The 60948-nt window shown below is 34.1% G+C and overlaps 2 protein-coding genes across 3 annotated transcripts; one reads left to right on the top strand and one right to left on the bottom strand.

The window, feature by feature from the left end:
- Positions 1-685: 685 nt before the first annotated feature.
- gopc (golgi-associated PDZ and coiled-coil motif containing) lies at positions 686-33320 on the bottom strand. Of its 2 annotated transcripts, XM_056481642.1 has the most exons (9): positions 32860-33320; positions 19685-19849; positions 15113-15136; positions 10212-10387; positions 9732-9897; positions 7296-7391; positions 6974-7138; positions 4541-4715; positions 686-2441 (listed from the first exon to the last, which is right to left on the bottom strand). In XM_056481642.1, exons 1-9 carry the CDS (start codon positions 33133-33135, stop codon positions 2323-2325), a joined length of 1362 nt encoding a protein of 453 aa, XP_056337617.1. In that variant the 5' UTR covers positions 33136-33320; the 3' UTR covers positions 686-2322. The 2 variants fall into 2 exon arrangements, with proteins under 2 accessions (XP_056337617.1, XP_056337618.1); XM_056481643.1 differs by lacking the exon at positions 15113-15136.
- Positions 33321-40554: 7234 nt separating this feature from the next.
- Positions 40555-60376, top strand: nus1 (NUS1 dehydrodolichyl diphosphate synthase subunit). The gene is made up of 5 exons (XM_056481372.1): positions 40555-41092; positions 44536-44667; positions 46409-46561; positions 49720-49819; positions 59672-60376. The coding sequence occupies exons 1-5, from the start codon at positions 40744-40746 to the stop codon at positions 59760-59762; spliced, it is 825 nt and encodes a 274-aa protein (XP_056337347.1). The 5' UTR covers positions 40555-40743; the 3' UTR covers positions 59763-60376.
- Positions 60377-60948: the final 572 nt, after the last annotated feature.

Raw genomic sequence — 60948 nt, 5'->3', positions numbered from 1 at the left:
ATGCAGATATGCAAGGGAAGACCTTATGAAAATGTCTGGGTCATATTTCAATTTAAAAAAAAATTGGCAGGTTTTTGAAGGATTAGTTGTTTTTATTTATAAACAGTGACATTATTTCAATGAGAAGCACGCACACTTTATTTTCTCCTATTTTTTGTAGCACAATATTATGTTTGGAATATGCTATTACTTTTATGCAAAAATATTTGTAATGAAATCTGAAAACAAAATTAGCGAATTTGTGGTGAAACATGCTTAAAATACCTAAAAAAAAAAATGTTATTATATATATATATATATATATATATATATATATATATATATATATATATATATATATATATTTTTTTTTTTTTAAATATATATATGCTTAATACTAAGTTTTAGGTATTTTAAGTGTGTTAAAATTATAGGAAATGTTATTTAATATTTAATATAATTAATAATATAAATATATAAATATCCTGAAAAAAAAAATTGTGCTACCATTTTAGTATTTTTATTTAAGTGTTTGTGCTTCCATTGTATTTTTAATAACATCACAGCAAGTTTTACATAAATTTAGAGGTAACATTTTACAATAACGGTACATTAATAATGATGTTTTAAACATTGCTTTATAATAAATTAATAAGTTAATGCATGCGCAAATCATAAATTAACTTCAACAACAACAAGAGTTCATGTGTAAATAATAACTAGCTTAATTAATTGTTAGTACATGTTGTTAATTAATGTATTAATTAACTTTTGTGTTTAAGTTAAATGTAACCAACATGAACTCTCGAGCTGTTAATGTAAAGTTATGTCATGACTTGTAGGGGCACAGCATTATTCACTCATCCTTAACTACTCATTTACCCCTGTGTTTAAACTGTTCAGTTGATGTTGTCTGAACACTTTTCAGTAATACTTTAGGTCACAATTATTAACAAACAATTAACTAACACTATTAGCTTATTAAACTACTAATTACCTGTTTATTAATAGTTATTAAAGTGGAAGTTGGGTTTAGTTTTCGGGTCAAATTAAGAATGCAAAATAATATCATACTTTATCACTACTAATGAACAGTATCTTATTAATAGACAAGTAACAAGCCAGTACTTAATAGCATGAATTGTGACCTAAACTAAAGTGTTACTCGCTTTTTTTAATGGTTATTCAGTGTAAACTCACTAGACGGACATGCATAAGGAGTTAATGAGTAGTTAAGAATGGGTTAATGATGATGTGCCCCTCCAAGTAAAGTCATGATATAATTATACATTAACATATCATGAGTTCATGATAGTTAAACTAAGCACTAAACTAATGTGGTAATAATACATTAATTAACAAACAATCATGTATTTACAAGTAATTAAAGTAGCTGTTATTTACACCTGAGACTCATGTTGTAGTTAAAGTTAGTTCATGATTAGCACACGCATTATAAATAATGAAGTAGTAATGTTTAGTTTACATATTAATACATCACTATTCATGTACTGTTATTGTTAAGTGTTACCAATTTAGTAATGTCAAGACCCCTGAAATGAATAAATACCTAAAACACATATAATTGTAGGTATATATATAATATAAATTCATTTTAGTAAATATAATAACTTTCTTCAGTTTAAAACACGACCAAGACATCACTTCAATGAGATCCACCCTAAAACTCATCCTCAATCAGCTAAATGGCACCGGAAAGTGTGTTGTTGAATGAAGAAAGCAAGCAAATGAAAGCACATATGGATGTGCACGTTTAATACAACACACTCATTTCTGTCCCCTTCACCTGCTGACCACCCTGTGTGCAAAACAGGAAGTAACATCATCATGTTTGCCTTCCCTTTAGATTAGAAGGCAAACAAGCAGGATCGACTCACAATCAAGAGGTTAGAAACAATGTTCACACATAAACACACACACACACTCTGAGCAAACAGTAACTCGATTCTATATCCATCTACTTCAGTACGAGAGAAGAAGTGTGAAAGTTTGAGCTCATCTACGGAGGATACACAGAATGATCAATATTGTTATACCATAAACTCGCTTTACTCACTCTTCAATGCAGATGGTAATTTTGTGTCCCTTTATAACATTAACCCAAGATGATGACAAATATTAGCAAATAATAATCCACTGAGTGGCCATCATGTCCTCTTCTCTCAGTGTTTCTCAGTGGTTCCTCAATCTCCAGTGGAAGTCAAAGCAGTCTGTTCTCCATACGCAATAAAACCAAGAATCTCCTATATGTTACATATTATACATGTTCAGTCTTCATCTCTTTCTGATGTCTGTTGTTTTCTTCTGGGTTTTTTTTAGTGTCTAGGATGAGCTCTCTGCAGACTCTGCTGTTTTGGAGGTTTTGTCATCTGAAGGGCATTCGCTGGACAAGCCCACGTCTCCGTTCTCGGTTCTGTTGTTCACTAAGTGCTTCCCTACAGCTGGAAGGATACGGAAAAAAGTGGACGGTAAGGTTTGACAAACATGGATGCTTTTTGTTTTTTTTTAAGTAATTACTTTAACAGACAATGGCTGTTTCTCAATATGCGCTCTTATATTCTCAGTAACGTCATCATCAATCGACAAAGCTCAAGACCGCAAGAACGGAGGACGCGTGAAAGAACCCAGATGTGTTCTTGATGTCGAGGCATCAATGCAGATTTAAGCGCAGAACTCGCTTGAGAAGTCCCAGAAGTCATCGCGGCTGAATAAAGGAGGTGGGAAGCGCAGCATTTTACATCTGTTAATTATTAAAGGTCAGAGATAGAAATTATTTATCTCAGGAGTTTCCCTAAATGAAAGGGTGAAAGTAAACATTACCATGAAAATCTTAATAAAGGGTGTTTATTTGCTAAAATTCATATTAAAATCTGATTTATTTGAATTGTGTTTATTCGTAAAGGTTTTGTGCATGTTATATACACTACCTGACAAAATCTTTTCGCTTATCCAAATTTTCGGAACAATAAATAATAACTTGACTTCTAGTTCATCATTTGGTTTAAGAAGTGGCTTATATGAAAGGCAAAGGCCTCTAGATTACACTTATTTTACCAAAATAAAATATGATCATGCCTTTATTTTAATTATTTAATTAGGACAGTAAGATCTGACTTTGCCTAGATGAAAGTCTTGTCACTTAACAGAAATAATGTACAGTATAGAATATAAAGTCATACTGTAGTGGAAAAAGAATTAATATTGTGTTTGACTTCCATGAGCTTGGAGGACTGCATCCATACATCTCTGCAATGACTCAAATAAGTTATTCATGAAGTCATCTGGAATGGCAAAGAAAGTGTTCTTGCAGGACTCCCAGAGTTCATCAAGATTCTTTGGATTCATCTTCAATGCCTCCTCCATTTTACGCTAGACATGCTCAATGTTCATATCTGGTGACTGGGCTGGCCAATCCTGGAGCACCTTTACCTTCTTTGCTTTTCAGGAACTTTGATGTGGTGGATGAAGAATGAGCAGCGCTATCCTCCTGAAGAATTTGCTCTCTTCTGTGGTTTATAATGTAATGGGCAGCACAAATGTCTTGATACCTCAGGCTGTTGATGTTGTCATCCACTCTGCAGATTTCTCGCATGCCCCCATACTGAATGTAACCCCAAACCATGATTTTTCCTTCACCAAACTTGACTGACCTCTGTGAGATTCTTGGGTCCATGCTGGTTCCAGTAGGTCTTCTACAGTATTTGTGATGATTGGGATGCAACTCAACGTATTCATCAGAAAAATCTACCTTCTGCCACTTTCCCAAATTATTAACTATAAGCCAAGTTATTATGTTTTGATCTTACAACTGAGATCGACGACAAGACGGTAGTGTATATATTGAAAAGGAAAAAAAAAAACAATCATTGTATGGTTGCTGTAATGTTCAAATAATTTTCTGTTAAAAATGCGTGAAGGTCATGTGACCATCTGGAAGAACGCAGCACTTCGTATAACTTGAAGTATATCTTGTAACTTGGCAAGACCCCTCTCCACGAGAATGCAAGTCCATTCTCTGCGTTCTTGGAATTGAGAAACGGCCATTGATTGGTTGAGCTTTTTCTTTGTGAATAAATCATCTTTAAAACTAAAATAAAAACTAAAATGTTGTTCAGTGTGGTGTCAGGAACACAATTTAAGCAAAGAAATTAGTCAAATAAAATAAAAATATATTTCTTAGACTGATGGTAAAAGGGCGGTTTACTACGTTGTTAATTTTTATGGTTAACTGCTTGCGTGGATTTACTCAATACTCACTATTTACTCTCCCTCAAGTGATTCCAAACCACTTTTTCTTTATTCTATTGAACACAAAGGAAGACATTTTGAAGAAAGCTGAAAACCTGTACCTACTAACTTCCATAGTAGGAAAAACAAATACTATAGAGGTCAATAGTTACATGTTTATCTTAAAATATCTTCTTTTGTGTTCACTAGAAGAAATAAAGACAGACGTGTTTGAAATAAGTAAAGAGTGAGTAAATGAAGATATAAATGTCATTTTTTTGGACGAACTATCCCTTTAATTCAGTGTACTTGCCTTGTAGGGAGGCGGGGTCAGCAGTGCCATTGTTGTGATTGGCTGCTGATGCCTCTTCCAGCTCGTCCAGGTACAGACGGTAGCGATGCCCGCTGTCATCTTCATACTCCACATTCTCATCATCCGAGTCCACCTCTGGAGCCACATAAACCACCTCAAACTCTATTTCCCCCCTCTGATATGAGAAAAACACAACTGTGTTAGCCTCTCAAAGTGTCAGTGTATGTACACAAGTTCTGTTTGTTATTTCAGGTAAATATAACCGTTGGTTGTTCACACCAGTGTTTCCCAACCCTGTTCCTGAAGGCACACCAACAGTACACATTTTCAATGTCCCCCTAATCAAACACACCGGAATCACCTAATTAGAACATAAGAAGAGACTCCAAAACCTTAAGTTAATTAATCAGGTAAGGGAGACATCCAAAATATGTACTGATGGTGTGCCTCCAGGAAAAGGGTTGGGAAACACTGGTTCACACAGTGAAAATTTATTTTAATAAATTTATATATATTAATTTAAGATGATGAGTACGCAACATAATATAACAAACTAAGTTCCTTGTTGAACGTGCTGCATTCTGCTTTCTGTGGAAGGCGGGGCTTATGCGGGCCTTTTAATGTCTAAATATTCAGTCATTCATTCATTTTGTTTTCAGCTTAGTCCCTTTATTTATCAGGGGTCACCACAGCGGAATGAACCGCCAACTAATCCAGCATATGTTTTACGCAGCAGATGCCCATCACTAGGAAACACCCACACTCTCATTCACACACATACACTGCGGACAATTTAGCTAACCCAATTTACCTATAGCGCATGTTTTTGGACTTATGGGGCAAACCGGAGCACCCGGAGGAAACCCACGCCAACATGGGGAGAACATGCAAACTCCACACTGAAATGCCAACTGACCCAGCCGAGGGTCGAACCAGCGACCTTTTTGCTGTGAGGCAACAGCGCTACCCACTACGCCACCCATGTCTAAATATTCTTAAAACTAAAAAGTTATTTGAAACAGTGTACCTGAATTATTACACCATTATATTGTAAAAAAGTTATATTTTTTATTAGTGATATAAGTTATAAAGTGACAGTAATATCGTGTCTCGCAATTAATTTGGGTGCAATATATCGCCCAGCAAAAAATAGATAACGTGACAGCCCTAGCGAGATGTATCCGGATATCCTACTACTTCCGGCAAGATTCTGTAGTGCGCATCCAATGGACATTACGCTATCCCATAATGCCAGGCGAGTGAATTAATAGATGAGAGTTATGATGACAAATGGTGGATGTAGTATGTCCGAATTCCATTCATACTATATAGAATTTACTTTTCTAAAGGTTGTGTAGTAAATTCAAATGTAGTACCTACTAGAGTAGTTTCAGATACAGCCTTTCACCCCATTGCTCTATTAATTCCTACAGCACTCCTGACATTATGGAGATTTGTATGGAGATTTGTTATTACTGAGTCAGTCCCACTTGTCGCCAAGGCAGGTGATACACAGACATGCACACAAGAATGAACGTTATGAAAACTAAAGTTTGTTGTACAGTTGGCGGTTCACTTCTGTTATTTGGTACGATTGCATTCATATCAGAAGCACCAGAGTTCATACGAACTGTACCCCAGACCACCTTATTCAGGCAGACTTGGGTACAGTTTGCGAGTGCGCACTCGAGTTCGTAAGACATCGGTCTTACTAGCTAAACGTACCATACTATTACATCAAACGAACCCAGGTGTGGACCAAAAGTGCTAGTGTGAAAGCAGCCTTAAAATATCATAGAACAGTAAACGTGTCAGGTTAAATTTACATTTACATTTAGTTATTTAGCAGACGCTTTTATCCAAAGAATAAAAAATAAATAATTTAAATAAATCATGTCTTCATTAGTTTCAAAAACACAGATTTCTCTACACCTTGAAAAGGGATCTTTCGATATATATATATATTTTTTTGGATATAAATAAGCCACTACACTGTTCACATCTATAGCAGGCTTGGATGTTGGTGCATAAGTCATTCGGTTTTCAAATGTTTCCTGAATCGTGCGCCGACCAGTAGCTTTTGATGTGGAGGGTCTTTTTCTGCTGGAGATACTGTTGCCCTAAAAAACTAGTTAAAAAAAACTTACATATATCGTAGGAACGATATAACAGAAAATGTTAGCGGTTTTAAAACCTTGAATCTTCCAAACCGCGGTAAAACTGGTTATCGTCTCATGCCTAAATTAAAATAATCCATAATTACACCTCACAAGCCCAATTAGAGAGCATCTTAACCATCGGGGGCTTCTCTGCAGGAGTGATTATTTGAAATGCACTTCCAATAATAAGTTATAGGTCACCTGCTGAGAAGTGATCTGACAGCCCCCATGGTGAGCGAGGGCTGAGCTGAGAGCGAGTGTGTGCACGTCTCACCTGCTGTGAGAGGATGGTGACGGCCTCTTTGTGCTTTGCATCTCTCAGGTTGATGTTGTTGACGGCTAATATGGCATCTCCCACATGCAGTCCTCCGCAGCGCTCTGCAGGCTGGGTAGGGTGGATTTCGGAGATGAGGATGGGAACACCGTGCTCTTTACCGCCCTGTATTCATTACAGGTAGGCAAATATTAAATCAGTACCCTAATCTTCAGACACAGTCATTTATTCATTGATGGGTGACCAAAATGATGTGTGCCTTACAATTACTCAAAGAAACAGGAGAGATTATACTGCATATAAAGTCAGAAGCTGAACTCACAGTAATGGAGATGCCTAGTCCTTCATGATCTTCTTTGGTCAGAACCACTTTGCGTATAGGGCCGACTCCTTGAGTCTTTTTCAGAGAATCGGTGTCCTGTAAATATACAGAGGGCATACTTGAGGGGAAAATCACATGCATTAATAATCTAAGCTTTTTGAGGTGATATCAGCCCAGTGCGTGCCCTCTTTTGTGTTTAATTAATGGTCATAAATCCCATTAAAACCAAACTAGGAACTGTTTCAAAACTGATTTTCTACTTAAATTACCACTCACTGTTATTTTTTTATTATGACCAGTGCTTTGAGCTGGAACTTGCCTGATCCTGTTCAGGAAAATGTCAGACATTTATGTTCTGCGTTATTTCTTTTATTGGATTCGGCATTAACTTGTGCATGGTGAATACCTGTGTGTGTGTGTGTGTGTGTGTGTGTGTGTGTGTGTGTGTGTGTGTGTGTGTGTGTGTGTGTGTGTGTGTGAGAGAGAGAGAGTGAGAGAAAGAAAGAGAGAGAGAGAGAGAGAGGGTTTTTTTTGGTCATTTATGTCTTATTTACTGTATTATTATATTTTTTTATTATTTAATGATTTTAGTATACTACATACTTGAAGTGCTTTGGCAATACTGTATTGAATGTCATGCCAATAAAGCAACTTTAAAGAGAGAGAGAGAGAGAGAGAGAGAGAGAGAGAGAGAGAGAGAATGAGAATGAGAATGTGAATGAGTGCAAGCAAAGGCTGCATGGATTGTGTGTGCGCACACAATGACTGTAGTCACCATGCATAAGTTCAGCCAATCAGCTTTCTCACGTTTACAATCACTTTCATTGGTTGGTGATTGTTTCACGAGCAGTGAGCCGCGAAAATAAATAATGGCAAAGTGGCCAACCTAAATAATGTTTATATTTTCAAAATGGCAAAGAGGCAGTCAAGCATATTTTTATTTTTTAAAACCACGAGTAAATCTGATAACGAGTCTGATCAAACAAGATCTTAAGATAAAACTGCGTCCCTGGATCAGGATAGCGGGAGGTGGATCAGTCAGAAAACATGACAGTAGGGTAACTGTGGGCTCTTCTTGAAGATTAGACTGAGTGAGTCATTGAGTTTTTTTTTTTTTTTCACTTGGCACATAGTAATGAAGTGAACTGTATAGTGATTATTCATATGATTTATGTTTGTAGCTACATTCTTATTATCCATGACAGAGCTATAACGTTATATGGCACAAAATAATTGAAGACCGTTCAGAAATGTGATGCTCTTTTTTTTGCGATATCACCGTTTAATGACGTCACGTTCCGGGAAAACTGAAATTGTGTGCTGGACGTCGGTCACGGTAACCTTTATTTCCTGGTTTTGTTCTGGGAATTACTCATTTACAAATTAAGCACAGATTTTTGGGGTGGATCTCATTGCTGTAAATATTTCTAAATCTAAAATGTTCAATAAACAATTCATATATAAAAAAAATAACAAAAAACTTCAGATATGTAGATTAATTAATTCCATAGACTGTTTATTGATTAATTCTTTTTGCATTGTGACTTCCTTTTCATATTCTTAGTATGATTATGAACCAAAAAAAAATCATTCACATTACTGGAAAAAATATGTAGTACACATTACATATTCTAATTATTATATATTGTTTATATATAAATATAATAATATACAAAAATAGTCATGTAAAAAGATTTTTTTATTGAACATCAATACTAAAATATATATTTACTACATTCTTACTTAGAATGTTATTTTAGAATGGAAATGTAATGTAATGGAAACATTTCACACTTACTTTAAAAGGTACATTAATGTCTTGACTATTTAAGGTTTACTCTAATGTTTTACTCAACCTTTTCACAAGACGGATATTAAATTCAATTTAATTCATCTTTATTTCTATAGCGCTTTTACAAGCTTAGATTGTGTCAAAGCAGCTTAACATAGAAGTTCTAGTAAACTGAAACAGCTTCAGTCCAGTTTTTAGAGTTCAGTTTAGTTATGATGCGTTTAACGTTCATCAGCATCTTAAATCCCTGGAAGTTTTTAAATTATGTACATTTATAAAACTATACTTTGTATTATATCATCTTTGCTTCAAATGACAAAAAAATCTAATCACTGCTTCTGCGAGGTGTTTAATGCAGCATCTATGGGTGGGACGACAGTAAATTTGACGGTCTCTCTTTTGGCTGCTATCAATCTCAGACTTTTTCCTAAAGTATACACTATCGTTGACTTTTTATTTCATTATTTGAGCAAACAAATGTACTCGTTAAAAAATATTTGTTGAACTCTCCAATTCACTACCCTCTACTTCCGCTGCTAAGAAACATGGAAATGTAAAAAGGGTTCATATAACCCAAGTAACCTACTTCACATTATGTTTTTAATGTCACTAACCTAAAGTGCATTAACTAAATGTGCTCTTACATGGCCTACAGGTGATGGCAAGGGTTTCTTGGGATCATTGCGGCCCCTGCAGGCTCGGATCACTGTTTTGTGGCGGTGCAGGTGAATCTCTGCTTCAAGCTGGTTCCACAGTTTATCATGAGCTGGTCCTTTCATGTCTCGCCCAAGCAACTGTATCTGCTGTACCCTAAATAAAACACAAAGAGTGTTCGGGTTAGGTCTGGGCAATATGACAAAAACCTCATATCACAATAAAACTAATCTAATATCCAGATAATGGTATATAATATATTCATAATATAGTACCATTTCTGAAAGTTCCATCAATTAATTGTGTATATATTGACTCAGGTGCTGTCCTTTTCTTCTGATCATCCTTGACATATCATATTGCACAGCCCTAATTTAGGTTTAAAAGGCCAACAACCTTGATTCTTCATATGGATGACAGTCACACAAAACCCACATAATGCTCCGAACAGAAGAACTATTGTCTATTACCGTCCAGCCAGCTCCTTGTCCAGGTACTTGGCTGCCAGCCTGGCTCCATAAACCTCAGCCTGCAGTACTGCAATGTGCCTTCGGAGGGCCTCGTTCTCCTTCTTCAGCATCTTCACCTCTGCCTCCAGCTTGACCTCCTTCACTTTTTCCTTCTTACTGGCCTCCAGCTCCTTCTCCTGTAATAAAACAATCGAACAAAGACAAGACGTGAGTATAGAGTGTCAAACGAATGCTGTGTGTGTTGGGGGTCTGAACATATTTGTCAATTATTGCTATGTGTGTGCAGGGCAAGAGGACAAGAGAAACGGAAGACCTTCTTCACCACAGAAACTACAACTTCACAACAGTGCAAACGACACAATGGTGAGGTGAGATGACCAGACAAACAAACACTCTAGCTGAAATGAACCACTAAAAATGTCTGCATATAGGGCTGCACGATATCGTAAAAGTAATAAAGGACATAACGATGGTTGGTTTTTCTATGATATACCGATAAAGTCAGAATTATTAGCCCTCCTGTATATTTTTCCCCAATTCCTGTTTAACAGAAAGATTTCTTTCAATACATTTCTAAACATTAAAACTATTATAACTCATTTTTAATAACTGATTTCTATAAATGAAAGACATTTAGCAAATTATAATTTTGAGACCAGGCATGATCAGACGGTCTATACCAGATGTCGAATTGGACATTCTAGGCTGACACATTTATTTTTATTGAATAACTAAGAATCACCTAAATGTAACTACTGCCAGACTGCTCTTACCATCAAACATATTTTGTTGAAATGTAGAAGTTTAAATTCCACTAGACAAAATTTTTATAAAGAGAGTACTTTGATGGACACTTTTAAAAGGGTACCAATAGGAAGAGTTTTAAATTATTTATCAAAAATAGAACTGAAAAATCATATTGAATATTGAATAAATTTGAATAAATCCAGTTCCTGGAGGGCCGCAGCTCTGTGCAATGTAGATCCATCCCTAATTAAACACACCTGATCAAACTAAGTCCTTCAGTTATGTTTGGAACCTATATAGCTAAGTGTGTTGAAGCAGGGTTGGAACTAAACTGTGCAGAGCTGCGGCCCTCCAGGAACTAGATTTGACACCTATGATCTAGTGTAATAACCCCAGGGGTCGCAATCCAATGGGAAAAAATGTGAAAAGAAAAAATCCAATGGAAAATGCTGATGGCTTTTTATTTGCATGTTGTTTTTTATGGAACTACTAAATACTATTTTTAACTTCTGGAGGTTATAGATAAAATATGGTGATTCTACTGTTTAATAACATATATGATATTTTTGGAAATCACCATGTGAACCATTTGACATCATAGTTTGCCAAAAATGTGATAATTTGGCCAATCAGGAAAGTTTAAAATCCGCATTTTTTGCAAATCTTTGAGCAAAAAAACATCAAGCAGTTTAGAGCTGATAATGCTCAGCCTGTACCAATAATAAAAGGTGCAGTCACATGATGGGTGAAATTTTGCAGGAATAAAAATCCATTATCCAGAGTAACGTGTCCAACACCGTTCCTTAAAGTCCAGTGTCTTGCAGAGTTTAACTCCAATTATAACCCAACACACCCAAACCAGGTAAACAAGGTTTTCAGAGTCACTGGAAAGCTTAAGTCTGCAGGATGCTGGTCTTTTAGAAGAAGAAAACTCGTCAAAAGTGTAGCAGACGTCACTTTCAAAAAACATGCAGCTTTCCTTTTCAATCCTAACATGAAGTAAACATTTTCAAACGTCGCAAAAAACCCTCCCAAATGCAAATTAGATGCGCTTGTTAGAGTTGATGATTGTAGAATTGGTAACCTAGTAACTAACAGTAAACAAGGCAAGAATAATGGAGAGAGCTGATGTCACATGAATGCATTTGGCAAATGCGTTTACATTTCCCATTATTCACATTCATCCTTTTTCGCAAAACCACCTCAAGTGAGTATAAAAACAGGTTTGGGAATTGATTTTTATTCAAAATTTGCCATTTATATTATTCGTTTCTTATGCGATACTTAAAAATGAGCATTCACACTGGGCGTTTTTGTGTGAACTTAAGCAAACCCACTCATGTGGATTCTTATTTAAATGACTGGATATTTGGCTGCAGAATTTCACCCAACAGCAGCAATTAACCACACCTTAACAGCTTGCTGTGCTCGAAAATTTACTTTTTCATTTTAACCCCATCTAGACAGTATGATTAGCATACAGAGCTGCATACTTTAACAAAAGAAAAACCTAAAATGGCTTAGAGTATTAATCAAATCAGATAATCTGCGAATTAATTAATAGTAATGAATATCTTTAATTAATAATAAATCTTAGCAGTACAATATTTCTTTTTTTGATATTTTTGATATCATTGCGATAAACACGATTTTTGATTGAATTTTAAACTCTCGTATGTTTGACTTTTTTTTAAAAGTAATTCTCATCTTTAATTTTGTAAACTCCCAATTTGATGATTATATCTAGCAATTGTGAGGAAAAGTCTTAATTCTGAGATATGTACTCAGAATTGCAAGACAATCTCTCAATTGTGAGTGCTCAGCATATAAGAGTACACCCCCTCACAAATCTCTCGATTAGTCAGCTCTTAAGTCAAATCTGGAGCTAATCTAATAAAACTAATGGTCCAAAAATTAGTAGCCCAAATTTATGTTAGAGAAAAATATTAAATAAATTTTTTTAAAATGGCAAAAATCAAGAGAAATAAAAAAATATATAAAATTGTATAAATTTTGTAGTTTGTATTTTTTTTTATATTTCGCAAGAATTTAAATGTATAATCTTTCCATTTCTAAAGAGGTTCGGTGACTAAAATATTATTTTTTAAATAAATCTGTTAAATCAGTTTTGTTCAGTTACATTCACTGAGAAATTGATACAAATATTAGTTTTCAAAATGAATGTACACATTTACACTGAGCACTGTATAAAGTCTAATGACTTTTTATATTCTATTTGAAAATAAGATTAGATATTACATCTACATTTTAAAAAATATCTGAAGTACCTATAAAGGCTGATTTATACTTCTGCGTCAAGCGCACGTGTATGGTCTAGCGCAGCATTTGTAAAGTCGCATAGTCCTCGCCGTGGCTGACGCACACCTCTCAAAAAAATTTAACTACACATAGCAACATGCTCTGTGATTGGTCGGCTTGGTAGCGGTGACGAGCGTGGGGGTTGCTGAGATTCACAAGCCCGATGAAGAGAGTGTTTACAAGTGTTGAATTCAGTAAAGAAGCTCCAGATTAGGGTGAACAATTTGGCTAAAAATCTAAATTATTTGTACATTTGAACTCGGTTATGATTAATGAACGATTATTTTATTTATTTCCCCCATAGTTCACTAACAAGTTTTGTACAGTAAATATGCTCACATATTACAAGTGAGAGATTTTTGAATGTGTAAGACTCGACTTTAATTGAAGGAAACACACACTATCTACTATCTATGATTATTTATTGAACATCAATGCTGAACAACTAGAATTTAAAAAATCAGCGGTGTATATTTGAGAGCACACAAGAACACAGGAACACGGCGTGTAAGCAAAGAGATTCACACACTCATATTACACGAATGTGCTCTCAACTTTTAATCCTGCGCTTGTGACATTTGTCATTGAAATAACGCTATAGAGATCAGATCTGGTTGCAAAGTGCTGAACATTTTTAAGTACAGCGGGGTCAAGTGACACACGACTTGGTAGGGGAAGTAATCAAAAAATTTGACCTGGAAAAATTTGATTGATTATAGGTTCTGTATGTCAATTTTAATTGCCTTTTGATTATTCGCCCAGCCCTACTCCAGATGGATATTTTTGACTTATGTTTGCGTTATAATTAAAGTTGTTGAACATCCAACGGTTCCCTCTTCTGAATAAGTGAGTTTAGCTACTTGTACATTAAGGTAATGCTCTTGAAAAAAGCCATGGGTCACTCCGATCACTCAACGCAGAAGTATAAACAGATTCCTAGTAATAAATGCAAATTCCACTATCTGTACCACTACCTGTTTTGTAGATTTTTTAAGTTAGGGTATAGGCAGGAATCCTAAAGGTAATTTCAATACCTTTTTAAGACTTTTTAAAGATCTTCTAAGAATATTTTAAGACCTCATCGCCACTCAGTATCAAACCTTTCACTTAATAAACAGTTGTAGTTAAATAAATCAATGGAACACAACCATGCCACAAAACTCATAAGCTCGTAAGAAACAAAGCTTGAAAGAATAAATTATGCGGTTGTTTTCAGCGACAGGCTTCAGCCACCGTTTAAACTCGTCTTTCTCCAACCCGGAGTACGCAAACTTACAGTTTCCCATTTGCCGTCTGTTTTGCTCTATGATTTCGCTACATGTGGAGAGCGACACATCACCTTCCCGCGTTTGTCACAAATTACGTGGCGTGACCCGGATGGAGGAACTTGGTCGGACTCACCCTGGCCTGAAAAAATCACGCGGCTCGAGCACGCTGTTGTTAATATTACGAGGAAAATAAATATATTTAAGCTTTTTTGGAGTCAACACTTTAGACGTTGTAAGACTTTACTACTTTTTTAGGGCCTTAACTTTTTTATAATTGTTTCATCAACTTTTAATATATTTTAAGACCCCGCGGACACCTTGTAAATACAATATTGATAAAAAAAAAAACACAGCAGTATTTTATTTTCCATCATGATGTTGATGCTGAAGTAATATAATGTGCAGCCCTATTTATTATTTATATAAGTTATCAGCATATAACACATAAGCCACCAATAAAATCTACAGCACATTACAGATGTTTGAAACAGAAAGCAGAAGCATTAACAGAGAGAAAGAACAGAGTTAGCCGAAACTCAAAACGACTCAAAAGGATGCAAAACTTACCTTTTCTTCCACTGAAGGAACAGGCTTAAGATTGAGAAGAAAAACAGAAGGTCAGAGGTTAGGGAGGGTTAAACAGGAAGACTGAAGCATCATAGTTCATCGTCACATCAGCAGGGTTAAGTCAGGAAGACACAGAGCAAAGTGCCAACCCAACTGCAGCCTGTTAGTGTTCATTACAGATGATCATACAAACACAGTCATTACGAGTGTCAAAAAGTGTTAACCCGTGTGTCTGTGTATGCTGTTGAGGATGTTTTCATCCATCAGAGGTGATTTTGAGGCTTAGTTTGGCAACAACTTTCTAGCAAAAGAAATGATTTATGGTGACAAATCTTATTTTGACACACATTTTGGGAAAATGCTTTGGAAATTTTCAAAAACTCAACAATACACTCTAGGCAAATTGACTACCCGTTTATCATGTTGGTGGCTGTTTTTGCCCCATTGACTTCCATTATAACACCATTTTTTATTACAAAGCCTTGATACCGTATAATCATGCATTCTTGATTGTTGGTGGTTTTCCCTGTAGGGAAGAGGTCAAATTTGTCATTTTTACTGTTGGTCATCAGTTACAGTGCAAAAAAGCTTGGTTTCTGGCTTTTATATGGAGTATAGTACATGTGTGGGAGTGTGTAAGAGACACCTTTGCTCACTTACCTTGATATATTTGAGAAAATGAAAAAATAAGCAGCTCAGCTCTCAGAACATAGTAAACATAGTAAGTGTATTAATGCACATACACACCATAATTTGCTGTTTTACTTCATAGAACTCCGTGTAAAAGCCAGAAACTTATTTGCCCAGGCCTATATAAAGGGTTAATGGTGCTAATTGATGATCAACATTAAAAATTCAACAAATTTAACCAGAAAAAAACACCAACATCTAAGAATGCATGATTATATAGTGTCAAGGCTTTGCAATAAAAAAAAAGTTATTATAATGGAAGCCAATGGGGCAAAAACAGCCACCAACATAACGAAAGGGTAGTCAATTTGAACTGTGCACAAGAGTTAAGTACCAATTACTGGACTGGTATTCCAGTCACTCCAGTTGCTGACAGCTGGAGAAACTGACACATTCAATGTGTCATTTCTATAGTCGTACAAGTTGGCTTTTCAGATTTTTGCTCTTGGTTACTTTGAGTGATGCTATGGAGAACTGAAGAGTAACAGCAGAGTGTTGAAGCGTGAAGAGCACAAACACTGTCTGCAGCTTTAACACTCGCTGTTCACTGCCTATAAAACAATTTAAGCTTTGGTTGGGATTATAAAGTCTTGCCTTTTAATTTAAAGCTATATATACAAATAATTTTGAGCTTGATTTTATACATACAGTTGAAGTCAGAATTATTAGCCTCTCTTGTTTATTTTTCCCCAATTTCTGTTTAACAGAGAAGATTTTTCAACACATTTCTAAACATAATAGTTTTAATAACTCATTTCTAAAAACAGATTTATTTTATCTTTGCCATGATGACAGTAAATAATATTTGACTAGATATTTTTCAAGACACTTCTATACAGCTTAAAGTGACATTTAAAGGCTTAACCAGGTTTATTAAGTTAACTAGGCAGGTTAGGGTATAGGCAAGTTATTGTATAATGATGGTTTGTTCTGTAGACTATTGAAAAAAATTTGCTTAAAGGGGCTAATAATTTTTTAACTTAAAATGGTGTTTAAAAAATTAAAAACTGCTTTTATTTTAGCCGAAATAAAACAAATAAGACTTTCTCCAGAAGAAAAAATATTATCAGACATACTGTGAAAATTTCCTTGCTCTGTTAAACATCATTTGGGAAATATTTAAAAGAGAAAAAAAATTCAAAGGGGGGATAATATTTCTGATTTCAACAGTATATATTTAAATAGTAAACAGATAATAAATATATTACAGAATATTATTGTTTTTGATCAAATTGGAGAAGAGAGCTTCATGTTAAAAAACATGTAAAAAATTTGAATACCACCAACTCTCAAACTTATACCAACAGTATATGTGCAATGTGCATATTGGTCAAAGCTGGATGTATAATTGTGCACATTCACTTCCCCTATTTTAACAGACTTCATTTTCTGTTCTTCTATTTTTCAATTCGATTTTATATATTTTTATATTTCATATTTTTGAAAAATTAATCAATTAACACAGTTTCATGTCAACGACTCTGAATTATTATCCAGTTTTTAAATTCTTTTTTAGCACTTTAGTTTTTTGTTTATTTAACTGTTGGCCATAACTGTAAATTATGAAAAAGCTTCTCTAGTATTTGCATGTAGCATAACACTGAAGTTTGAATATTAATCTAGGAATCAGAGTTCCACTGAAAACCTACAGGAAACATTATAGTCATTTGTTTGTCATGAAGAGAGTTCCATATTCAATACAGGCTACGGTTTTATAGGAACACTCTTGTTTTTTTTCTGTTTTTTTGAAAATAGACTAATTTTGCTACAGGCATAATGATATTATGCAGCGCTCTTATCTAGTTACTTAGATTGGGACTATTTTTAAGCACTGCTTGTATCTTTGTGCTTGCTGCAGCCATGGTACGACAACCTTGATCATTACGCCGGAATGAGTGAATAGTTTTAATTTTCTGTCGCTCTTAGTACACGATGTAACTACAGAAGAGTCAAGCTTTAAATAGCAAAAACTTTTTTTTAGCAAGCTACTAATGGTCCAATCTGGTTCAATGACCTATGCTAAGCTAAAAGTGCTCCTGCCAGACCCAGAGATCAGCTGAATGGATACAAAAATAGTAAAACTCAATGGTTTAACTCTAGGTAACTTGTAAAATGAGCCTATTTTCCAAAATAATTAAGTGCTCCTTTAAGTTATTCTGTTAACAATGGGTCTGGAAGATCTCGTTGGGCCAGTTCTTAGCCCTACATCAATTACCCAACATCTACATTTTTACATAAAACAATATATTGAGTCCAGTTCTACATTAAATGGTAAATTTACATTTATAAATTTTTACATTTAGTCAGCACATTATTTGCTTATCAATGTTTATATGTGAATAAAATTTACAACTGAATCTTTTAATTTCAATTTACAACTGAATCTGACTCAAGACCTGGTGTCCGTTCTTTGTACGTCACTTAAATGATCTAAGATGATTTGGCAGATCCTGGATCTTTCAATCTTGGTAACTGATCTCAGGCTAATTTAGTTCTTCAAGTTCGCAAATCGGCTTAAAATGTCTGGATGAACTGATCTGAGATCGCTGCATGTGTTGTGAAGGACAGATCTATTGATCCTCGAAACCATGATCAGCAATCCAACGATTGGCTGACGTAATGATTAAGCTTAATGATAATCATCTGATTAATATTCAATTATCCATGTGAGCAAAATTACATAAAATTCGTAGTAAACAGTTTGTTAGATATGATACATAATAACTTTCTACACTTGTTGTGGGCTGCAGGCTTTACACTTTCATGTGTCGAGAGAATTTAGTTTTACTTTTAGCTATTTTAGTAGCCTAGGCCTATTCAAGTTTCTTAATCGGCGAAAGGAATAGCTGGCTGTTTAAATTAATATTGCATCAAAAACACATTTTGATATTGGTAAAGGCGTCTGCAACTTCTGCAAGACATTAAAACACTGGCATATTAGCTGTCAAAACGTGCATGAATGATTATTCCCTAAAAAAAAAAAAAACAGTAAAAGCTGGTACCTTAAAATAGTATGTCTTTGTATCCAAAAAGTCCATAATAATAAACATTCTCTTTGAACCCCAGTCACAGTTTTTGTACTTTTATTTTAGAGTGCAGATTGCATAAGTTTAAGTTCTATATTTTTAAACGAATATAAAATCTATATATTTTAAACATTTGTATTTTTTGTTTATTTATTTATTTTTACTATTTACTATATTCCCAAGAGTATATAACTTATGTATATAATACAGTATACTACTGTAAGAAGATTTTAGTACATACTTTCAGTATTACCTTTGCTTGAAAAGACCCGATCTAATCCTGTTTATATTAAATAAGCCTGCTCCCGAGCAGGTTTCAGCTACCAGAACTGTTGCTATGACAACAACTCTCGGATCAGTTCTGAAGAACGAAACGATACTGGATCATGTCAAATCATTAATAACCAAATCCAGCTAAATGAGTAATATACGTACGAAGAACGGACCCCTGGATAAAACTATATATATATATATATATATATATATATATATATATATATATATATATATATATATATATATATATATATATATATATATATATATAATATTATTATTATTTTAATCAAATATATCAAAATCAATTCATTTGTGTTCTTAAGAGGAGTAAAAGTCTGATGGGCTGTGAACCACTTGAGTGTGAGTAAATACTCACAAGTTTTCATTTTAAAATGCACTTGACTATAGTTTTGGAATAAGATGTTCACCGTTTACAAACTTTTGACCACATAAGGAGTTGAAGATCCATGTGGCATCTAGGTGCTCAACAAGCTATTTTCGTAGATATGATATTAGCACAGATATAAAACTTGGTCTTGGTTCTGCTATATTTATAGAAATATGATGCTGTGCCCACCATCCTGTCCTTGATGGAGTCAGAATCGACCGCCTGGCCTCCTTTGGCTTGGAGTTTGAGCTGCATGGCGTGGAGTTGCAGAAGCTGTTCGTGAACTTCCTTTTCCACCACGACCTTCTCCGCCTGGACATCCGTCAGCTCTGACCGTAAGTCCACCAGCTGAGCCTGAAACACACACACACACACGCATGAAGTATTATTAACTAGCCATCCAAAAATCCTGAGTCATACGCTGACTCAGTGTCTGCGTTTGAATTATTGCACCATTCTTCCCTGCAAACTAGTACAGATAAAAATGTGCATAAACTACAATGGAAACACTTTTAAAGATTAATTTCTAGTATGAGCATGAAAAATTAATTTGTTTAAAGAGTAAACTAATGCAATGATAAAAATGGGTGTAATGGGATGACATTAATGGACAAACCAGCAGTCCGACCACATTGTAAAACATCTGAAATGTTGTTTTGGTCTTTCTAAAGTCCCTTAGCCAAAGTCTGTCTTCACAGTGGTTCAGTATTAATAGTCTTGAGTGTCTGCGCTGCCAAAGAGCGTCTCACACTTCTAATAGCCACAATGTGTCTCCATCGTCTTCTGAGGCGCAAGTAAATTGTTATACAAAAAAAAAGACTCACACAGCTTTTCATACCAAAGCAAATCCTTCTATTTATCAGGAAGTGACGATTCTGTTCTCTTTGACTCATTGTATTGAAACACTGCTTTATTAGCAAATCTTTTATGTGACTTTATGTGATGCATTACAGGTTGCACATCAGTTTAATTCACATCTTTTGATGAAAACATGGAACCTTGCTATTGTTTTACAAATCAAAAAAGAAGCAGATGACACGTAAAAAGCAAATGGTAAAAACAACAGACTCCCATGTTGACAGCATATGTGAGGGGATAAAAAGATGTCATTGCAACTCCCTTTTAAATGAATACAAAAACATTCTTATGAACTATAAAATTTGAAACAAAAAATATATTGGACAAAGGTGAATGTTATTAAATGAGGACACTTTGAAAGTCTGTGTTTTTGACATATGTTTAAGGTGCTGCATGTAAGTTTTTGACTCTTCTAAAGCATAAAAATGCTGAAGTCAGTTATTCTGCTTTGAAAATGTCTGTTATGTGCCAGAATGTTTGTCTTTGTTTTAGTTCTTTTAACCTGCCCACTGCCACTTTAGCTAATTATATTTTAGCACCTCGGGTTGCCTTGTTGGAAAACCAAGTATTTAATTCATTCAGTCAGAAAGGTTCTCAAAGTGTGCATCAGCGACCAAAATGCGACATCCGGTGAACTGTAGCAGCCTCTGAAATGAGATGCATATTCAGAGTTCCACATGAGTTTATTAATTAGCAAATAATAGAAATAGTACAAACGTAATCATTAGGTGAGCCGGTTACATTGTAACCGCGTGTCCTAACAACACACTACATGACAAGATTTGCAGTGATAAGCAATTTGCACCAGATGAAACACGACAGAAATTTAAATACAGCCATTCAGAAGCACACAATAACATTACTGCACTGCAAATGGTAAAGTTTATAATGTAATTAATACATATTAAACCTACATTCTGAATCACTGATATGTGTTGGCTTGCACTGAGTTACAGTTCTGAAGTTCAATTTCAAACAGTTTATTTTATTTTCAAGATCTGAGGTGAACTATCTGCTGCTGCTTTCAGTAGTATGGCAATAAATGTCACGTTAAAAATGGCATTCAAACTCAGATTATTAACATTTAACACTGAATAAAGCAAATGAGGTGTACCTGAGGTGATCATGCAAGAAATAGAAGCCGTTTTTAAAATATAAATTCAGGTGTTGATTTTGACAAAAACTCCTTTTAATTTGGAAAATATTCCTTCTATTGTGTGTGTGTTGCTTTTATCAGTCTTGAATCAACCTTTAGGCTTGATAGTCAGGCATGCTTCTGTTGCTGTTGTCCATCTGTCAACCTGCGCTTGCATGGACCTGTCAGAGGAGGAGCCAAGTGAAAATGTGTTTTGATCCAGGAGCGCAATACCTAGTTCAACCTCTGGGTGTCAAACTTACATACTGTACCTTTAACACAGGCAGAAATACACAGTACACATTGGGATTTACACTGTGTTATTACAACAGACGATGCAACACACAATTAAAGATACCTTTTATTGCATGTTGCGTCTTCTGTTTTTGTGCTGTCTGGATCATGTTAAAAGGAGTTTGTGTCCAAACCATCTGTGCTGGTGATGTGTTAAATTTCTATTTTAGAAATGCTTTATATTTCTGCGACGTCATAGCAGAACAGCATATACTAGTATGACAATGATGTCCTCAGGTACAGCTTATGTCCTTTATTCAGTGTTAAATGCTACCAATGTGCATTTAAATACCATTTTACATGACATTTATTGGCATACTGAAAGCAGAAGCTGATAGTTTACCTCAGATATTGAAAATAAAATAACTAGCAGACGTTTTGAAAATGAAAGTCAGAACTGTGACCATTTCATTGGGAGTGCAGTAGCTGGTATTTAAATGTTTCTGTCATGTCGTGTTTGGTGCAGACTGCCAAATTGACAGTATTACACATTTACGCATTCACTAATATAGAAATTTAAAGGGATAGTTCACACAAATGTTTTTAATTCTGTCATCATTTAACAACCCTCCACTTGTTTCAATCCTGTTTGAGTTTCTTTCTTCTGCTGAACACCAAAGAAGTTGGAAACCAGTAATCATTGACTTCCACAGTATTGTTTTCCTACTACGGATATCAATAGTTACCAGTTTCCAACATTTTTAATATAGCCTTTTGTGTTGAACAGGAAAAAAAGGAAACTCATAAAGGTTTGGAACCACTCACAAGTAAATACAAGTAAATAGTGAGTATATTTTCATTTTTTGGGTGAACAATCACTTTACTTGAGGTTTTGCATGTAATGTCACTGAACCAAATGATAAACAAATCTGTTTGAAATACAATCTGTCTGCTTGGGTTTCATTGGATAAATTGTATTTAAAACGATTTTAATAGATTTTGTAAAAACTATTCAACTAAATGAACAAGAGTCAGATATACTAATCTAATGTTTATCGCAAACATAAACAAGATTTTTTATTTTTTTTATAATTTAAACCATCTTCCTCTTTCTAACATTAGAGCTATAGAAAATACACCCATTAATCATTACCCCCTATTCGAATGCCCTGCCATTAAAGCACATCATTTCAATCCTCCAACATATCAGCCTCTTAAGTAGTAAAGCTACGTCAAGCACAGAAATAGGTCCTCTCGCAGAACAACTACTCATTTATTTATGCGGCTGGCTTCTGCTGGATAGCCAAGGTTAGCTGGGGGACTCTCATATTCAGCAGTAACCCAGCAGGTTCATTTATCTGTCACTGCTGTTGTTCTGAAACGAGTGCTGAATCTGAACCCGCCGGACCACCAAATACTTTAGATTCCCACTGCAGCTCCTCCCGATCAAAAGTGACAGCCAACTTAAGAATGCTAGTCACTTAGTCTTCTGTCAAAACTGTATACTTTGCCTTAAATGACTCAAAACGAATTCCCAAAAGCACCTCAAGGGAGTTCAATGTGTGCAGTGCAGCCTACAAATTGTAAAAAAATGCCTCATTGTTGCAGGCCAAGACCATATACAGTGGCAGCCTTCATAGATTGTGTTCAGTATAGGCTATAGATATTTGGGTGGGACCTTTGGAAAATGACATCATAGAAGTCAGCATGAAATCATATTGGATTAGGTCTTTTCCTACTTTCTACTTCATTCATTTTCCCTTCGGTTTAGTCTCTGATTTATCAAAGGTTGCCACAGCAAAATGAACAGCCAACTATTTCAGCACTATGGCCAATTTAGTTATATTATGTGTTTGGACTGTGGGGAAAAACCGGAACACCTGGAGAAAACCCACATGAACACGGGGAGAACATGCAAACTCCACACCGAAATGCCAACTGGCCCAGCCGAGACTCGAACCAGCGACCTTCTTGCTGTGAGGTGACAGTGCTTAGCCACTGTGCCACCCTTCTTCCTACTTTTTAGATAATATCTAGAACGCTGTTTTAAGTCAGATATCAAGCTCTGGGCAGATTGAACAGCCCCAACTTTAGCATAGTGGCTAGTTCTGCTTCAGTGAGATTAGCATGGAGCAACCTTATGTGAAACGTAAAAGTATTATTACAGCACAAAATGTGTGGAAACTATACTAATAAAGGTTATTTCTGAGATGATATTTCTGAGCTTTATAGTGCAATATGTGCTACTTTTTCATTTTTAACTTTATGAAAGTTAAAGTGAGAATAATTAAATTTGCTTCTGAATGGTAATACTCAATTATATCCAATAATTATGTCAACATGCCCTACCTGACGAGCATTTAATCAGTTATGCATTAGAATTTAAATATTTGAGAAATAAGGTGTTGCCTGTAACATCTCATTTCATTGCTGTCTGTTTTTAATGTTAATCGAACAACAAAATATGTTGTAAAAGATTATGACAATTCTCAGTCATTTTGCTAATTTATTACATTTTAAATGCAAAGGTGACATTAGCTGTGTCTCATTTCAGAGGCTGCATCCTCTGAAGGATGCATTCGAAATACGCTGCGTCATCGCATTTCAAAAAAATTTGAAGGCTCCTTCAAACTAAGCATTATAAGAGTGCATAAAATTGTTGCCGTGCAACCAGTTTTCATTGTAAAATGTTCACCGCATGTGCGTATTTAGAAGACATTTACGCAGAATAAATATTTACATCTAAAAATGTCAAACGCAGCGCTTAAAAATAGTTTAAAACAGTTGACATAACTTATTTGCATATGTCATCTTAATTGCAGTAATGGTCTTTTCATGAGCTGCAATATTAGTTTAATCTTAGTGAATGCAAGCCCTTTAGCAATGGTAAACGCGCTGCAGTTGCATGACTGACAACATCGTGACGATTAAATGAAGGATTAAATAGAACATCTTGTGATTAAAATGTGTGGCAAACGCTGTTACCTGCAAACTCCGTCCTACAGGCTTTATATGGCTCGGACCCATAAGGATTTAATTTGTTACATGAATTTATATAGCAATGCACATGAAATATCTTGAACGACTGGTCATGAAAGTTTGGTACAACACCCAAACACAATCTGACTGTAAGAAAGAGACCAAAACTTAAAAAGATGCTTCATTCAATAGTTTTTTTTGTTTGTTTTTTTTGTTTGTCTTTTTTTTTTTTTTTACCATTTTTGGGTGAGCTATCCCAATAAGTCTATGCTCCAAAGTATTCAACAATTTAAGTAAAATGCCATATTGTGTTTTTTAAAATGGCACGATGGATTTAAATGTGAAAAAGTAGATACAGCATATATAAATGTAATTTACTGTGGTTGTCAGGTGCTGGAAAAGCATAAAAATGCACCTTGAAAGTGCTTGAAAAGTGCTGGAATTTGAAGTTGGAAAAAGTGTAAAAAAAAAACCTGTATGTTATGACAACATGACAAACAATTAGATCATCTTTGTCATGATGATTTGACATCATCACGAGAGCATAACTTGTCATAAATAAACATGATTGCCATGAAGCCATTTTAACTGTCACAAACAGCATCATTAATATTTTTCTTGAACTCAACTGCAGTGGAACAAATTGCATTAATAAAATGTAATTACACCATTTAATATTAACGACACTAATATAAAATTATTTAACAGACTATAGACACTTTCACAGAGTACTTTTAATGACAAATTTGTTTGTTCAATGAAGAAAAAGCGATCCAAAAAAGAATGTTATGACAACTGTAATGGCCTCATGATAGTCATGTTTATGATAGATTTATGACAAGTACCGTTGTCTTGATAAAGTTGTCATGACAAAGACACCTTATAATGTATTTGTTGATGCAAAGTTGTATTTAAAAAGACATCTCAAACAATGTCAACTTTGCATTTAAAATGACAACTGAGAGAATGACACTTAAGGCTGATTTATACTTCTGCATCAAGCGCAGCCTACGCGTGGTCGCATAGCCCTCGCCGTGGCCGTCGCTGAGATGTGCAAAGATGTGTAGCACAAGCTCTGTGATTGGTCAGCTTGGTAGCGATGCAAGTGGGTGGGGGTGAAAGCCGCGTGAGCCCGATAGAGCGAGTCTTTACAAGTGTGGAGTCCTGTGAAGAAGCTCCAGATGGAAACTGTTGTTTTGTGTTTATAATTAAAGTTGTTGCACGTCTGTCGGTTCCCACCTCAAAATGAGTGAGTTTGAGCTACTTCTACAATTAAGTAGCATTCAGAAAAAAACAAAACACCTGCGAAGAAACTCGACACAGAGGAACATAAAAACCTACTGCCAGCTAGCATTTCGGAAGTGTTTTTGCAGTGCAACACAAACAGCACACAGAAGTATGAATGCACCGCCGTGTGCCGTGGGTTACACTGATCACTCGACGCAGAAGTATAAACCAGGCTTTTGGGTGTACTCACTCTAGGCTCAGTTGTTTCGCTCAGGTGCAGTTGTCCACCCTCCCCTCTCCCCCTTGGCCTGCACTCACACTGTTATTTTACCATCTGAGCCTGAGCACCCTTACGTCACCGATGATGCGACAGACAGCGTTGCGTTTAACAGTAGAGAAGCGCTCTTGCTCATTACAATGGAGATTGCTTTAGTTATATTGTTTTGTATTAGTTTTAGTGGTTTAGGATGCAGTGACATGCAGTCCAATCTTTTGCTAAACAGATCCACCACTTTTGACACTCATAAATGATCATGATCATGTTGCAGGTATTAGGAGGTTTGCTGAAGGTGCAGCTGACATGCAGAGAGGGGTTTGCATCTTTAATCAACTGTGACCGTTCGCGTTCATTGAAAATAATGATTAATAATGATGTGTTGTTTCACACTCAGGCATGATTTGCACTCACACTACAAGCGTACCGCGCCAAAGCCCATCCGAACTCGCACTCTGGCACACCTCTGTCAACTGAGCCAGGACTGGGCCTGATTCAAAGCACTCACACTTGTCAAACGGACTGGGAAATGGGGGTCAAATGTTCCTCGACACGGTTCAGATAGCCTAGTGTGAGTACACCCTAAATCAGTGTTTCTCAACCATTGTTTTGGATGTCTCCTTTGTCTGTCACACCCCTTTCAGGTCTTTCAGTCTCTGTTAATGAGCTGGTGGACCTCCGGAATGTGGTTGAGAAACACTGCCCTAAATGAGCATGCATAAAATCTCCATCTAAAGAATTCCTTATTCGAGTAAAGTAAGTTCTGAATTCAATTACATGTTGATGCAATGGTATATTGAACACAAGTGCTAAAAGTTTTAGACAAGTACCATGTTAATACCATGGCATTGTTTTGAAATACCATGCTAAATATCATCACTGCGACATAGTACAGCTACTGTACTTTTTTTAAGAACAGGAAGCTGTAATCTTCACAGTCACAGCAGGGAGATTTATCAAGCTGTGTGTTAATCTGCTCTGCGCAGCGGTGCCGGTGAAGAGGTGGGTGTACAAGCGACCTCTTCACCTGCTGAAACTACCTTTCCAGAAAGAAATTCAGCCTCCTACACAAATATAGCAGTGAGTCACTGCAGCGGAGAAGCTGTTATTTTGAATTTGATCTCTCGAGTGATTCCTCCATGGCAAAGACGATTCATTTCCCTAGCGGAAGATAATACTGCATTTCAAATTGGACTGTGGGCTTTGATAAAGAGCCATTAACAGATTTAAAAGGTGATGGGGAAAGCAGATTACTAAAGATGGTCTCTTGAGAAGCCAAGACAGAGACACAAAGATGCCAATTATCCAGACTGTGTGACAGAAAATCACAGGACAACAGAGCTCTACAGCAACAATACTTAATACAAACATGACCTGGCTTATAAGTGCATGTCAGCATCTTTTACGTAATGCACTGCAGTCAGTTTTAAACACAAGACTGACCAGTGTCTGGCACTTACTAAGCAGGTTTAACAAGTATTTTGAAAGCCATAGTTATGTGTGACACCAACACGGTGAGCACCATATGCAAATCGTTTCCTTTGGATAAAGAAATCTTTGACTAAACTGGCAACTTTTCTTTATTTACGCAGCTGACATCCAAACACCATCGTCTGCGTGTCATTCAAAGGCAAGAGAAAGAGAGAGATGATGAGGGAATGAATGTGCACTAATTTCTTTCCATAACTGAATTATTTATCAAACAACCCACATGAAGCGATGAGTAGATTGAATTGAATACATTTACTCATCTAGCAGAGGCTTTTATGCAAAGTGAGGATAAAAGAAGCACAAATCATCAGAATTGCAGTATATAAATGCTATAACAAGTCTAAGTAATCATTTTTTATTTTTTTTTACTTAGAGAGGAAAAAGTGTCTCCTACAGGTGGTTTATCAAGCCCACTCACGTGTGTGGAGTAGGCGTTGAACCGACTATTCGACTTTAATGCTCTGCCGTGATGCTTTTCGATTGACGCTGACTAGTCACGCAGCGCAGATCACGTTGTTTGACCTGAACTACACAGCAGCTTTACACACTAAGGTGGTTCACTGAATAAAACTACCCTTGGACTATTTTAAGTACTTTTAAAATGTTATTTTTCTTTTGTTTCTATATTCCTTATGTTATATTTTTTCTCTACATCGTAATACAGATGCGAGTTAGGTAGCTCCATGCAGATGATAGCCAATCACATTTACGCAACCCTGAAAAAGTCATGTGATTGGCTGTTGTCCTCTGCGAAGCTGGCATATTTTGTGAATGAACCGTGAAACACGCAGAAACCGTAAAGTGCGCAGCCGGCGGAGGTATAACAAACTTCATAGCATGTGTAAACATCATCTCAGGTGAACACGGTGAAGATGTGCAGAGGAGACATCTAATGACCAAGATAAGCAGTAACCGTGAAAAACGCCTGACTTAAGCAGGAATTTTAGCAGCTTTCTAGCGCGCAAGATCATAGTGGTCAAATCTGTGTGCTGATGACGTATGCATTGCTTCTGCACTAAAATATCTGGTATTACATTCATTAATAGTACGCGCTGTGATCAATGTGTTGACTGCATTTATTTCGCAGTAAAATTAGCCCGGGTGCTAAAGTTGCGTTATTAACGAAATGAAAGTGTTGACAGTGCATTTGTTTTGCACTAAAATTAGTCAGTGGTGATGTTGCATTGATTTTGCAACGTGTTATGAGCTGTCAAACAGCAGGTGTAAATATTACCTGCAAATAAATAGCAAATCGTGGCATGTTGCAAAACATTTGCATCTTATGTTTTATTGATGACATCATCAGCGACTAGTCGACGTTGACTCGACTTTGATAACAAAAGTTGACTTCTAAAAATCTAGTCGTTCAACCCCTAATGTGGAGCACACTCCGACACACATTGCTTTGGACAATTGCATAATGCTTTCCAAGACGTATGGGTAAAGCAACGTCTAATCATATTGTTTTATCCTGCCTCTTTTTGCAGCACCGTACGACAGAACTTCGCAAGCACAAACTCTAGTGTGAACGCGGCTTAAGTGTTTATAAGAAGGTGTCTGGTGCATATGGAGAGGAAAAGACTAGAGTGTGTATAGAGTGTGTACAGGAATACAATAGACCATTCAGTTCACACCAAGAAAGACAAATATGATGATACATATACTAGTATCTGCACCAGCAAACAATGTTGTTCTTTGTAGACCTCTGTAGTTTTATCACCGGCTCTTTCAATTGTGATGATTGGCTGTAAATGTTTTTAATAGTTCTTCAGCAAAAAATAAAAACACGTTTTGAAATTCGTCTATTGTTGTAGTAATCGTACTTGGTATGAACTGGCTTTTATATAACGGGATTCTCAGAGTTTTAAATATTTGGCAATATATAATAATCTTATAGTGTGTTTTCTCTTGCGTCATGATTTGGTCAGTTACCCATATGTGCCTGTATACCAATATGCTGACTTTATAGGCTCTTTTCTGCTTGATTTGTTAAAACTTGTCAATCTTTAGTATTCTACATCATTTCCAGTAGTAATCAGCAAAATATGCAAGTTTCCTCCAGTTTATTGGCATTGTTTTGTTCTGTTTTCAAACATCCATCACAAAAACCCAAATTTTACCTATTCAAATATAAAATTTTACTCTAAATATGCATATATATCTTTTCAAGGGTTCTCATCATTCTGTCGGTTTTATTGCACATTAAACTGGTACTGTTTGTCAAAAGCACTGCAATTTAATTACAGACAACTAATTCCATCTTGAATTTGCATTAATTTTATAATTAAGTTGCAAAAAATCTTATTAATATGAAAGCTTGTGTTTATGCAACCTGAAACACAGGACAATATTATTTAGAAGTATGATGAACTGTTCCCAATTTTTTACACTTTGAATTTCTCTTCAAGATTCACATTCCTTATTGACAAATCCACGGTTTCACAGGAAATTTTCAGAAGCACTTTATAATAATACATTTACAAGTGCTTTATCTGTTTAACCATATTAAAATTACTATGCATTAAGAACATTACATTTTTAAATCTAATTGCACACTTTTGAATGGTAAAACAACAGATTGTGATCCACAATCATTGGGGTTTTACTCTAATATACCAATAAAGCTTAACTAAACTTCGCTTGTTGCTATTATGTGCAATTTATTTGTTACTATATTTATAAATCTTATCAATCTTTCTTTGTGCTAATAAATAGATTTACAACTGTCCTTTCATGTTGGTGAATAATCTGTAATAACAGTTAAATGTTGTCAATGCCTACGAACAACAAATGCTTCACAAGTATTATTCATTTTTAATATTGTAATAATTAATGTTTACAAATAGAAGCTTGTAAAATGCTTCCTAATATTCTCAAATAAACATATGTTTCTGACAAATGAATACTAAATACAGTAGAAGGCTCTTTCGTAATAGTTTGAAATCCATCTGAAAGAATTTAGCTAAATATTCATAGGATTGTCATAACCTTAAATGAACTAATTATACATTAAAAACTAAAAGCCACAATTTATAAACTCCACAATTAGTCAGTTCTTAAAAATGAAATATGACCCACTATTTATTCTCCATACCTGAGTAAAGCATTCAAAGCATATTACAAACATTTAGTAAACAGAAGATTAACTGCTTTGTCTAGACTTGGACAGATCATTTTTTATCATTGGTGTTAGTTTTATATTTGCACAAGTTTCTTAATAATATAATTTCAGTAATTATTTTTCACCAGGCCAGTCAGATAAGATATTTTCACAATGGAGAAACAAAGGATTGACCAGAGTCAAAGATTTTTTTATATACATGGGAAATTTGTTACATTTGAACACCTGTTTTTTAAGCTTTTAATCTTTCCCAGTCACCATTTTTCTGCTATTTACAGGTGCACCACTACATAAAACATTCTTTTATTGAGTTTCAAGAATTGCCACTGGACCATATATACATATATATATATATATATATATAGTCTTTTGTGTCAACCTCCTATGACCAAACATTTGGTGACGCAGTTTGTTTTTCTGTCTGCCAATTTGCTGTGTTTTCTGATCACCATAAATTGGCATGGGAAGTGGATATCGAATTAACATTTCAAAGGATACCTGGGAAAAGGGACTGAAGCGAATTCATACTGTACCTGTTCTATCAACGCAAGACTACAACTCATACAGTTTAAAGTGGTACATATAGGCTACATTATACCAAAACTAAACTCAATAAAAATTCCCTTCAGTTTCAGTGATAGATGCAAACGTTCAGATGGAACGTATGTTAATACTTTTTGGTTTTGCCCTGAGATCCCTGAGTTTTGGAAGAATCATTTCCAGTTTTATTCAAATGTTTTAGGAGAAAACATTAGTCCAGATATTGAATTAGCCCTGTTTGGGTGCTCTGACCCTGTTAGCATGGTCACATAATCAGCAAATGTCTATTATGTTTGGTATAGTGGAGGCTAAAAGGGTGATCTTGATGAATTGGAAGTCCACTTTACCACCTACTTTTCAAAAATGGCTGACTGAAGTTGCTCTTAAGCTTGAAAGTATTAATTTTGCTAGGGCATATGCTTCTAAAAACCTTGAAAAATCGGGGGCCTCTTCCTTGCTTATCCTTTTAAGAGTCGAAAGTAGGATTCATGGACAATTTGACTTTCTTTTCCACTCCATTTTTTATGTTTTGAGTTTGATCAAATAAAACCTAATAATGTATATTATTTACACTATAGGGAGCATGTTTGGATGGACTGGTCCTGGTTTTTTTGTTTTTATAGGTTTTGTTGTTATTTTTGAAATTATAATTAAGTTTTTTTAATTAATTTACTTATTTCTTTTTTGTCTGTGCACTACAAAATCCAACAGTCAACTTTATCAAATGAAATAAGTGTAGCTAACTCAAAATTTAATGAAAGTTAATTCTGCTCATTTGAAAAGAGTTTCGAACTCTTCTTGTTGATGATTAAATACCTCATTACTTCAACTTAAATAGAGTAAGTTCAGAGTACTCATATAGATTAGTTTAACTCAAATGGTTTGTAGCAATCAGTTTCCTCAAACGGTTTGAGTTGCCTTAACTTATAGGGTTTTACAGTACTCAGTTGGTCTGAGTTCTCTTCATTTATTGGGTTTTACGGTGCTCAAATTGCTTCATTTACTCAAATGGATTAAGTTCACAGTACTCATTAGGATTAGTTTTTAAACTTAAAAGGTTTATTGCAATCGGTTTACTCAAACAGTTTGAGTTACCTTGACTTTTTAGGTTTTTCTGTGTATTTTTTCTTATCATTTGCATAGAAAGTATTATAGTAAATGTTTTTGTTCTCTTTCGTACTTATAAAAACTGTTATAAGTAAAATAAAATAATAATATAATTTCAGAAAAGCATATATTGAAAATTCTAAATAGGGAAATCATATAAGCAGCAATGAATAACTATCAAAGAACAACATTGTTCAAAGTAAATTAAGTAACATTAGTGCTAATGTAGTTTTGAAGTCATACTTGCATTGGATTTCAGACCGAATATTTAAAGTAGCATGGTGAACACAATATAGGAACTGTGCCACTAATTTTCAGTGTTCAAAAATGAACCAATGTGTGAATATGAAACCAACTATACGTCAATATATTTACCTACTTTAATCTATTCTCATTACCTCCACTTTGTGGTTGAGCTGGAAGATGGTTTGTGCTTTATGGCACAGCTGAGCAAAACACGAGCTGAGACTGGTCATCTTCTGGCGGCCCTCATACGTGATATCAGCCTGATCCGGATCGATTTCTCCCAGTAACAGATCCACGTCCACAAATGCCTTGTCAAACTCCTTCTCCAGCACCTCCAGCCACCGGAACATGGACATACCGGAGCCGGCAGCCGGGCCGGCGGAGAGGCCCGATCCCGGTGATCCAGCACCGCCAGCGGACGCAGACATCTTCAACACTGAGACAGGGGGAAACTCACGGAGAACTCGAATTTAGTCCTTCGGTAGGATAGTTGGTTTATGCTAATAATCGACTTCTGCTGTGTTACAGAGTGAGAGTGGTGTTTAGCTGAGGTGTTTCCCGTGCTCTCATCTGACCAGGAAATCCGAGATCGAACAAGTCAACAACGCGGATTGATTAGTAGGGTCTGCCACACGATGAGGTAAGCAGTCGAGTGATGAGCGAATCGATTTTTTTTTTCAGATTTTTGATTAGCTGTTTGGGCGGCATTTATCATATTTGTTTTTATTTTTATTATTATTTTTAATGACTTATATAAAAATATCTAACATTTATTTTGGTACTTTTGATGTACTCAATATTTTTTCGATATGCTCAACATATATATCGATATATTCAATATTTTTTCGATATGCTCAACATATATATCGATATATTCAATATTTTTTCGATAAGCTCAACATATATATCGATATATTCAATATTTTTGGAATAATGTGCAAGTTTTTATCGCTCATAATAGTTCAAAAACATTCATTATCTTCTAAGCATGTGATTTTGGGCTTAATATGTCCTCTTTAAAGAATACTGGTTTTATTAGAAACTTTATTTTATTATTTTGTAAATTTCACATTCATACATGCTAAAAATGATTATCATATTATCTATACATATACTATGTCTAAAAATAGAAAAGTAATTAAATGATTAATACTGATTATGCTTCTTTAACATTTTAACATATCATGGATTAAGCTCTAAAGCTTTATAGCAGATATATTTTGTCAAGAAGTATCTGCAATAATTTTTTTTTTTTTTTTAATTTTATTTAAAGGTTTCGATTTTTACTTTATATTTGTTTTATTTAATTTAGTTTTATGTTTGGGTTATATATTTGTTTATGCATTTGGTTTTAACTTTTTAAATAACTTTAAACTTTCATTTGTAACTTTAAATTTTACAGTAATGATGACACATGTTTATTTACTTATTTATTGATTGATTAAACTAGGTTAGCTTATTTAAATACATTAATACAACAAATTGTACAACTTATGACATTTATGTATTCAACTTTATGTTTATTTTTAGATTCTTCAAAGGTATTATGAGCAATGTTGAATTGTACATTAATTGATTATGACGCATCATGTATATTTAAGTATTTATTCATTTATTTAGTGAACTTTTTTATTTATTTTTACGTTTAAATACATTAATAGCTCTGCTCAATCATACAATAATTATTTATTATATTTATTCGTTTATTTGTTTGTTTATTTATTTATTGCCTTTATTATCACATAGATGTGTATATATATATATATATATATATATATATATTTCAGGGATAAGATAAAATAGTATTAAGTTTTAAAAATACCTGTTTAGAAGTTTAGTAATAGACAAAAATATAACTTTTTATGCATTGAGAAAAAAATAAGTAATATATATTATGAATTGTAGTGTAAAACATATGCTGGATAAGTTGGCGGTTCATTTCGCTGTGGATAGCCCTAATGAATAAAGGGACTAAGCCAAGGGAAAATGAATTTATATATTACATTTAGTATGGGGGCATGCGAGAGATCTGTAGAGTGGATGGCAACATCAACAGCCTGAGGTATCAAGACATCTGTGCTGCCCATTACATTACAAACCACAGGAGAGGACAAATTCTTCAGCAGGATAGCGCTCCTTCTCATACTTCAGCCTCCACATCAAAGTTCCTGAAAGCAAAAAAGGTCAAGGTGCTCCTGCATTGGCCAGCCCAGACACCAGACATGAACATTATTGAGCATGTCTGGGGTAAGATGAAGGAGGAGGCAATGAAGATGAAAACTTGGGATGGGCGACAAGACAAAAGTCAGGTAGTGTATAAATCTTCAAGTGCCAAAGCGTTCATACAGAAGATGTTGTAAATAATTTGTCAGCAACTTCCTTACATCTGCAAACAGACAGGACAGTCTATTACTGATTGGTCTTATTTCTTGAATGTATGGTGTCACATTTTGTTTTGTAATTAAGAAAATGATATGCCAAGCATGAATCTGGCTCTCCTAGTTAAGCCTTATGTGCAAAATGCAGCTTCAGCACTGAGGTGTGTGAGGTTGTGTTTTCATAACGATGATGTTTTGAGTGATAATGTGTGTTTTGCTTTAACATGAGCCAGAACAGAGACATGCGGGTTCAGTCTGTACCACCACTGCTCTTCTCAAACAACAGCAAAATATACATGATTTTATTGCTTTTCAGGATTACATTTGGCTGTTCCACAATCCTAACTACCCAACTGTAAAAAATATCTTTAAATTAACAGTTTCTGTATTTTCTGATTCACAAGTGTTTTCTGTTTTTACGGTTGTGAATTGCATTATGGGATGTTGATTTCTGCTCTGTCGACTTTTGATGTTAAAGTTCAACTCTACAATTGATCAAAGTGACTTTTATTGACATTTTCGAAGTTTGAAATAATACAATGTATAAGCAATAATATATAGAGGAATAAGTCTGTAAAATAACTAAAAAATGTTTTGGCAGTATATTACAAGGTAATAAACAACACCAAAACCAGACAATATATCACTTTAAACCAGGGGTCACCAAACTTGTTCCTGGAGGGCCGGTGTCCTGCAGATTTTAGCTCCAACCCTAATCAACAAACCCGAACAAGCTAATCAAGGTCTTACTAGGTATGCTTGAAACACCAAGGCAGGTGTGTTGAGGCAAGTTGGAGCTAAACTCTTTAAGGACACTGACCCTCCTGGACCGAGATTGGTGACCCCCGCTTTAAACTATTAAAAATGCTGAAAAAAGTCACCTTTTCGAAGATTTCAAGGTTCCTTAATGCAATTCACAAACATAAATAAATGTGGAAAAATAAAAACATGAATCACAAAATATGGAAAACTGATCATTTACGGATATTTTTTACAATGTAACTAACTAAACATTAATTTCAAGTGGATGATTCTTGCTGAATATCCAGTTTTACTTAATAGTAAATTAGAAAATGTCTTTATTATTAAGAGAATGTTCTTCAAAACAATATTATATTACAGCTCTTGCATGGTCACCCACTGAAGCTAAGCAGGGCTGCGCCCAGTCAGTGTCTGGATGGGAGACCACATGGGAAAGCTAGGTTGTTGCCGGAAGTGGTGTGAGTGAGGCCAGCAGAGGGCGCTCAACCTGCGGTCTGTGTGAGGCCTGGTGCTCCAGCATAGTGAAGGGGACTCTATACTGCTCAGTGGCCACTGTCTTTCGGATGATACCTTAAACCGAGGTCCTGACTCTCTGTGATTGTTAAAGGATGTCCTTCAAAAAAAGAGTAGGGGTTTAATCCTGGCCTCTGTCCATCATGGCCTCCTAACCATCCCCATTTCATAGTTGCCTTCATCACTCTGTCTTCTCTCCACCAATAAGCTGGTGTGTGATGTGCGGTCTGGTGCAAAATGACTGCTGTCGTGTCATCCAGGTGGATGCTGCACACTGGTAGTGGACGAGGAGATTCCCCCCAATGTGTAAAGCGCTTTGAGTGTCCAGAAAAGTGCAATATAAATGTAAGTAATTATTTCTCATTAATGTAAAATATTTTTCTATTGTTTATTTGTATCTTTGTCTTCATTTTAATTATTGTATATAATGTGCATACTTTTGACATTTTTAATAGTTTATTAGTTTTAATGCCTATTTTTTATTCCTTCATTTAACATTTATACCCATTTAGGTTTTAGTTATGTTACTTCCAAGTTAAACTTGGTCTAAACATATGCAGCTAAAATTAAACTATTTTAGTTTTTGTATATTTCATAAATTGTATTAATTTACAGGGCAGATATTTTTCAGGTCTGCCCAGACTTGAAGAAGCAACTCTGTCATTTTTTGAGCTAGAGCAGATCTGCTTTAGTTTGTTCATATGATATCTATAAAAATAACAAGTGCAGTCAGTTTCCCCGTGGCCTGCCCTCAGGTCTGGAGATCCTCCATCTGGGCTACAAAAGGACACACAGCCTGCATGAGGAGCTCCTGAAGGCCCTCTAGAAACAACCAGGTCTGCTCCTGCATTCAAACAAGACATTTCTGGAAAAGCTTGATTGTCTGTAAGTGTTGACAACTCTCACAAGAAAATTATTTGCAAGATGATTCCACCAGACAGAATGAATACGACAGTGAATATGAAAGTTCTGGAAAGCGATTGTGTGCATCTCTGTGACGATACTATGAGGCGACATTATGGGATGTAGACTCTTAGAAACAAGTGGAAAAATAACTCACAAAATTGCATTGATGCACAACAGAAGCTTCAAAAACAAGCTCAAAATTTTAGCTATCATCAATTATGCATTGTCAAAAAATGAGGCCATGTTAAATCGAAACCATTTTGATTCTGTAAAGCTAAATATGTTAAAGAAATATATGTTTTTACTCATATAAAAATAACCATATATCACAGAAGCATTTAGGTAGGCTTTTATGATTGAGAAAAACAGCAACCATATGAAATTGATTCTGGGTTCCAAACATGACATCCCTGTGTGAAATGATGGGTTGTATTTCCAGTTTGAGGACATTCCGTTCAAAAGTAGAACGTATTATTGTTTAAAGAGAAACAATACAGGCAGCACGGTGGCGCAGTGGGTACCACAATCCCCTCACAGTAAGAAGGTCGCTGGTTCGAGCCTCGGCTGGGTCATGGCATTTCTGTGTAGAGTTTGCATGTTCTCCCCGTGTTGGCATGGGTTTCCTCCGGGTGCTCCGGTTTCCCCCCAGCCCAATAACATGCAGTATAGGTGAATTGAATAAACTAAATTGGCTGTATTGTATGGGTGTGAATGAGCGTGTATGGATGTTTCTGTAAGAATGGGTTTTAACCACAGCAGTTCGAACTGTAGTTATGCTGAATTACTAAAATGTTATCAGCATGATGGTAAAAAACTGTACATTTCTAGTCAAACCATTCTTCTGCAATCTTATACCAAAAACGGAAATAAGGTTAGTATTAATAGCTTAAAATGTGGGAGAGCGTTGCTATTATGTGATTGTATTGTATTACAATATGGAGCAATTTAATGTTGATGTTAAATCAAAAGTCATTCACAAATACTTGATAATGAAATGATTTAATGACAATAATTCTCTATGGTTACAACTGAAAAATGATAAATATGAAATGATAAAACATGATTTAAATTGTACCCAGCTTAAATGTAAAAATAAAGTTACCTTAGAAAGAGAAATGGGGGAAGGGAGAGAGAGACAGAGAGCAGGCCCAGAAGATAGCCTGATTGCAGTAGAGTCAGAGAAGATAGACTCCAGAGGAGGAGAGGAGCAGAGCAGGAAAGCGCAAAGAAGAAAAAGAAGCAGAGCAAAGTTTTCCAGCTATTTTGTCTCTTTCTTGACCATGTGACCAAAGCCCAAATACTGAGACATTCAAACTGACCAATCAACATGTGACCACATCGTAAAAAAAAAGTCCACACACCAGTCCCTGATCTAATCAGTATCTGCCTTTGGAATTTGTGTGAGCCTTCTTTGGTGAAAAAAGACATGTTTTGCCATATAAACAAATGCATATGATAATTTAGACTCTTACATTTCCCAGTACTGGGTTGCAGCTGGAAGGGCATCTGCTGCGTAAAACATATGCTAAATAAATCCATTCCGCAGTGGCTACCCCAGTTTAATAAAGGGACTGAGCCGAAAAGAAAATGAATGAATGAATGAATGAATGAATGAATGAATGAATGAAACAATACAGTATCACTAGGAACCGTTACCATTCCAGAACCAGTTAATACGCCTATTGGTGAAATTTGTTTGCTATAAAGAAAAATAAAAACTATAAAATAAGAGCTCTGTTCCTCAAAAATACTGTCTCTACCCCTCCTACTATCTCTCGTTGGAACATTGTTTTCGATCATTTAAACTGGGAAAATATATGGTCTATACGGCAAAAGTTTTTCCTTACTAATAAGGTAAAGGAAATATCTTTTGAATTATTACATAACTTTTATTTATACCTTTTCTGTGACTCCAAATGTCCAAATATTTTTCTTGATACAAATTTAACATCTGCTTTATAATAAACCTTACTCTTTTTTTCAATTCATTTCAATTTATTTATAAAGCACTTTAAAACAACACAGTTGACCAAAGTGCTGACAACAGAGAGTAAAACAAAGCGTAGCACATACTTTAAAATACTAGCACAAACTTTAAAATACAAATAAACAAACATAAAATGTCAACAGCTCATGTTGTGCTAAAAGCCAAATTGAACAAGTGGGTTTTAAGAAGAGATTTAAAAACAGCAATGGAAGAGGCCTTATGTAGATTTTATATTCACAAATGTAAATAATTCAATTGCAAGCCAGTATTGATAGCATTTATACAAGAGTTTAAAAATTACTTACCAAATTCACTTAACAAGAAAGCACTCAAAACATATACAATTTGCACAACTTTTAATATATATAATCTGTTAAATCTCTAAATTGCTGTTGTCATATTATTTTGCTCTCTTATCTCTCATCTTTTTTTTCTATTATATATCTCCTCAGATCAGATAACCTATCGATATCTCTTTATTTTTTGTTTGATTTCTGTTGTATTTTTTCCTATTGTTTCTCTTGTTTTTCATTCTTTATTGGCACCATTGTAAATAATCTAATGGTTATTATTGTAAATAATATGTACCAAATGCATGTGTTTTACAATAAATGTTCAAAAATTAAAAAATTGTTTAAAGATATTTGAACCATGAAACTAACCATTTTAAATAACAAGGCTGTACAATTAATCCAAACTGAGTCAATTAATCCAAATCCAAACCGAGTGAAATGTAACGTAAATTAGGCTTTGTGCTTTTATTGTATCTGTCATGTTATTAAAATTACAAAAGCAGACATTTAAAAGCAGTGCGCACTTTGAGGAGTTAACTAGGCGATGTTTACGCAATGTAGGCTACTTTTTGAAATATTTACATACATTTTGAAGTAAGAAATGTGTTAATAGGTAAAGTGTTAAAATAGTAATCTGAAATATATAGTTGCAGTTGTATAGTTGTCTCATTTAATAATTTAATAAGCTTTAAAAGTGGTTTCAATCAAAAAAAATACATAGACATACAAATTCTAATTTAAAGTTAAAAATCTGAACGTTTTATATTCATAAATCAAGTTAATACGATTTACACATATTTCATTACCGGATCAGCAGCCAATCACATTTCACTATCTCGCGTATGCTAAGTGTATTTGATTTAGTTCTGAGATCAGCCTTCGAGTGTTCTACTCCCATTAGTCGCTTCCAGGCCAGTGCTTAAAACCGATCTCAGAACAGCGCTTAGCATGACCCGCTGACGCTCTCCTATCCGTCCAATCAGAAAGCTCCATGTCACACAGCTGCGGGTTCAGAGTGGAAAGGTTGCCAGGATGAAGAAATGGCAGCCGACGGGCTGCGGTGTTGGCACTGACCAAAATGGCTAATTTCTGTATCGACTAACGCTCATGAATTCACGCACTACGTTGATATGAGGAATATACGCAAAAATACGATACGTAAATTAAACTAGGAAGGCGTTTGAAGACGTTAAAGCCATGGCCTCGCTGTATGAGATAGTGTGGCGGTTTTTGCACGCGCTGTTGTATCTCCAGCGCGCGCTTGTCGTCTGGTTCCGAGTCCACATCTGGAGGTGGAAACTAGCCGTGGTGGACTTATTATTGCCCCTTGCTCTTGGCTTTCATAACCAGAATAAAGCAGGACCCAAAGGCACACGGACCAGCCGCAGAGTTCGCTGGGCAGCCGATGGCAGGACGTTAGAAAAGCTGCCTCTTCATGTGGGGCTATTGGTGACTGAGGAGGAGATCCACTACACGGATATTGCCAATCTGGTGGTCTGGTGTATGGCAGTGGGCATCTCATATGTCAGTGTTTATGATAATCAAGGTAAGACTTTGAGGATTCTTATGAATTAGGATTCTTGTGAAAATATAACGCCAACCATTGAATACTTTGGGGATAACACACATTTGATACACAAATACAAACGTTACACGTATACATCACCTATATACTATATAACTGCAGGTTAACTATGTTTATATGTAGTAACTGTAACTGTTAAAAGCTGTTAATTATTGAAGGTAATTCCTGCCAATTTTAAATAAATCAAACAAACATTGGACATTAAAATGAAAACCAGATTAACAATTTCAATCTGGTTTTCCTTTTAATTTTCAATGTTTATTGAATTTATTTAAAATGGGCAGGAATTACCCTCCATACATAATTAGTTACTAGTTAAGTACTACCAATAAAGTTATGGTAACTAATAACCTTTAACTTTTTCGAATTTGATAGTAATTCAGTAATGTGCACCTTTTGTAAAGCTACCTTGCAACAATAATTATTGTGATTTTATACAAATAGGCTTGAATTGAATGAATTCATAAGAGAAGTGAACTGAAGTCACATGCGTTCAGTCACCTGCTGTTTCTTCAGCACTCATGACTCAGGCTGATCTAGTGTTTTGCTTAGAAATTAGAAATGATATCTCTTTTTAATGAACATGTTGTTAAATTGTTCACTGTAATCTCTAATTGAAATAATATATAGAGAGAGATTTGAAATGGGGAAAAATATGCAACAAAATCTTTGCAACAAAAATATTTCCGCACCAACAAGGTCAAAGAAGTTTGTTTTAAATTAATCAACACATTTTATCATATTAAACTAATTTTGAAAAAGTTTCATTCTAATATTGATGTAAAATGTTCATTTTGTGTCAATTTCATACTGAAACAGTTTTTCATTTATTTTGGGATTTTAATTATTCTGTACAATTTTGGAAACATAATGGCTCTTTTATTAATGATAATATGCAACAAGATGTTTTTTGGTTATTATGAATCTGCCTCTACTAAAATAAATGCTTGTTTTGTTATAATTTTTATTTATTTTCTTTGTAAATTCCATATCCATAAATGCAAATTTACTAATACCAAACCATATTTTCCTGTTTTTTCTAGAATGTAGTCATGATTCATTATCTGAAAATAAGAAAGCAAACAGAACTATTTCATTTTGTAATGACTTTAATTTATATAGTGTCATTCTTAAATGTCGTACCCTCAAGTTTATATCATGTTCTTTATTATTATTTTTCTTAACAAATATTGATACAAACTAGTCTACTTTTTTTTTCTTTGCAATTAAAAAAAACCTTTGTGTTTAGATGTGATATTGAGGTAAAGTTGATTTTATATTCGCAAATTCTTTCAGTGACTTGTGACATGGTCCATATATTGTTTACCATGCTATACTTTGAATATTGGGTCTGAAATGGTTTGTATGACCAAAGCAACATTAGCACTATTTAATTGACTCTGAACATTGTTGTACTTATTGGCCGCTAATAGGATTGACCTGTTAAGAATTTGCAAACAATATTTTAATTAAATTATATTAGGAAAGTGAATGTTTTAATGTGCGAATATAAAACCAACTTTACCCCAATAGACGTTATTGCTTAAATGCTAAAACATTTAAATTCAAGTTAAATTCAAGTTTATTATCATTTCAAAACATCTTCACAAAAATATCCACGTTGTCACATTCAAAATCAGAAAGAGTGTTTTGCTGAAATATTTTGTTAAGCTGTGATTGTTTTAATGCTGAAACATTTATTTTGTCTAGTTAAGTTAAGGTTTATTATCATTCCAAAGCATATTTATGAAATATCACCTTTATTTACAATAAAAAGACAGAGAGTGTTTTGCTGTAATCCTTTGTGTTCAGATTTGATTCCTTCAAAGCTAAAACACATTTATTTTGTCTAGTTTATTTCATTTTTATTTTCATTCCAAAGCCTCTTTATGGAATGTCCAAGTTATTACGTTATAATCAAAATTAGAAAGTGTTTTGCTGAAGTACTTTGTTTAGATTTGAAACGTATTTTCGTTTTTCTCGTTCAATACAACTTTATTTTCTTTCTAAAGGATCTTCACAAAAGGGGAAGGTTATTACATTACAATCAAAATCAGAAAGAGTTTTGTATAGGGTTAACTGTATAAATATGCATATTTAACATGCAGTTATACAATATATATAGTTTTTAAAAAGTTGACTTTTCTTGTTGATGTTAGATAGAAAGGTTACTATTACATAGGTTTCTTTATGTTTATACTTAAATAGTACATGTGTACACATCATCATAACCTCTGTCTTTCTAACGTACCGATCTGTTTGTAGAATGTGTCCTGTTTTTTAAAAGCCCAATAGAAAGATTATCACGTATTTTACAATGATGTACAGAAGGCACACTGTAAAACGTAGTTTAGTTTTTTAGTAGTTTATAGACCAAAATATGTATATAAATAAAGCACATTTAGGATAAGAATTGATTGATCATGTGTAAAATTAAGACTTTCTACTTTGCCTCTATAGCGTTCAAGCCATTGGATTTTACCCAGTTCTTAGCAAGAAGATTTTAATCATTTAAAAATATTATTCAATTTAGTACGATTACCTTTTTTTAAATAATAAGTTTAGGATTTAATTAATGTTTGATTTTTGGTATAAATTTTAAACTTGATACAGCACTATTTTTTTATATTTTGATGTTTTATTTTCGCAAGTGTTATTTGAACACTTGTGTTTGATACGTTTTCTATGTGTAAAGTCCCTTTTGAAAATTTCATTTGTGGCAGGCAACAAAAACTGACCCATATCTATATCCATCCATCCACACACATGCATACATATATACAGTATAAGCATACATTGTATATATACAATTATTTGCATGAGCAAGTGTCTTCTCATACTTTAAGTAGATTTTGAAATGTTTATTGAACAAACTTTTATTCTCGTCTTTTAATTGTACAATAGTCAGTTTCAAAACAGTTTCTTTCAGCTCAAAATGTTTCTCAATGAAATGAGGCGTGTGTGTGTAATATTGCTTATAACCTTTGTCAGATATTTTAAAACTGCCAAGAGTTTGATAAGGGGGATCTGAGTCACATTGCTAATAGTGATTTCCCAACTCTTACCAATCCTGATCCAGCAAAATCCACAGTATTTGTTGTAGATTTCTGGCTTTAGAAGCACAAATGAAGGCTGCCTCTCTTCTGTCTGTTTTCCTTGTCTCATTTTGTGTTCATAGTTAGTTTGTGTGAGCATATTGCACAATTTTAGATGAAATCGTTCAGAAAAAGCCCATACAGGCATCTTCTCATAGACCCTCCTTCCGAAGCAATCAGGAACGTGGTCAAAAAAGTACAAAAGAGATGGTTTAAACATGAATGTGTCTCCCTCATTCTTGTGATCTGATTGACGAAAATACATCTCAACACCTGATATAAACGGCCTTTATCACTCATATTTTACAGGTGTTTTCAAGAGGAATAACTCCAGACTGATGGAGGAGATCCTGAAACAGCAGCAGGAGCTTTTGGGAATGGACAGCTCCAAATATTCAGTGGAGTTTTTGAAGAATGGTACAAATAAGCAGGAGCCTCAAGGTGAGACTCAAAACTTCAATGTAAAGACTGTTAACTTTTGTTTGAGACACCCGCTGTGGGTGAATGACTAAACAAACTGGTTGGATTAGAATATTCAGTTTAGGATGACGGTAGGTTAGGTCCTCTTTTTTTTGTCTTTAAAATATTCATTGTTAACTTCTGTAGGTCACACAATTCCCCCCCACCCCAAGTATGCCTGAAGCAATAAATCTTTTGAAGACGATATGAAACCTAAACCAGAGTGATACTGGTAGACACAAGGAAAACCTGATTTACAATCCGCTTAAGTCGTGATGTATGGAATACTGTTTCCGGGTCCAAGCCGCTACTCATTTGAATTGAGAAAATATTTATTTTTGATCACTTTTTGGTCACTCATTAAAGTGAATATTATATAAAATCATAATGTACACAACAGTCTCTGGACTTGCTCCATCACAGACACATCGCTTTGTTAACGTTTATTATTACCATTTGTTGAGTCTCCCCGTACGGTTTGATAGAGCACTTGGACCCGGAAGCCACTTCACTTGACGTCACGCTTAACAAGCGGATTATTTTTTTTAGGGCTCAACAGTGTTTTTTTCCTGCTTATCCAGTTTAACTTGTAATTCCGATTTTTGCCCTGCCCAAATATTTGTATTGTTCAAAGGTTTGCTGAATTAATTAAATAACAGGCTTACTTTTTTAAATTCAGGATAAATGTGTTAAATTAATCCAACATGACCGTGAAGACCTTAATAATGGAGCAAAATATTTCAATGAATCCTGTTTATTGACAATGAACAATTTGTTTATTATAGAATCATGCAAAAAATATGGCATAGTATCTAATAAATATATTTTAACATCCCGAATTGCTGGTTATCATCTTTTATTATTATGATTATTATTATTATTATTATGATTATTATTATTATTATTATTATTATTATTATTATTATTATTGTATTATGGTTATTATAACCATTTATAAAAGATAACCAGCAAATCTGGATTTTAAAATATATTTTGAATGACAATGTAGATTATTGATGCTGAAAGTTCAGCATTTGATCATAAATAAGACTTAAATATATTAAAATAGAAACATTATTTCTAATTAAAAAAATATTTCAATTTTTTTTTTCTGCTTTGTTTATGCTTTCAATTCATACTGACCCAAGCCTTAAAGTCTATTTAGCAAGTTTAGGACTTTGTTATTAAATGCAAATAAAATATTACAATACTGATACAAAGCCAGTACAATAAACAAAAATGTATGTATATTATAAGACTGAAAATACAACTTGTAATTATTATTATTATTGTTGTTATTATTATTTTTTTTAATTAAAATCTGAAACCTCTGCATTGATGTTCCTGCACTTCGTTTTGAGCATTTAATTACATATATCAAATGTTTGCAGGGCATGAAAAAGTGCCTACATCAACAAATTAGCCTCTGACTAAAAAAATCTATGATTAATTTGACTTTCTACAGCACTATAGCTCTGTAACTTTGTATAGACTTGCTTGCAAGTTGTGACACGATTGCTGTTTTTAGCTCAGTTTATGGTGCATCTAAATTTAACATATAGACAGTGACTTCACATTTAGTCACTTGATCCAATGTACTACATTTCCTAATGAAATAGTGACCCATATCCAGCATTACCAGGGTTTTATCATCTTTTTAAATATTGTGTCCTCACTTGAAACTTAAATATTTTTTTCTGTCTGTGTTTTTTTTTTTTCATAGTGTTATCTTGTCAGTCAGTGGTGAAGGTTTTATCTCCAGACGATGGACGGCTCAGTATCGTCCAGGCAGCCCAGCAGCTCTGTAGAGCCGTCGAACAGAAGGAAAAGACATCAAAAGACATTAATGTCAATGTGCTGGACTCATTACTCAGAGGTGAGACACTGTGTGTTGGTCTACAGTCAGCGCAAACTAAGTTAAATTTAGCGGTCTAATCAAAAGAGCAGTCCAACTATTGTAACGATACACTACAAGTTGAAACTATACACTACATGTTTTTTCTGAAAATGTATAATCACAGGTTTTGTTAGCAGAAACATTGATGCATAAATTCTTTTTGACAAAAACATACAAAGTTTCTGTTCAGTTGCTTTTCCATTCTCAAGTTAAAGATGTCGATAAGCATTAGAAGTTTTCAAAGTGCCTTGGGAGAGATTTCGAGGCCAGTCTAATAATTCATAGGCTGTTGTTTAGGCTTTAGTTTCTGTTGTCTTTTTCACACTGGAATAGCAGAATGAAAGAAAAGACTTCAGTACAGCTTTTGGAAAGACTAAAGTATGATTTGGAACACATTTACAATGCCAAGCAATACAGCGTTTTGTTGACTTATCTGTTAAATAATATATTACATAGTCTTCATAATGCATTCAAAATTAATATTTTCTTTCTGAATTTGAGGTCGGTTTGGGCCCAAATAATAGTTTCTTTATTAAACTATAATAACATAATGTTTTACCACTAAACCTGGAATCTATATGTATAAGTGAATATGATAAAGATTTCAAATATTTAAATGTTACCATGTTTTACCATGGTATTTCTGCACTTATCCCTTTTGTTAAATCAAATTATAATGGGTTATATATTTGTATGAAATTTATAAGAGCATATAGTGATCAGCATATATGAGTACACCCCATTTTGAAAATGAATATTTTGATCCATTTCTCAATGAATATAGGCAATGTATTTTGGTGCATTTAAACAAAACAGGTTTATTAAATAGACATATTTAATAAAATATTTTAGGCACCAAACATATTTAGAAATAGAAAGATAATGCAATTACATTCAAGCAAATTATTGCAAAAAAATTACAACCTACAAAATTTCAACTAAATTTTAAATTTTTTTTGCTTCTCTTGATTTTTTTCCTCCTTTTTAAATTTGTGTTTAATATTTTTCTTTGACATATAAATTTGGGTGTACTAGTTTTTGGACCCTTATTGTAAGTTATTTTGTTAGATAAGCTCCAGATTTGGCTTCAGTACTCGCTAATCTAATGTATACGCACAGATATAATATTGTATAGCTTCCTATTAAACATATGAATTTAAAAGAGAGATTTGTGAGGGGTATACTTCTATATGCTGAGCACTGTGTACCTTGTTTAAATAACCTGATTGGAGCTAACTGAATTAAATCAAATTCTTTTAAGCCTATTATTCTTGATTGCTCAAATTTTATGAAACCAACATAATTATTTCTAACAATTACGACAACATAATGTACACTTTTATATGCATTTATTTTCGAATAAGTAGAATTTTTTTTTATGGTTCGCTTACAGGTCAAAATAGAACATTACAAGGATTAAATTTCATGAACCGTTTTTTAATGTAATCAATTAAATAACTGTAAGATGACAATATGTAATAATATACATTTTTTTTGATAATACATTATTAGATATTTATTATAATACTATTTATTATTATTTGTACTAATTTCATATATATATATATATATATATATATATATATATATATATATATATATATATATATATATATATATATATATATATATATATATATATATATATAAGTAAATAAATAAATCAGCCGGAAATCAAAATTTACATTTATTTTGCTAGCTCACATTGTTAATGTTAATGTGAGCAATTAATATTGTAACTAAGCAATATTGTAATTAATTATTGTAATTAATTGACATAGTATTTAAGCAATCTTTTAATAAATTATTGTAATTAGTTGATATTGTAATTAAGCAATGTGCAGCTTTTGTTTTATCCTGCACTAATAATATATTATTAGTTGATGTAATTTCTGGTGAAATAAAAAAAAAATGCTCTTATGCGATTTAAATGATCGATTACTGTGGTAGATTAATCATAAAAAATAATCATTAGCAGCAGCCCTAATTATTTGTAGTAATGTAAATATATTAGATGTATTAACCCTCCTGTCGTGTTCCCCCCTCGCCCCTTACTTTAGTGTTCCTCGTCAAAATTGACTGGTCTCTTTTAACTGCTCTTAAATTGAGCGAGTGAGTGAGTTTTGGTATTGTGTATGGGGATGTTTTCTGTTTGATGGTTGAGTATAGTCTGGATCCCCATTCATTTACCATGGCAGTCACTTTTGACCGGGAACACCTCAGGTGTATTACAGTTGATTAAAACACTCAAAATTCAATGAAAGAGATGGTCATCACTTTTACATGTTTAAGTGCATAGTGTGGAGGATATCATAAGGCCTTTCAGCAATTAGATGTAAAACACAATATTTATGAGTGTTTTAAGTTGTAAATCGATCAGATTTGACCCAAACGCTAAAGGAAGGTTGATCAAAAATCTGCTTGCAGAAATAGAACCATATATATAATTAACATTGTTTATTTTGCTAGCTCACATTGTTCATCTTAATGTGAATAATTAACCCATGCAAGTTTATCAACTCATTTAAAAAAAAAAAAAAAAAAAAAGTTTGTTTTCGTAATCTTCAATCAAAGTCTGACTATTTGCTTCCTTGGTTCTTCTGTTGCCATCAACTTGAGAGTTTCCTTAGCAATAGTATATCAATGACTATAACCACACCCCTCACACCATTAGTTTGCCTTGAGAGAATGATGCACAAAAGAAAACCCGGCCCCTACTCAATATTCTGTTTCATTTAAAAGTACATCAACATACTGAAATAAGTCTCATCAACTTCAGGTTCATGCAGACTATTAATAATATTATGTGACACTATAATTTCATTAAAAATAAATAATAATCCAAAATATACAAATCATCAAATAGTGGCAGAATATTTATAGCCCAGCCTCTGACTGCTTTGCTCCTGTGTCATTGCAGCTTTCTGAGCTCACTCATCCTGGAGGATATGTTGTGTTTAGAGACTGTGTGTGTGTGTGCGCGCGCGTGCGTGCAGGTTCAGGGCCTTTTCTGCTGTTTAGCCAAGAGACAGTTCTGTTCTCAGTATCTTGAGAAGCTCCTCAGTCTCACCTCAAGGCTCAAAGTGATGTTTTCCCTTCAGCTAATGCCTGTGTTTTATTTATTTCTATCTTTTTAGAGTCGAAAAACATACCTGACCCAGACCTGGTGCTGAAGTTTGGCACTGTGCAAAGCACTCTTGGTTTTCTTCCCTGGCACATCAGATTAACAGAGATTATGTGAGTATGTTTATAGATGGATGAGTTTGATTTAGTTTTTACAATTATCAGTATAGTTATTATACTTCTGTGTTAACAGGCCCCTTAAATCTTACTCCATAACAGTTACACATGGAGACTTTGAGATTTTTATTGTTATTACTGATATTATTATTGAGCAATTCCAGCGTTATGGATGTGACATTTGCAGTAAAAATTCTAAACATAAATTCACAGAGAAGGTAAATGTTAACATTATATTAAAACATCTGTTTGTATTCTCCAAAACGACTAACCACAGGGTTATGGGACCAGAAAAATATCAATCTGTAAATAGTTTTCATATTTTAAATGAAGGAAATAAACATACGCTATGGATGTGATGAAAAAAAGTTAGGAAGTTTACAGTATACAGCATATTTTGTAAAAACTGTAAAAACATTAAACTGCACACCCCAAAAGAAATAATGCTGATCAAAAGCATAAGACTTGGCTCACTATAGAATAAAAACTATTGATTTTGTTTTATATGACATTTGTTGCGTTTATGATTAAAAAGCTCCGTTGTGGATGTGACCTCTCTCTGTTATGGATGTGACGGATGTAGAATTGCCACTTGTGTGATTTTGGCAAATCAAATATAATAGTTTGCAAACATTACCAGAGACATTTTTGAGTATTTTTAAAGCACTGTAAAATACTTAAATAAGAAAATCGCAGAAACTGTTTCAATATTTTGGCAAAAACCACAATTTTTTTCATGGCAAGGTTGATATTTGCATTGAATTGCTCTATTATAAAAAATTAAGACAATATTCTTTTAGGGCTTGTCGAATCTCTACTACTTTTGAGTTTAAATGTAAGTTAAATGAGTATTTCCTCATATACAATAGTAAGAGAAATCTCCAGTTTATCATTCATTTTCAACTTTTAACTTTCTAAACATGACAAACATGCATTGATCAGATGAACATTTCACAATATTCATAGGTACACATTTTATTATGATAAATTCATATAAAACTCAAAGACTTTTGCAGTAAAATCTCTTAATTGCATTCTTTCTATAGCTTGGTTATATAAAATCATGACAGGTATTTATTCCTTGGTTTTGAGGACACTATCCAGATTTAAATTTATAGCTAGTAAAACTATTTTCTACTTTGTTTAATTAATAGTAACCATTGCCATCCATAAATCAGAATCATAGGTAAAACACACATATAGCAGCTCATTACCTTGTTAAATTGGTTTGTTTTCTGTCATAATTGTATGACATTTTTAAATACAAATGCTATATCTTAATAATGTAGCTTATTGTGTTTACAGTTTATATTGTATTGCACAGCACTTATGGTGTTTTTGATGTGGGATACGAGTAAGGTTAGGAAGAGGTTTAGTGCTATGGGTAGGTTCAATGGTGAATTAGGGTGTAAGGGATGATGAGACAACAGCGTAATTATAAATATAATTACAGAAATTGGTCCCACTTTATGTTAGGTGGTCTTAACTACTATATACTTGGATTAAAGAATAAATACAATGCACTTACTGTCTTTGTAATGTATTGCAGAACCCTTCTGGTGCTCTTGAGGTGGGATGCGGGTAAGGTTAGGGACAGGTTTGGTGGTTAGGGACAGGTTTGGTGGTATGGGTAGGTTTAAGGGTGGGTTAAGGTGTAAGGGATGGTCAACATTGTTATTCTAAATGTAACTACAGGTGTATTTACATGCAGTTATTGGAAACACTTTATTTTGATGGTCCATTTGAGTACTTTCTGCTTAATATATGTTGAACAGACACATCAGAAGAAAGGTGTAACTCATCCCAATATATACAGACAACAATATTTGGATATCAGAAGCCAAAATTCTCAGCACTCGCCTATTTTTACAGATGGTTCAAAGATGGGAAATGGCGTAGCAGCAGCAATGGTTACTGGGCAACAACATTATGGAATCAGTCTGACTAAAGAATGCTCCATATTCACAGCTGAAGCCTGTGCTTTACTTTTAGCATTGGAGTATATAGAAAATGCCCAACAAAAGAAATCTATAATTTTTACAGACTCCAAATCATACCTCCAAGTCATGGAATCTTCAATGAATGATCATCTTTGATTGATAATATGTTAACTAAATTTCACCAACTACAAAATCAGTTTTATCACATCATTTTTTTGCTGGGTTCCAGGACATGTCAGGCTTTCAGGGAATGAGCGAGCTGATGCAGCTGCTAAAGACGCTTTGAAGCAAGTGGTGAACAAATGCCAAATTCCTCCATAAGAGATGAGACCTTTTATCAATGTTTACATTTTAAACAAGTGGGATACATTGGAAAATAATACATTTCATGAAATCCAACCTGAAATCTCGCACAGAAGACATTTAAGACATTTTAAGAATAGATTTGATCAGTGGTTTTTACCAGATGTCGTATTGGGCATACTAGAATAACACATGGTTTTTTGCTCCAAGGTGAAAACCCTACTCAGTGTTTGTACTGCACAATTTCCCTTACTATATAACACATTTTACTGGACTGTCCTGCTTTTAATAATTCCAGAATATGAAATGAACTCTTTTAAGGACATTTTTAGCAAAGTGACACCAGAAAAGATTTTAGAATTTTTATCATGTATCAACACTAAAAATCTTCTTTATTTATGTATTCGTTTGTTTGTTGATTTTTAATTGTATATTCCTGCCATGAAAATAGCCTTGGTTGCTGACATAGCATTAAATAAAAAATACATTACATCACTGTTGAACAGACATTTATCTGACTATAATAAACTTTGCAAGTAAATGTCAACTTATACTAACCCTAACCCCAACAGTCTACTTCTAGTGATCTAATGAGAATTAGTTGGCAAGTTAAATCTAACAAACGGACCATCAAAATAGTGTGACCCAGGTATTTAGTCAATCATAAGTACAATGTAAAACGTGATTGCACAGTAAATACATTGTAACAAATTATTAATTTCAATAAAAGTATGTATGCCGAGTTCAGACTGCATGATTTTAGCCCCGATTTTGACTCTCCGACAGGTTTTGAGAAATCGCCGACAAATGCCTGAAATCACAGGCAAATCGGTGCTCATGCTCGTGCACGCGAGTAACAATCACACAGTGTGATAAAATAAATCGGTTATTAGAAATTAGTTATTAAAACTGTTATGTTTAGAAATGTGTTGAAAAAAATCTCTCCATTAAACAGAAATTGGGAAAAAAATAAACTGGGGAGCTAATAATTCAGGGGGCTAATAATTCTGACTTCTACTGTATATATAGTAAGTGTATTGTACCAAATTATTAATTGAAATGCAAGTACATAGTTGTTAAGGTCACTTAATAGAAAGGTTATATGAAGTAAAACAATAAAACATTTGTATGTATATTCCCATATCATGTAAAAATACAATGGTGCAGATACTGGTACTAAAAATCAATAGTAAATGCACTTAGCAACCTTCTTACCAGACATTAATGGTACTGTGTTCTTCTTGCTCGTCAGTACAGTGGAGAATGGTAAACTTTAATCTAAAATATCCAGGACATTTGCATTCTTCGCTAAAAATGCACTACTTTTTGTTTATTATCTGGATGCAAACAAGCATTAATGCATAATCAGTCTGTTTAGTTCTGCTTTGAAGCATAAACAGTATATTGAATATTTATCAAACTCGCATTTTATTGAATATTTATCAAACTCAAATATTTATCAAGCTCGCATTTTATCATTATATCAAGGGAAATTATAAATCAGAATCATTTATCACCCAGCTCAATGTTTTTTTTTTTACTTCGCAATATTCTTCAGAAGTTCAGAATGGGGATATAAAATGTAATCTAAATTAAATCTGGATATAAAGACTAATATTTTGGTTATCATGATTGGGCATAGAGCTCACATGTATTCTGTAGGCATGTGTGTCGTTGTGTCCGGAGAGTTCACTTTAAATCCTTTTTGTGAGATGATCAGCACAGATTAACAGGTAAAGCTGTCCACGCTGGCAAGCCTTATCTGTGTGAGCTTTCCAAGCGTGTGTGATGACGTGTGGCTCTGTGAGATCACCGCACACTTACACCACATTGCATCATGCAGTGCACTGCTGAGACACACTCCATCTAAAACTGATTTATATGCATGCCCGTTTAATTAATATGCATGAACTTTGTGCCACATCAGATCCTCAGTGAAGAATGCCGTTTAATTAATGTGCTCGCATTTTTTAAGTTGAGCTCAAGGCTTGTGTTCAGTTATTATACGTGATTTCATGCATTTGTGTTTGTAATTTCTTTTTATAGAAATGTAGTGGCTTGCTTTTTATATTATTGATAGTTTATCCACCACTAAAAAAGCCAAATCAATCTACAAGCAAAGTAAAACTTGTGAAGTGTAAGGAATTGGGGATGGAGCAGCTACAAACACGCAATGTAGTTAAAATTATTTCATTAGTTTTTTTAGTACATATACAGGGTGTCTGCGGGCTCTTAAAAAGTATTATGATTACTGTGATTACTTTTTGATTACTGAAAATTAAATTAGTTATGAGAACTTAAGGCCCTTAAAAGGTATTAAAAAGTCTTAATCGCATTTTTACAAGGTCTTAAATTTTGTTCAAGTGTTGTTCGAAGTGTTTGACTCCGAAGCATCCTCCTAATATAAACAACGGCGTACTCTATCCATGTGATTGGCTTGGGCTAGGGCGCGTCCAGCAAAGCTCCTCCGTCCGGGTGATGTCACGTAATTTGTGACAAATGCAGGAAGGTGATGTGTCGCTCTCCACATGTAGTGAAACCATACAGCAAAACAGATGGCAAATTGGAAAAATGTTACTTCTGGTTGGAGAGAGACGAGTTTAAACAGTGGCTGAAGCCTGTTGCTGAAAACAACCACGTAATTTATTCTTTCAAGCTTTGTTTGTTCCGTGCTTATCGGAGTTCTGTGGCATGGTTGTGCTCCATTTATGTATTAAACTGCAACTGTTTATTAGCAACTGTTTATTAAGTGAAAGGTTAGATACTAATTACAACTTGAAGTGGCGATGAGGTCTTAAAATATTCTTAGAAGGCCTTTAAAAAGTCTTAAAAAGGTATTGAAATTACCTTTAGGATTCCTGCTTATACCCTGATATAGTAAAAGAAAACAGGGAATGTAAGCCATAATATAAGTAATGTCAAAATTAAGATTGAAGAAGCTTTGAAAAATCTGAATAAATTAAAAATCCCATGTTTTAAAATATATTATGATATATAATGCGATGCTTATGTCGGAGTCTGTTTTATGTTGATTTTGTATACAGTAGACAGGCTTTTTTTAAAAGTTCACTTATGATGAAAATCATCTGTTGTAAGCTGTTTGGATAGAACTGTGTGTAGGTATAGTGTGTCAACAGTCATATTGGGGTGATATAAAGACAATAAGTCTTTTTTTAATTTTTTTATTTCCTGATGCTAAAGTCAGATCCAAATCCCTCCCATTTTGATGCCAACCGCAATTTGATGTAGGACATTGTGTGTGACTCATCGTTGCAGAAAGGCTTAAATGAACTCCACAACAAATAATCATTGGGAAAGTTCTTACTGTATTATTTCTCACAAACGTTACTTGATATCTGCTTCCTTCATGTCTGTCGCAGCGGAGACTGAGCTAAGGCACACTGACAGGCACATGGGAATGGTGCGTGGCGAGAACTAGCATTAAAGGCACAGGCCACAAAAACAGCTACATGGTGCTTCAGAGCAGAAAATTCAATATTCTGAAAGGAATAATAAATAATCTGATGCGTGTTTTGAGCTGAAACTTTGCACACACATTCTGGACACGCAAAAGACTTGTATTAAATCTTGAAAAAAGGGTAAAATAGGTGCCCTTTTAATAATATATATTTTTTATAGTTTTTGCAGACACAGAAAAATTGAGACATACAAGACAAATATGACCTACAGAATGACACCACAATGGATGTAAAGAGAGACAGAGAGAAAAAAAACAACAATCTTACAAATCTTTAGAAATTAAACAACATTATTAGTAGTTTTGTGTTAGAAAAAAGACTAAATGCCATATTTAATAAAATTTATCAGAGTTCCCAGAGGTGGCATATCTAATTCTTTCGAAATGTAAAGTTTATGTAAGTCCAAGAAGCCAGTCAGAAAAAAGGCCTAACAATTTTCTTCCAGAAACAAATGATAACTTTCTTAGCTATGATCATGCCATATTGCACAGGTAACTGTATGTTTCGGTTGAGCGTCTCCAGAAATTCTGACAAACCAAAAACTGCTATAATTGGGTCAGGAAGTAAAACACAATCATAAACCTTAGCAAAGAACTGAAATATTTCTAACTAAAAACTCAGAATTTGAATACAGGGCCAGAAATGAATGATTATTTTAGTTTGTGGTCCTGATCTTCCTCTAGATGGCAGCGTGTCTTTATACAATCTCACTGCATTATTAGCAGACTTGATCCCTTTTATTTCCCTTCCCATGTGCCATCACACATTCAGATTCATAACCTTCGGATGATGTTTGATTGTTGCCTGATAACACATCTGTTCGCTGTTAATCTGGGCTGATGCACCAAAATATTCATTTGTGATTTTTATCTAAAGTGAAGCGATTGCTCAAAATTGATATACAATTTTGGCTGTGTAATTGGCTGTATTTTGATTATATCAGTTGAGTTACCCAGAGGAGACTGAACTCATTCGACCATATCCAATCATATTTATTCCACTAAAACTAAACGGGCACATTTGGAAATGACTGAAATTGTGTAGTGTATATCTACTGTTCAGAAGATTGCTCTTTCATTTCACAAGGATGCAGTGAATTGATCAGCAATTAGTTATTAAAAGAAATATTTTAAAATAAATGTTGTCCTTAAAAATGCAATTAGAGAGTGCTGGGAAAAATTGACAGTAAGATGTGCTCAGCATAAATGAGTACATGAGTGAAAATGAATATTTATATCCATTTCTCAGTGAATATAGGTAATATGTGTTGGTGCATTTGATCAAAACAGATTTATTAAACAGGTATATTTATTAAAGTAAGATTTAATCTAGACCTGTCAAAGTAATCAATATATGGACTTCTCGCACAACACATGGACATGACCTCAATCATTTTTGGTGATGCAATAAATAACCCATACGTTAAAACCAATTTTAGCAACATTTACATTTTTAGCATCCATCTCTATTGGAGGTGTCAGTATGAATAGTATAGTAAAAACACTATAGTATTTACTATAAATTACTATAGTATATGTTCATGTGGGTGTCTGACAACTGAAACTAGATCTGGTAGCAGATATTGCAGCCTCGTACTTTTTACCTTGCACTTTTTTTGTTAACATGTATTATAATTTATTTAGGATATGTGTTTTCACAGTCTGATTCCAATGCCTGATTATTTAATAGTTAAAATTACCAATTAAATATTTTTAAGAATACATATGATGTGTTCTCTGGAAGAGTGTACTTGCATTGTGATGATATTATATTGCCATTCTGGCATTATATATTGAGTGGCCTAAAATGGCTTAAAAATGACAATAATATTGTTTATCACAATGTTAGATCACACTCTCCGCACCAGATTAATACGATCTAGCCCTGGACGCCAGATCCTGTCAGTAAATGTCAGTTTCTCCAGCCATCTGGGCAACAACTCAGCAGAGTTTTCAATACCCAAACATGTTAACCAGTATTCAACAAAATTAACAACCTCCTATCAATATAAGAGCTGACTGAGAAAGCTAGAGAGGAGCAGAACCGGGAGACAAAGTCACGATGGTAAAGAAAGAGCAGAGTTAATTGAATAATCTTAGTTGCATATGATTCAATGCTCAGACTTCGTCTAACCACGATAAATCCAACAAGTGTTGTAATACCACAAGCAACAGCAATGGAAAATTACAGATTGATCACAACCTTGTCCAGTGACCATACAGACCTTGAAATGGAGACATTCTTTTAAATCTTACTTTTGAAAATAAGTGTCACTTGAATCCACTGTCAAAAGATTATAACACTATGGAAAAATGGAAAGCAATAATTATAGGAAAATAATAATAACTAATGACCAATAAAATGATATAATAATAATTATATAAATTACAAATGTTAATATAATTAAATAAAATAATAAAATAATTAATTAATTCATTTCTTTTCAGCTTAGTCCCTTTATTAATCTGGGGTTACCACAGCGGAATGAACCGCCAACTTATCCAGCATATGTTTTACGCAGCAGATGCCCTTCCAGCCACAACCCATCTCTGGGAATAAATTAATATAAATAAAGAAAAATAAAACACAACACAAGTGAATGCTTCCTTTCTTGAAACAACACGCATACGTCTACAATGTGCTACAATGATTCTGAGATCCTTAGTTAGATTCTGCAGCAATATATTTTGGTGCCATATATTGTACAACAGAAAATAGATGTGACAGGCCTAATTTAATCACAGAATATGTTTAGAAATGGAGAGATTATACGTTTAAATTCAAGTGAAATATTGCACTAAAATAAAAATAAAAACTACAAAAATTCAACTAAATTTTATACATTGTTTCTCTTGATTTTTGCTCTTTTTATAATTATTAAAAAAAAAATGTTAACAAATAAATTGTACTAGTTTTGGACCGTTTTCATAAATTATATTGTTTGATTGACATCAGTACTGACTAATCCAATGTATATGCACAAACTTAATATTGTAAAGCACCCTATAGAAAATATTAATTTAAAAGATAGATTTGTAGGGGTGTACTCATATATGCTGTATGCCTTAAAAACACCAATTATTCATATTAGAATGATTTCTGATGGATCATGTGGCATTGATAAAATTGTAAAGAATGCTAAAAATCCAGCTTTGATATCACAGAAATAACTGACATTTTAAAATGTATTAAAAAGATGGGAAAAAAAACCTAGTTTACACTTATACCAAGTTTTACTTACTTTTGAGTTATATTGTAAATTTTAGACACGGAGATTATGAAAATCTAAATTTTCTGTTTTAATGAACTTTTTATTGCTAGAACTGAAGTATCTGTATTATTATGCTGCACAACATGCTGTATTCATGATGAATGATGAAAAAAAAGTTTTCATCTATCCCCATACCTGTTAACCATCCAGCTTTTGCCAGGATTCTCCTGTTTTTTACCATTTTATCCTGCTATCATCTTGGTTAAGTATTTTCCTGTATTTCTCCCGTCCCCATACCTGTCAACCATCCTGCTTTTGCCAGGATTCTCCTGTATTTTACAATTCTATGCCACTATAATCCCGTTTAAATATTTTCCCTCATTTCTCCCGTATTTTTTATATTTCTATGATAAGTGAAATTAGCATTAAAGAGCCGATCATAAATGTGATGTAATCGCAAGAGCTGTTCCAGAGAATTATGCTTTCGTTTATTTTGGCTTGAAAGCACGTTGAAATCAACATTGAAATTATGGGCGTATCCCATATTTTAAGATCCCAATATTGACAGGTATGCCTATCCCCCCAAATAAGCCTGTTTTAACCAATTTTTTCTCTAATCTTTTACTAATTTTTATTCGTGTTGTTTGTATTTCTTATATTTATTGTGATTGTTTTATAATACTTTTAATCTTATGTACGTAAAGGGCTTTGTATTTCCATTATGGTTGAAATGTTATAGAAATAAACTTGCCTTGCCTTTTGAAAAATGTTACTTTTTTTCTACTTTCCAAAAAAAAAGAAGGAAAAAAAAGAATGCTATTTGATAAAATGGAAAACAATCACACAGTTTAATAACACAAAATATTCCTGTGTCCATTTTTTTAACTTTAAACATTTTTTTTCTCTCCACCTGTAGCTCAATGCCGTCCCACATAGACGCCTCTTATGACAACCTGTACGATGCTCTTCAGCATTTTGCAGGTTGCGAGCAGCGGCTGGGCAAGTGAAGAGCAGTCGGCAGAGAGCAGAACAGAAGGACCTGAATGAGCGAGAGGGATTGGAGGAGCTCCATCTCTCTCTCTTCATGTTTACAGTAGAAGCACTGGAGCCTCAGCGCCAGCAAAACCCTGCTGCCGCTGCTCTTCATCTCTGCTCATCTCCGCCAAGGCGTCTTTCTCTCTTTGTGTGTGTGTGCGTGCGTATGTGAGATGTACCTGTATGTTTGTGTATGTGTGAGTCTCCCGTGAGTAACTACACGCAGAAAAGGACGCAAGGACATTTTGCCCACAAGCAAGCCAGATGCAAGGAACATTAAAGGATTCCTTATTCGCCATAAGGTGTAATTGTATCGTCACTATTTTTATTTGGCGTATTTTTGGACATTGTTTGAATGGTGCACTGAACTCTATAGAAATGGAATACAGTCATCTATGGAAGACTGTTTCCATCATTTAGAGTTTAAAAAAAACAGATGTGACTGAATTTTGATATATTTTTTTAATTGTCTAAAATCTAACTATTCTTTTGAAATTTGGACTTTATTTCTTGTAATCCTGATTTTCTTCTTAGAATTGAGAGTTTATATCAGAATTGATTTATTACATAAAGACATCTAAATTAAGTTGAATCAAAATTCTTTCAAAAAGATTCCAACTACTAAGAAATAGACTAAATTCACTATTTAAACTTCAGACCAGGGGTGTCCAAACTCGGTCCTGGAGGGTCAGTGTCCTGCATAGTTTAGCTTCAACTTCCTTCAACATACTAGCCTGGAAGTTTTAGTATACCTAGAAAGAGCTTGATTAGTTGGTTTAGGTGTGTTTAATTAGAGTTGGAACTAAAATATGCAGGACACCGGCTCTCCAGGACAAGTTTGACTGTTTAGACTTTTTTTACTATTTCTCACAATTCTGATATTATTTCTTGCAATTCTTACATCATTTCTCACAATTTTGCATTTTTTTTTGTGTAGAGCCCTCATTAAATGTCAATGTTCTTCTTTTTATATGTTTCTCGAGGTTGCTGGAAAACAAGTCAGAATTCACTGGAAAATGTGGTCAGTTGTTTTTTAGTTAGTAGTGAGTAAACCTGTTGCATTAAAGTGACAAGTTGACTTAACTTAAAAAAACAACAACTGAGTAAACCTATTGTAGCTTAGAACTTTTTTTAAAATTATTATGCACATAGTTTATT

Source organism: Danio aesculapii, chromosome 20, assembly GCF_903798145.1.
Source record: "Danio aesculapii chromosome 20, fDanAes4.1, whole genome shotgun sequence".
In the NCBI taxonomy this organism is placed as follows: domain Eukaryota; kingdom Metazoa; phylum Chordata; class Actinopteri; order Cypriniformes; family Danionidae; genus Danio; species Danio aesculapii.
Note: the sequence above shows the minus strand (reverse complement) of the source record. Positions and strands in the feature narration are given on the sequence as shown.

What these genes read in the sequence shown, in the direction of transcription:
- gopc (XM_056481642.1), bottom strand. Translation starts at nt 33,135, where the DNA reads ATGTCTGCGTCCGCTGGCGGTGCTGGATCACCGGGATCGGGCCTCTCC. An exon ending in ACTCCATCAAGGACAGGATG is followed by an intron (nt 15,137 to 19,684) that starts GTGGGCACAGCA and finishes CTCAATCTTAAG; the next exon opens with CCTGTTCCTTCAGTGGAAGA. An exon ending in TCACCATCCTCTCACAGCAG is followed by an intron (nt 4,716 to 6,973) that starts GTGAGACGTGCA and finishes TTCTCATATCAG; the next exon opens with AGGGGGGAAATAGAGTTTGA.
- nus1 (XM_056481372.1), top strand. Translation starts at nt 40,744, where the DNA reads ATGGCCTCGCTGTATGAGATAGTGTGGCGGTTTTTGCACGCGCTGTTG. An exon ending in CAGTGTTTATGATAATCAAG is followed by an intron (nt 41,093 to 44,535) that starts GTAAGACTTTGA and finishes CATATTTTACAG; the next exon opens with GTGTTTTCAAGAGGAATAAC. An exon ending in GCTGGACTCATTACTCAGAG is followed by an intron (nt 46,562 to 49,719) that starts GTGAGACACTGT and finishes CTATCTTTTTAG; the next exon opens with AGTCGAAAAACATACCTGAC.